We start from the raw sequence: 61,616 nt of genomic DNA on the forward strand, positions 1-61,616 counted from the left end.
AATCTCTGTTGTATTCTCCTTGTTGGTCATCTTGAGTTGGTGGTGCTGCTATCTCATGTTGGCCATCTGACGACGTTAACTGATACTGATTGGCGATATGAGGTGTTTTGGTTGCACGGACATCTTCAACTTCTACTGCGGCTTCATTCTGGACCTCTTGAGAACAAGATGATGTGTTTCTTTTTCTTCTGATCTTAACAATCACATAATCTGAATACAGTTTTTCATCTTTTTCTAATGAATACTCATGCATGATCCAGTTGGCGTTGTTATTCAAATCCTTACTTGCTGACGCTGAAATTCTTTTTCTTGTAGGAGCTTTAGTGCCTTGTAATCCATCATTATCAGGAACGGTGAAAGCGAAGGTCCTGAATTTTCCTTTCAACGATTCTTTTTTGTCTTCGTATTTAGTTTTAGCTGTAACACGTAAACAAAACAGTATTAGAATCTGCGATATAACTAGGGTTTAAACTGCTTGAAACCAAGAAAGAAAAGAGAAACTTCTACTTAAACAAGAAAAATCATGCATGAAGGCAAGAAAGAAAAAGAAACTTAATACTTTACAAGAAATCATGCATGAAAGCTTAATTCTTACCTTGATCAGTTGCTGTCCAAGTTCCGACACCAGCCTTTCTATCAAATCGATTAGAAGTACCGTGTCGCTTCAACTTCGTAAAGAACCATAAAGAATCATCAAAAATCTTTTCAGCATTCACGTATTGCCTATAATTTTGTAAGGCTCTTTCGAAAGTGAGTTCAATGTTGACGTTTTCTCCGTAGAGCTCCTCAGTCTTGTAAATAGGATTCAAATAATCATCCTTCTGATCTTCGATCAATGGTTTCAAATAACATTTAAATATGTCTTCGTTTGATGGGGAAAAAACGAAGCCTGGTAACTGCATCCTTGAATCTTCCATGACTTTGTCTGCGATCTCTCTGTTGCCTGATCACTACGATCTTTCTTTCCAAGAACAAGAAAAGCTTTCTCGCTCTGGCTTAGTCTGTATCTTATTATCACAATCACAATTAATTAATTAGCTCGGAGGTTCTTATATATATATAGACTTAATCACCGACTTAATTAATTAGTTAACCAACTTAATTCCTGAATCCATGAATCTAGCAAAAGTTAAAAATCCCTGAATTCACGGCGTGCAGTCCAAACTCTAAATTACCAAATACGGCTATATTATGGGCGATGGTGACAATTACATTATTTCATTTCTAGTTCTACTGATTATATATAACTATTGTATCTTCTCTTGGAGGTTATCGATAAGGTCGACCAAGAATTGAGGTCTGGGCTCGACCTCGGATTGTAGCAGCAAGATGAGAGCAACGGACGAGCTGGCTGCCATCTCTAGTTAGATCCATCTATATCGATCTGACTGGTAATTAGTAAAAAGACGGCAAACAAGTCATTTTTTGGTTTGTTTGGATTAGTCAATGCGATCAACTTACTATACCTGGTTCAGATGGAAATTAATATCCAGTGAATTTGTGGATACAAAATACGGCACACCAAGTAAGCATGCGAAATAATGATCATGAAGATAGAGCGAAGACAACCGCGTAAAGCTTATCCAGAATGACATATCAAATGACGTCAGCTTAATCACGAATAAAATGTAAAGAGCCGTGCGATAGTAAAGAAGTCGTGCGTTAATGATAAAGTCCACACGACATTGACGCACGTCAGATCCGAAATAAGGGGTTTTATTAGTTGTCCTCCACTATGCAAACTCCTATATAAGGAGCCAAGCGACCTTGTATTGAGAGAGATCTTTTTGAGAGTTTAGACAAGATATTTAGGAGAGAGAAAGATTATTTGGAGAACAAGTTAGGGTTTCCTTATTACTTTGTATCTAATTTGAAGATCTTAATGAATGTTCTTATGATTCTCATGGAGATTACTTAGATTGTTTTATATTTTTTACTAAGGATGTGGTTGTGAGATTTCTCACAACTACATTTTGGCGCTAGAAAACAGCTCGGAATGATATACCTTGTTGGTGAATTTCTTGGGAATCTTAGAGAGTTTTAGAAGTTCAGATCTAATAAATTCAGCCAAAAGTTTCAATCTCAGAAAAGCAATTTATATTGGTATAGTTTTCAGTTCATTGAAGAATACTTTTTCATTTATTGTCAAGAGAAGATTTTATTTTAAGAAGAAAAACAAGAAGAAAGAAAGGTGAAATTGTCATATCCGCACTGGGCGAAAGAAAAAACAACCTTCAGCAAATCCAACGGAAGAACAGATGCAGAAACCAAGCAAGTGTTGAAACACGAGACAAACAAGCGGAAGCAATAAGGATGGTTAGAGCGAAAGAAGGAGGCAGAAATATACAATGTAATTCAATAACTAAAAAGAATATCTCCGATGCAGATTTCCACGCAGGAATAACAGGAAGAATACACAAGCGCGATTATGAAGGAAGGAAGATCATGACGGTGGATAAAATATCTCCCTTAAAGGAATGGAAAAAGAGGAACATAACGTTTGCAGCGGACGAGATCCCGGAAGAAAACTTAAGGCGAATAGATCCCTTGGTGATTACAATAATTGCAGAGCGAAAAGAAAGAAATGAAGGAGAAAAAGAATCAGAAGAGTGGGCGATAGACAGAACCTTGGTAGACACGGGTAGTTCGGTAGATATTTTGTTCTCTCGCGCATTCAAAAGTATGGGATACAAGGACTTGGATATGACGCGTTCTACATACAACATTCATGGTTTTAACAGAACGATAACAAAACCAAAAGGTGAAATAACCATGCGAATACTATTGGGAGAAATAGAAACGCATGTAAAATTGTGCGTGGTCGATGTAGATTCACCATACAACATGCTATTGGGGCGACCATGGGTGCATGCGATAAAAGGTGTAGCATCAACTATCCATCAATGTGTGAGATTCCCAATACCAAGTGGAATAGGAGAAATCAAAGGAGATACAAAGAGTGCGAAAATCTACGGTTAAATAGATGTAAAAAATTATGAAGGACGTGCGAGGAAGCGAAAATATCGGTGGATAAAAGCAAAGGAACTAAGGAAGTAAGAAGAATTAAGAATATACATGATAAGAGCACGAGAAGGAAGAGGAATACCAAGCGAAATTCCAGAAGAAGAGGGCGAACCGACACACAAAATAAAAGAACCAACACCACTAGGAGAACCAAAAGCGAATTTTACCGCAGCAGAGCCGACAAAAAATATAAATATTGGAACAGAGGATGAACCAAAGATATTAAAAATTGGAACAAAGATGGGCAAAGAAGAAAAAGAGCGAACGATCAACATCTTACGCGAATACAAAGACATTTTCGCCTGGAGCATGAAAGAAATGCCAGGAATAGATCCTTCTGTCGCATGCCACAAATTGGATATCAACAAGAACGCACGACCATTCAAGCAAAGGATAAGGAAGATAACAACCATATACCATCCTCAAATAGAAGCAGAGCTACCGAAGATGCTTAAGGCAGGAATAATAAGGCCAGCAAAATACCCATATTGGATAGCAAATATGGTGGTGGTACCAACGAAGAATAATGGAATAAGGATTTGCATCGACTTCAGTGACTTAAACAAGGCATGTCCAAAGGACAACTTTCAATTACCAGACATACCGCAAATGGTTGAAGCAGCATCAGGAAATGATAGGCTCTCACTAATGGACGTATATAAAGGCTACAATCAAATTCCTTTGGCTGAAGAAGACCAAGAACATACTGCTTTTTTCGCGCCCAGAGGATTATATTGTTATACAAAAATGCCTTCCGGTCTGAAAAATGCAGGAGCGACATATCAAATAATGGTAGAAAAATGTTTGCAAAATGGATACATACAACATTGGAGGTCTATGTCGATGATATGTTGGTGAAGAGTAAAAAAGCTGAAGATCATGTCGACAACTTGAGAGAAGTCTTTGAGCAGATGCGGCAATTCAACATCAAGATAAACCCAGAAAAGTGCATTTTCGGAGTTGGGTCAGGAATTTTTTAGGTTATATTGTATCCAAGGAGGGAATAGAAGTCGAACCAGAAAAGGTACAAGCGGTTCGTGACATGCCATCACCCGTGACTGTGAAAGATGTACAAATATTGAATTTACTGTTAGCTTCATTGGGGCGGTTTATTTCGCGTTCATCAGACAAGTGCAAGCACTTCTTCGACATCCTAAAGAAGGGGACCAAGTTCGAATGGACATAAGAATGTGACAAAGCACTGCAAAATATAAAGAACTACCTAATGAATTTATCTATTTTGCAGAAAGCGGAGACAGGAAAATAATTATTAATATATTTGGCATCAACACCGCACGCATTAAGTGCTGTATTGCTACGTCTGGATCAAGGAGTGGAAAAGCCAATATACTACATAAGTAAAACATACAATGCCTCAGAGAAAAATTACTCAAAGATTGAAAATATAATTCTCGCACTGGTCTATGGAACACAGAAACTCCGTATTTATTTTCAAGCCCACAAGATTAAGGTATTGAAAAAAGTACCAATTGAGTCTATAATGAAGAATTCAAAAAGATCAGGAAGAATCGAAAGATTGAATGCACAAGTAGGGCACTGATAGGCCCGGGAAAGCGTATAAAATTGAAGTGAAATGAAAACGCGGGCCTACAGTAATACCGCAAGTGCACGGTCGTCGGTTGTAGCTCGTGCAAGTACGGGTCGATCCACAGAGATCTGGTGTGTTTTGGAAGTGTTTTAGCTAATTGGGTTCCTAGATTTGCTTTGGGCTTAGAAGCCTTTTGGCTTAAATTGGGCTTTAAGTACTAATGGGTTTGATAACAATAAAATGAACTGAGCTTGGGCTCAGTTGGTCTTTGAAGTGCAAATGGGCTTTGGCCTTAAACTTAGGCTTTTGATTAAGCCTGAATTGGATTGGGCCTTAATGAATTTGGGCTTTGGTCTTAAACAACTGGGCTTTGGTTAAGCCCACAGTTGACTGAATTGGGCTTCAGTTTGAGTTGAGCTTTGGGCTTGAGTGCACAGCAATGAACTGAATTGGGCTCAGCTGGCTTTGATCTTTGCTTGGCTGCAGGATCTGTAAGACTGCACAGCAGCTGCACAAGTGAGCAGCAACAGTTTGCAAGGCAGGGGAAGAAGTGGCAGCAGCACAAGTGACAGAGAAGGCAATGCACAGCAGGAGAAAAGCAATGCAGCAGCAACAGGGTTGCAGCAGCAGAGAAGAAGCAACAACAGCAGAGGCAGCAGTGTAGCAGAAACAGACAAGGCAGTGCAAGCAAAAACAACACAGGGCAAAACAAGGAACAAAGCAAATGAAAACTAAACAGTAACAAAAGGGAAGATACAACAGGGCAACAGCAAAAGCAAAGAACAAAACAAGATGAACCAAGGCCTAAGCCAAGGGCAGGGATGATAGTGAAACTGAAATGGAGCAAAACTAAGGCATTCTTGAGATATACTAAAAGAATGGGAAGAGAACTAGCTTGCTATAAGCACTAGTTTCTCCCAATGCACAATCAACACTGCATCCTAAGCATACACAAGGAATGGCAAGAAAATCAGCTTGCTCTGAGCACTGATTTCTTCCATTACACAATCAGCACATTGCTTCTCAGATACCTAGCCTAGCATTCCATCAATTGTGACAGCAAATTTAAACATGACAGTGAATTGATACTAACAGTGAGCAACAACAAACATGAACACAACTAACTGAACTAACAATGAACAACATCTAAACAGGACACATGTTAACAGGAGATGAAAATAAAAACATTAACAGAAACATCACACTAAACAGGAATTAACAGAACATGAACATTAACATAAATAACAGGAGCATTAACAGAGCAGCAAATTGAACTAAAAAGAAACAACATTAACAGAAAAATAGTAATCAAGAACATGAACTGAAATTGAGCTGAAACACATTAAAAAAAACATTAACATTAACAGGACATGAAAGTCCTGGATGCCGGCTAATCCAAGCATGTTTTTTACATCATACCCACACCCATATATATAGTCCACAACACAATTTCCCTAAATACAAAATTAGGGTTCTTCCCCAAAAATCAGTTGAATTAGGTTTACCTAATTTCTGTGAAATTGGTCCTTGAAATCGTCGACCCATGCTTTGTAATTGCTCCTACTCCATTCCCATGCTCTAATTGCAACTCTAGGTTACCTAATTTATCAATTTTTTCACGCCTAGGGTTTCAGGAAGAGAAGCGTGAAAAAATGAGAAAATAGGGAACTAGAGGGCTAGGGGTGAGATGGGTTTTGGTTGTTGGGTGATAGGGTGATGATGGTGGAGGTGTGGTGGTGGCAGTGAGTTGGTGGCAGAGGTGGAGAAGGTGGTGGTGTACGGTGGTTCTCTGCTGTGGAGAAGATGGAGGAGAGGCTCGACTGTGTTTGGGGTAGGGGGCGTGTTTGGTTAGGTGGTAGGGCTCGGGTGCTAGGGTGTGAGGCGAATTCATCTAGTCTTGATGTTCTGTGACTCTGAGCTGCGAGATGCGAAGATGGTAGGTAGATCGGACGGTGATGCGGAGGCAAGCTTGTAGCGACCGCTAGATTATATGATACAACAAAATCAACGATGCCAGATGGAGTTAGGTGTTGAAGTGTTAGGCGGAGATATCAAACTTTGATGCACAGCAATGGATCGACCGTTGGATTCAACTACCATCTAATCTGAAGGCTTGGAATTTCAGCGCTGTGGTGCTCGGCAGAGACTTCAGATTTTGATGCTCTATGAAGGAGCGACCGTCGGATGCTTCTGAGAACTGATCTGATGGCTGAGAACGGAGGCGCTTTTGTGTGTAGAAAATGAGGTTGTGCGCACCATTCTTCGCGGCTTCCTTGCGTAATTTCTCCCGGCTTTTCACTACTTTTCTGCTCTTTTCGCTCCGTGACTCATCTGAACTTTATTTATTACCTAAAAATGCAAAATTAATTAATAAAAATATTTATTCTTGAAAACAATGAAAATACAGAATGTGGGATAAAATGTAGAATTAATGCATAAAAGATGAGTTAAAATGCCAACAAAAAGGGATAAATATATACAATATTTGGCACTCATCAAATACCCCCAAACCTGAATTTTACTTGTCCTCAAGTAAAACAAAACTAAGGAAATCCTAACTATACCACTGTCGCTGGTCTCTCGAATGCATTTAGCGTATGCACTAAGCCTTTTAAACCACTAAGTGTCCCTAGTGGACGAGTTGAAGTCTCGTGAAGGTTTACCAGAGGTGTGCCTACAAAACCTAAGGCAAAATATAAGCTCATATTCCATCAAACGTGACATGTGCAAAACAGTTAAGCTCACAGCAAAATGGAGATGTCAATCTAGCTATCGAAGGCACAATCCTAGCACTGATAACAAATAAAGACATGTGATAAGAGTGTAAAGTGTATCTACACATGTGTAAAGAAAGATCTGAAGTCATGACTACTAATCACCAAGAGATAGTTTCTCAGGCTAAGAACTGAGGTCGAAATCTAGCTAGCTGTCCGGACTTTACGAGAATTGTGAATGAGTTGGAGGTATTTCACAATTACTCGCGTTGTACATCAATGGCATACACCCTCCTTGCTTATTACAAAAAACAACAAAAGATGACAAATTACATGACTCTTATTTACATTGACTACTCTCTTTTATTTTTGGAACAAGAGATGATGGAATTGATAAATACTTGATTTTTTTGTATTTTTCTGATATATATTTTTTTTTTCTCTTTTTTTTTTCTGAATATATACATCGTTTTTTTTTTTTATTTATTTTTTTTTTTTTTTTAGAACAAGGAAACACTTTTGATACATAACAAAAAGAAACAAAAATTACATGACACTTTGCAAGAGGTAGCCCTTTTTGATGCACCCAGTTAAATTCGATGGTTGTCTTTCTTAATGTAACCTCCACCTTCTATCCCAACCAACCAAAGAACAAGCTAGTCAAGTTTCGTTCAGTATTCTAAAGTGATTGGCAATCGTAACTTCCTATCAAACACCTTGAAGATCGAGGCCATACATGTATTGGTAGATCGTGCGCGTGCAAATTTCTTATCACTATGTGAATTGTGCTAGAATCAGGGTGCCTAAATATCTAGACTAAGACTCCTAATAAAAATACATATTTGCACAAGAGTCAACATTTCAAGGTAAATGAGCTCCATTTTTTATGATTTTTTCATTTTTTAATTTTTTTGAATTTTGATTTTTCAATTTTTTTTTGGAATTTTTCAATTTTTTCAAAAAAAGGAGTTCGTTTTCAATTATGGCAAATTATCATGGTATCTACTCTATACCCCCAAACCTAAACTAAACATTGTCCTCAATGTTTCAAAATATGGAAAGAATTAAAATGCAACATATGGAAAGGGACATGCTGAGTAGAGTAAAAGGAGAGAGAATACCCGATTTCGGCGAAAGCAGAATTAAAACTCCGTTATTCAAGGCAAAAAATCCAACATATTTCAGCCGAGATCATATTGGATTAGCAAAATATATACAAAAGGAACAAAAGGGTTTTTTAAGAAATTTTATCTACTGGATTATATACAAAAATTCACCATACACTAACAATCTAAAGAGTTGAGGATCAACCCAAAAGAAAAAGTGTAGAGACATGGAAAGTTTCAAAACACTAAAATTGGACTTAAATGGGAGAAAAATAAAACTTTTTTTTTTTTTTTTTTTTTTAAAAAAGAAAATAAAATTTGGTTTTTGAATGGGAACAAAGGAAATTTTTGTTTTTTTAAAAAAGAAAATAAAATTTGGTTTTTGAATGGGAGCAAGCCCACTGTTTGTCCTCTAATGGAATGGAAGGAAGGCTGCGGCCCATGAAACACTAAGTTTTAATTTTGAAAGTTTAATTTGGCCCAGTTGGTTAAGGCCCGACGTTTGTTTTAAAACTTTGGTTTCGAGGTCTACTCTTGAGTGGAAGCAAGCCCACAATCGGTTACAAGCTGGGTTTAAACCCAGAATACAAAATACAAGTCCAATGGAAGAATTTAAACAAGCCCACACAAAATAAATACAAGCCCACAAATTAAACAACAAGCCCAAAAATAAATTATTACAAACCCAACAGAAAATAAGAGAAGCCCAAAAATTGGCTTTAATATTACATGCCCACAATTAAAAAAATTGGAAGCCCACAGGTTGGGTTCTCTCAATGAATGGGTTTAGGCTTACCTTTGTAGCACAGCCCAGCTGCTCTGATATTGTTGCAAAAACCCAGTTGGGTTTTGGTTCTTTTCCTTGGTGGCGTCCCAGCAGAGGAAAAACAGGTTCAGAACAGCAGGTCCAACAGCAAATGAAGTGAAGCAGATGCAGATGCAAATGCTATGAAATGAAATACAAAATAGCTAAAGAAAAACACAGATAAAACACAACACCAATCCCCGGCAACGGCGCCAAAAATTTGATAGGCCCGGGAAAGCGTATAAAATTGAAGTGAAATGAAAACGCGGGCCTACAGTAATACCGCAAGTGCACGGTCGTCGGTTGTAGCTCGTGCAAGTACGGGTCGATCCACAGAGATCGGGTGTGTTTTGGAAGTGTTTTAGCTAATTGGGTTCCTAGATTTGCTTTGGGCTTAGAAGCCTTTTGGCTTAAATTGGGCTTTAAGTACTAATGGGTTTGATAACAATAAAATGAACTGAGCTTGGGCTCAGTTGGTCTTTGAAGTGCAAATGGGCTTTGGCCTTAAACTTAGGCTTTTGATTAAGCCTGAATTGGATTGGGCCTTAATGAATTTGGGCTTTGGTCTTAAACAACTGGGCTTTGGTTAAGCCCACAGTTGACTGAATTGGGCTTCAGTTTGAGTTGAGCTTTGGGCTTGAGTGCACAGCAATGAACTGAATTGGGCTCAGCTGGCTTTGATCTTTGCTTGGCTGCAGGAACTGTAAGACTGCACAGCAGCTGCACAAGTGAGCAGCAACAGTTTGCAAGGCAGGGGAAGAAGTGGCAGCAGCACAAGTGACAGAGAAGGCAATGCACAGCAGGAGAAAAGCAATGCAGCAGCAACAGGGTTGCAGCAGCAGAGAAGAAGCAACAACAGCAGAGGCAGCAGTGTAGCAGAAACAGACAAGGCAGTGCAAGCAAAAACAACACAGGGCAAAACAAGGAACAAAGCAAATGAAAACTAAACAGTAACAAAAGGGAAGATACAACAGGGCAACAGCAAAAGCAAAGAACAAAACAAGATGAACCAAGGCCTAAGCCAAGGGCAGGGATGATAGTGAAACTGAAATGGAGCAAAACTAAGGCATTCTTGAGATATACTAAAAGAATGGGAAGAGAACTAGCTTGCTATAAGCACTAGTTTCTCCCAATGCACAATCAACACTGCATCCTAAGCATACACAAGGAATGGCAAGAAAATCAGCTTGCTCTGAGCACTGATTTCTTCCATTACACAATCAGCACATTGCTTCTCAGATACCTAGCCTAGCATTCCATCAATTGTGACAGCAAATTTAAACATGACAGTGAATTGATACTAACAGTGAGCAACAACAAACATGAACACAACTAACTGAACTAACAATGAACAACATCTAAACAGGACACATGTTAACAGGAGATGAAAATAAAAACATTAACAGAAACATCACACTAAACAGGAATTAACAGAACATGAACATTAACATAAATAACAGGAGCATTAACAGAGCAGCAAATTGAACTAAAAAGAAACAACATTAACAGAAAAATAGTAATCAAGAACATGAACTGAAATTGAGCTGAAACACATTAAAGAAAACATTAACATTAACAGGACATGAAAGTCCTGGATGCCGGCTAATCCAAGCATGTTTTTTACATCATACCCACACCCATATATATAGTCCACAACACAATTTCCCTAAATACAAAATTAGGGTTCTTCCCCAAAAATCAGTTGAATTAGGTTTACCTAATTTCTGTGAAATTGGTCCTTGAAATCGTCGACCCATGCTTTGTAATTGCTCCTACTCCATTCCCATGCTCTAATTGCAACTCTAGGTTACCTAATTTATCAATTTTTTCACGCCTAGGGTTTCAGGAAGAGAAGCGTGAAAAAATGAGAAAATAGGGAACTAGAGGGCTAGGGGTGAGATGGGTTTTGGTTGTTGGGTGATAGGGTGATGATGGTGGAGGTGTGGTGGTGGCAGTGAGTTGGTGGCAGAGGTGGAGAAGGTGGTGGTGTACGGTGGTTCTCTGCTGTGGAGAAGATGGAGGAGAGGCTCGACTGTGTTTGGGGTAGGGGGCGTGTTTGGTTAGGTGGTAGGGCTCGGGTGCTAGGGTGTGAGGCGAATTCATCGAGTCTTGATGTTCTGTGACTCTGAGCTGCGAGATGCGAAGATGGTAGGTAGATCGGACGGTGATGCGGAGGCAAGCTTGTAGCGACCGCTAGATTATATGATACAACAAAATCAACGATGCCAGATGGAGTTAGGTGTTGTAGTGTTAGGCGGAGATATCAAACTTTGATGCACAGCAATGGATCGACCGTTGGATTCAACTACCATCTAATCTGAAGGCTTGGAATTTCAGCGCTGTGGTGCTCGGCAGAGACTTCAGATTTTGATGCTCTATGAAGGAGCGACCGTCGGATGCTTCTGAGAACTGATCTGATGGCTGAGAACGGAGGCGCTTTTGTGTGTAGAAAATGAGGTTGTGCGCACCATTCTTCGCGGCTTCCTTGCGTAATTTCTCCCGGCTTTTCACTACTTTTCTGCTCTTTTCGCTCCGTGACTCATCCGAACTTTATTTATTACCTAAAAATGCAAAATTAATTAATAAAAATATTTATTCTTGAAAACAATGAAAATACAGAATGTGGGATAAAATGTAGAATTAATGCATAAAAGATGAGTTAAAATGCCAACAAAAAGGGATAAATATATACAATATTTGGCACTCATCAGGCACTTTGAGATCAAATATGAAATATTATCTTCACCAAAATCGCAAGTCATCGCAGATTTCTTTCCAGAATTTCCATTGGAAGAAGATAAACATGTCGAAGAAATGATGGATGTAGATGAAGAACACGGGAATCCTAAATATTTTTTGACAGATCATAATTCAAATAGATGGGAGATACTAATGGATGGATCATCAAATGGAGAAGGCAATGAAATTGGAATAGTTTTTATTTCACCAGCAGGGGCAAGAATGGCTTACTCATTCAGGTTGGAGTTCACGTCCACCAATAACGATACTGAATATGAAGCGGTGGTACACGCGTTACAGTTAGCAATTGAAATGAAGTTAGAAGATGCAAGAATAACTAGTGACTCATAGTTAGTAATCCGCCAGATAGAAGGAACATATAGCACAAATGAGCCATTTTTACAGAAATACAAGAAGCTAGTCACAGAGTTATCAGCACAAATTCTAAAAATAAGTTGGAGGCACATATGCAGGAAAGATAATCGATTTGCGGACGCACTGGCTTTCATTACTTCTATTTTAGTAGATCCAACTGCAAGGTATATAAAGATATAGACGCTCTTTTCTCCTTCAATTAAGAAGGAAGAGGAAGAAGGCGCAGACGTAATGATAGTAGAAAACACAGAAGAAGAGTAAGCGAACAAAGATGCAGATTGGAGAACCCAACTTTATTTATACTTGGAGAATGGAGAAGTCCCAAGAAACAGGTTGGAGGCACACAAGTTAAAGAGTCGAGCGACAAATTACGAACTAAGAGATGGTGTACTATATAAAAAGTCATTCCTTGGACCATCACTTAGATGTTTAACGCGAAAAGAGGGAATGGAAATCCTGAAGGCATTACACTACGGGGGTGCTGGGAACCATAGTGGAGGAAGGTCTTTAGCATATAGAACAAAGATACAAGGTTATTAGTGGCCCTACATGCATGAGGACGCAAAAGAAGTATCAAGGCGGTGCGAAGAATGCCAACTTCACGGAAAAAAGATGCATGCACCTGGAGCGACGTTAAACTCATCAACAAGTGTATGGCCATTTGGAAAATGGGGCTTAGACATTGTAGGTACATTTATACCAGGAACATGGCAAATGAGATACTTAATAGTAGCAACAGATTACTTTACAAAATGGGCAGAAGTGAAAGCGGTGCAGCATACTCGAGACAAAGATGTGTTCACGTTCATATTTGAGAATATCATCTGCAGATTTGGAATCCCTGCGCAATTAGTTTTTGATAGTGGAAAACAATTTTAAGGAGAAAACATAGAAATGATGCTTAATGCATTCAAAATTCAAAGCGGAAAATCCACTCCTTTATATCCACAAAGTAATGGACAGGAAGGGGCAACTAACAAAACAATTGCAGATATACTGAAGAAGAAGTTGGAAGGATACAACAAAGGGTGGTGCGAGAAAGTGCATAATGCAGTATGGGCATACAGAACAACTAGGAGAGAAGCTACATGAATGTCACCTTTCTGCCTGACATATGCGAAAAAACGGGGTTACAATAACCTCACCCAATATTTCGATTAGAAATCTGTATGGACTAACTCTAATATACTTTAAAGAGAATCAACTAGACAGTCAAACTCAATATTAATAAAAAGTATATCAAGGAGTTAATATATATATCTCTCGATTTGATCGTTACTCAAGCAAATGGAAATCTGCGAGTCTTTATCAAATACTAGAGAGATAAACTTGGATGGTACCAAAGCCCAATATCCAAGTGTCAATCAACAACCAAAGGTTGGATATTCTAATTGATTGATCTCAACGCACAACCTATGATATTTCAATTATATAACAAAATATAATGCGGAATAGAAATAACATAGACACCAGAAAATTTTTTAACGAGGAAACCGCAAATGCAGAAAAACCCCGGGACCTAGTCCAGATTGAACACCACACTGTATTAAGCCGCTACAGACACTAGCCTACTACAAAATAACTTCGATCTTGACTGTAGTTGAACCCTAATCAATCTCACACTGATTCAAGGTATAGTTGCGCTCCTTACGTCTCTGATCCCAGCAGGATACTACGCACTTGATTCCCTTAGCTGATCTCACCCACAACTAAGAGTTGCTACGACCCAAAGTCGAAGACTTGATAGACAAATCTGTCTCACCCAGAAAAGTCTATGATAATAGATAAATCCATTTCCCACAGATAAACCTATGAGTTTTTTTCCGTCTTTTGATAAATCAAGGTGAACGTGAACTAATTGATAACCCGGACTTATATTCTCGAAGAACAGCCTAGTATTATCAATCACCTCACAATAATCTAAATCGTATGGTAGCGAAACTAGATATTGTGGAATCACAAACGATGAGACGAAGATGTTTGTGATTTATTTTTATCTTGCCCTATCAGATATATAATCTCAAGTCAATTATTCAGTTGAACTCCTACGATAGAAAATGGCAAGATCAGATCGCTCAACTACAAGAAAGTAGTTTCGTCTGGCTTCACAATCCCAATGAAGTCTTTCAGTCGTTAACCTACAGGGTCTCGAGAAGAAACCTAAGGTTAAAGGAGAATCGACTCTAGCAAAACCAACTAGTATCACACAGGAGGTGTGGGGATTAGTTTTTATAGTTGTTAGATGTCTCCTTTATATAGTTTCCAAATCAGGGTTTGCAATCCAAGTTACCTTGGTAACAAAGCATTCAATATTCACCGTTAGATGAAAAACCTGATTTTTCCAAGCTAATATCTTTCAACCATTAGATCGAAACTTAGCTTGTCACACACAAATGAAATGTATTCATTTAGGTTTCAGTAACCATACTTAAACGTGTACACTTAGTTGGTTCACAAATAGTTAACCAATGGTTAGCCATATGAGCACTTTCATATTAACATTCATCTTTCTCATAACTAGTACAAATGACTCATAAGAACTAGTTCAAGAGTTGTTCAATTGCTTAGGTCTTTATTCATAGACACAATTGAAACAAAATCAGTTTGATTCACTTGAATCAGTTCATGAACAATATAGCCACGATTTTCAAAGACTGCATTCCTTATAATTTATTGTTTTAAGTTCATGAACAACCTATTTGAGAAATAACCAGCTTGGGTACGCGTACGGGTATGCGTACTTTAGTTACCGGATTTGAGTTTGTATTTTCTGTTCGAAAACTTCCGTGGGTACGCGTACGGGTATGCGTACCTATGGTGACTGGTTTACTAGTTTGCAAACTTACAAACTCAGCAGAAATTTTCGGTATGAAAACTTCTGCAGGTGCGTACGGGTACGCATACTCAACCTGTCTCCTTCACCAATACCACATGCACACATATGCACGCACTTGGTTTTCGGAACATGGATTTATACACTAATGTGCGAACACACTATATATGCTTATATCTCAACTCTACATTTAAATCACTGAAACATTCTTCTATAATGTTATAATAATTGTTATTCACGACTATCGTCATCAAAGCTATTTTCAAGATTGAAACGTCTTCATGACTTGCGTCACGGGTAAAGATGAAAATGGTTAAAGCAAAAGCTCACCAACACATATTTCGAGAAAAAGATACGCGAGTAAACTCAGCTCGAAATAGCAAATGTGTATGTATGAAAACTATCATACTTATACGACTTTATCTCAAGAGTAGGAGATAGAATAGACTTTTGAGTGACAGATAAATTCAAGTCTCCACATACCTTTTTGTCGGATGAAGTTCCACTTATTCCTCGAGTAGTTCTTCGTCTTCGTAAGATGATCTCCATGGAGTCTGGAGCTCAACTGCACTTAACTATCCTAGACCGAGACTTAGTCTTAAGTAAACTAGAAATCAATACATATAGTTTTGATCACTAATATTGACAAACATACTTAATATAACAACGCATGCGAGTTCGACCGAGCAGTTCTCTAATAATATGGAGTGGAAGCGGTGTTGCCAACTGAGGTCATCATTCCTACAACTAAGAAAGAAGCATGGGAAAAGAATTTGAGCGCGGACTTAATTTTAACAAAACTTGATGATCTAGAAGAAAGTAGAGAAATTGCTCAACAACATATGGAAAATTACCACAAAAGGATAGCTCGAGAATATAACAAGCGCGTCAAAGAAATGGAATTTCATCCAGGAGAGCTAATGTTGAGAGAAATACCGCCTTATCAGAGAGGAGGAGATGGAAAGCTGGAGAAAAGATGGGATGGACCATACATAATAAAGAGGATAGTGGGGAATGGAGCATACGAGTTGATGGATCCTTAGGGAAGAAATGCGGGTCACAAGCTTGAATATCCGTGGAACATATTATATTTGAAGAAATACTATCCATAAGCCACGCGGTAGTCACCACACGTATGAAGAAGGCAATCCCATGCAACTTAAAATGAAGTATATGCAGATGAAGATGCAAATTTTTCCACAAGGATGTAATATTCAAGCATATGAATAAAAATAAAGACTTTGCTTTTTTATACATAACCCATATCTTAACAAAAAGGCAAAAATAAGACCTTAATAGAAGACAACAGAAGTAAAGACTCCAACTAGGGAGGCTAGGCATCCAATTTTGGCGTGAAACCTAGTTCGCATACATCAAGAGGCAATGATAAGACCTAACGCACGTCGTAATTAGGGAAAACCTGGTTAGCATGACTCGAGGGAAGGTTACACCGACCCTGAAACCTGAGGCATGGAGATTTGGGGTGAAATGAAAGCCCATCCAGGAGAGGCGCCTAAAATCGAAAGATTAAGGTAACAAGGTCTCTCCTAAGGAGTGCAGAAACTCGATCAAGGAGACGGGGTACACGGTTGAGTCAAGAGTGCCTGAGGCGTCTGGATTTCACCTGGACGCTTTTGACAAGTCTTGACTATGATGTACTCGGTCCAAAGAAACCCCACATAGGGTGTGGTCTTGTAACCACAAGCCATATAAGCGGAGGGATAAGAGGCCGCGAAACCAACTGACTGTTGCATCACTGGATGGAAGAGCCCACCCCAACCCAATAGGGGTAAGCTTCCTTGAAGGGGCAGTCAGGGGGAATATAAGGACGACACCCTCCATTAGGGAGCTGAATTGTGTCAAAAGACGCAAATATCATGAGGCTTTTTACTCACGAGGGTATTAAGGCTTATCCTATTTGCGTGTCAATAAAACCTGCAGAGGCAATAATACAAGAAGATGATAAGGCGAGATCAATGGGTCATTGAAAAAGCGGGGGTCTAACAACACCACCAAATATTTCACTTAGCAATCTGTATGGACAAACTCAAATATACTTTTAAGAGAATCAACAAGACTCAATCAATTAAAAGTATATCAACGAATTTATATCTCTCTCTTGATTTGATTTCCTCAAACAGAAACTGCGAGTACTAATCAAATACAAGGAATAACTTGGATGGTACCAAAGACCAATATCCAAGTGTCAATCAATATCAATCAACAACCGTTAGGTCGGATTCTCCAATTGATTGATCTAACGCACAACCTGTATTATTTCAATTATAAAGATAAAACAATATAATGCGGAAATTCAAATAACACAGACACTAGAAATTTTGTTAACGAGGAAACCACAAATGCAGAAAAACCCCGAGACCTAGTCCAGATTGAACACACACTGTATTAAGCCGCTACAGACACTAGCCTACTCTAAGCTAACTTCGGACTGGACTGTAGTTGAACCCCAATCAGTCTCCCACTGATCCAAGGTACAGTTGTACTCCCTACGCCTCTGATCCTAGCAGGATACTGCGCACTTGATTCCCTTAGCTGATCTCACCCACAACTAAGAATTGCTACGACCCAAAATCGCAGGATTTGACAATAAACAAATCTGTCTCACATAGACAAGTCTATCAAAGGATCAATCTGTCTCCCACAGAAAAACCCTAAAGTTTTTTGTTCTGTCTTTTGATAATAATCAAGGTGAACAAAAACCAATTGATAATCCGGTCTTATATTCCCGAAGAACAAACTAGATTAATCAATCACCTCACAACAATCTTAATCGTATGGTAGCGAAACGAGATGTTGTGGAATCACAAACAATAAGACGAAGATGTTTGTGATTACTTTTTATATCTTGCCTATCGGAGATATCAAATCTCAATCCAATCAATTTGATTGTACTCGTACGATAAAATATGCAAGATCAGATCACACAACTACGATAAAAGTAGTATCGGTCTAGCCTCACAATCCCAATGAAGTCTTTAAGTCGTTAACCTGGTTTTAGAAGAAGAAAACCAAAGGTTAAAGGAGAACCGACTCTAGTACGCAAACTAGTATCACACATAAGGTGTGGGGATTAGTTTTGCACAATACTAGATGTCTCCTTTATATAGTCTTTCAAATCAGGGTTTTGCCTTGGTAACAAAGCTATCAATATTCACCGTTAGATGAAAACCTGATTTAGATTCAAGCTAATATTTCTCAGCCGTTAGATCGAAAACTTAGCTTGTTATACACAAAAGAAATGCACTCTTCTAGGTTTGTTAACCGTACCCAAACGTGTACATTGTTGGTTCAACAATAGTTAACCAAAAGGTTATCCATATGAGTATTCCATATCAACCATGTTCTTCTTCACCATAACTAGTTCAAATGACTCAAATAAACTAGTTAGAGAGTTGTTAATTGCAAGGAAATCTTATGTAACTACACAAGACACAATTGAAGCAAAGATGATTTGATTCACTTGAATCGGTTCATGAACTTTTATATCCACGGTTTGCAAACTGCATTCCTTAGTCTTTTTAAAGTTTAAGTTCAGAAATCATCTTCAAATACATAACCTTCTTAAGTTCGCACACTAGGTTCGCGGACTTAAGCAACTGGCAGAGTTTACAAACTCTAGCAGAAAATCTCGGCAAGAGACCTTCCGCCTGTTCACGGACTGGTACTTACGCAACTAGTTTGTCAACTCCAGCACAATTTCTCGGGACGATAATTTCGGCAGTTCGCGGACTGAGTTCGTGGACTTGGAAACAAACCATTCTTCCGGTTTCTCTTGATCAACAAAGTTCGCAAACTTTGCTTCAAGGAATAGGACTTATACATAAATGTGTTTCCACAACAATGCTTATGTCCATCATTGGTTATGTAATCTAAACTCTCATTTCAATCATTTAAACATTCTTAGAGGACGTTATATAGTTGTTACACCATTTCTCGTCAAAGAAATTTTCAAGATGATTGAAACATATCATGACTTTCGTCACTAGGTAAAGATAAACTTGGTCGAAGCGAAAAGCTTACCAACACATATTTCGAGATATAGATAGGCGAGGTATACTCGGCTCGAAATACCAAATGTGTATAATCTAAGTCTATATATATAGCATACGACTTTTTGTCTCAAGAAGTAGGAGATATAGTAGATAGACTTTTGAGTGACAGATAAGTTCAAGTATTCACATACTTTTTTGTCGAGAAGTTCCACCGGTTCCTTGAGTAGTTCTTCTACTTTTATGATGAATCTCCATGAAGTCCTTGAGCTCAACTACACATTCTATCCTAGTCCGAGACTTAGATATAATAGACTAGAAATCATGACTTATAGTTTTGATCACTAACATTGACAAACATGCTTGAAATAGCAACGCATGCGAGTTCGACCGAGCAATGCTCTAACAGTCATTACATGAAAATGTAAGGATTGCCTGCGATTTCGTCGCACAGAAGCAAAAATTATATATTAGGATAAATAAGACCTTTACTTAGGAAGGCCCAATAAGACCTCATGAAAAAAATATAATTCGCACTAACATTGTTTTTGCAGGAGATATTGAAAGGGAAAATACCGCACATACTTACCCGCAGAATGAAAAGTCGAGTCATATTTCTTAGAAGGAAAATAATAAGAGGCAAGTATGGGAATTTAAACAAAAGAGATATTATCTTCCTTTCTAAGAAACGAGTAGCAGAAATAAGAGTGTGCTTCAAAAATACAAGAATGTGCTTCAAAAATACATTTGCAAAGACTCATAAGCAAATACAAAAGATCAAGGAAGGGGAAAAGCTAAGCATCATTAGAAGGTGCATCTTGGATAATCGCAGAAGCTTCAGCGTCAACTTCGCTGCCGAGATTGATATCAGAACTTGGAGCTTTGGAGAGGCCATCACCAGACTCGTCCTTTTCAGGCTGATTTTCTTGAAGGGGAACTTCAGGATCTTCCTCATCATCGTTTACATATTCATAATCACTGTCAGGCCCAGAAAGCTTTTCATCTTCGTTTATATCAAGAGGCTCCACATTTACTAAAAGAAGTGAGTTGTCTAGGAGAATTTTGTTTACAAAAGCTTGAGCCTTAACATGAGATCCACGAGCGACACCTTTCTCAACATTCCTGACACCAACCTCCATGAAGCTCTCAAGATATGAACATATCCTATTCGCTCGGTCTCGAGAAGAGGTAAGTGCAACTGAGAGTTTCGCACGTTCTTTATGGACCTTAGCCAGATCAGACCTCAACTGAGAGACGGTGGATTGGTGCAATTTCTCAGATTCTGCAAAAGAATAAAAAAAAATTATAGCCAGAGCGAAATTTTCGCAGCATCAAGATATAAGTAATCAAAAAAGACAGGTAAATTGAGGCAGTCAGCTCCATGTGACTACCTTCCCTCTGAGAAAGGAGATATTGAGCTAAAGCGAAACCACTATTCTTCATATTCTCTATAGCCTTATCAAAATCATCGCCAACCGAACCCTTAAGATGGGATCGAATCTTCTTTTCATCCAAATAAAGAGAGGCCTTTTCTTTCATAAGGGTATCATGAGACTCTTTTAGCTGCGTGTATTGTTCTCAAAGTTGGTTCATCTTCACAGTCAAATTTATTTTACTCTGAATAATCTTTTCAATTCTGAATGGTTAACTTCCTCGTCGATTCATCATGTTGATTCCTTAATGTGCGAAGAGATTCCTCTTGGTCATCGCAAATCTTTTGGAGAATGAGATATTGACGCGTAAACATCACTTCTTTCTTTAAGAAGAACCGCTTTTCTTTGAACAAACCCTGATTCTCATCTGATAAAGTTTGATGTCTTAAATCAGCACTATACAATAATCCAGATAGATGAGACATTTGAGAACCCAGTAGCTCATTTTGACTAGCTAAGCGAAGATTTTCATTTTTCATATTTTCAATCTGATCAAGCGAGTATGAATGATCATTGTTTAACTGGTCTACTTGACGCTACAATTTCTCATTATCCGAGCGAGCATCTTCAATGGAAAATTGAAAGCTAAATCTCTCCATGACGCGTTTCTGGTTTAAATCTAAAACATATGCATGAAGAAATTTACGACTTGGATACAAAAGCAAATTACTTCTAAATGAGTCATAAGGATGAAGAGATAAGTACCTCTGAGATTTTGATTCTTGTTGCGAAGACTTTCGAATTCAAGAGTAGCAGTCTGGAGTTCCCCATTTATCTTGCTAACTTCCCTTTTTAATGCGACATTCTGATGGGAGAGTTCTAGTATGGTATTACTAGATTCAGAAAATCCTTCGACCAGAACCATGCGACGACGAGATTCCTAAAAGAAAAATGAGATAAGAATAAATATGAAGTAAGGCAGTCCGAATAAGAAAAATATAAGCGAAAGAGTGCCTACCAAGAGATTAAGAGCGATATGAACACTTGGATCAATTTGAGAGAAGATCTCGCTCCTTGCTGGCTTGTTCGGTGGAGAATCACACAAAAGCTTGACCAGAGCATCACAGACATGAAGTTTCAAAGGATCATTAATAGACGAATGAACAACACCGATGATCTCAGACAAAGCTTGAGCAGCAGATTTTACTCCCTCCAAGACCCCCTTGTCAATAGAGATGGATTCCAAAAAATTGATCTTAGAAAAAGAGGGAGCGTATGGAGAAGAGGCGATGTTTTCCACACGTGCGACAATAGTAATATTCTCCACAGATGCGGGGATGTTCGCAAATAAAGGAACGTTTATAAAGGTAGAAACGGTCTGATCCACCATAGGTGCGGTCACAGTCGCAGAAGCGGATATTTCCTTTACCGCATGGTCAATTAGGGCATCATCTTTAGGAGCGAAAATTTCCTTTGGAGAAGTAGAAACATTCAAAGGAGTTGAGGCAATCAAGTCTTGTATGGGAGCGTCAACATTGGCGTGAGGATGAATATCGATCTCCTTTTCTTTACAATCAAAATTGGGAATGACAATACTAGTGTTGAGCTTTGCGAACTTTTTTGATCTTTATTTTTTTCCCACCATCAATCTCACATTCAGAATCCTGCGAAGAACAACGCAAATAAGAAATAGAGGAAACAATATTGTTTTACAAAAAAGACAGTATTTCTTACTCCTTTGTTGTGCGAAGGCTTCCTCTTGAGAGATTCCCTGTCTTTCAAGCTTAAAGAAGTTCTAGGATTAGAAATCGTAATCTTGATGTTACCAGAGGAAGAACTTTTGCTGTAAAATAACCAGTATGGTAATTAGAAGAACAACAATGGAGAAAGGGGAAAACAAAAGAAAAAAAATGGTGATAAGATATACTAACCTGGGGACAGAATCCATAACAACAACAGCAAAATCATAACTAAGACTCCGAGAGGATAAAGAGAATCAAAATTTTGCAGGAGATAAAGAAGATGAGGATCTGCAGAAGATTCACAGAGACAAGCAAGGAAGAAGAAGTAGAAAAAAATATTATCTCTCCTCAACCCAGATAATAAATAGGTGAAAAGATGATCGGTTAAACTCGGACGTACCGGTAAAAGGGGAAGGAAGTCAACACGTGTAGACGGTTAAACTGAAATCACGGAAGCATGTCGGCAGATAAGAATACGAAAAGGTGAACGAGTGCGGCAGAATAAATTAGAATTCCTCATTTCACTCTCTTTATCAAAAGAACGGTATGAGAAGAGGCAAAATGTGGATACAAAATACCGCACACCAAGTAAGCATGCGAAATAATGATCATCAAGACAGAGCGAAGACAACCGCGTAAAGCTTATCCAGAATGACGTATCAGATGACGTCAGCTTAATCACAAATAAAGTATGAAGAGCCGTGTGATAGTAAAGAATTCGTGCGTCAATGATAAAGTCGCGCGACATTGACGCACGTCAGATCCGAAATTAGGGGCTTTATTAGCTGTCCTCCACTATGTAAACTCCTATATAAAGAGCCGAGCGACCTTGTATTGAGAGAGATCTTTTTGAGAGTTTAGACAAGATATTTAGGAGAGAGAAAGATTATTTGGAGAACAAGTTAGGGTTTCCTTATTACTTTGTATCTAATGTGAAGATCTTAATGAATGTTCTTATGATTCTCATGAAGATTACTTAGATTGTTCTGTACTTTTTACTAAGGGTGTGGTTGTGAGATTTCTCACAACTACATTTTGGCGCTAGAAAACAGCTCGGAATGATATACCCTGTTGGTGAATTTCTTGGGAATCTTAAAGAGTTTTAGAAGTTCATATCTAATAAATTCAACCAAAAGTTTCAATCTCAGAAAAGCAATTTTCATTGGTATAGTTTTCAGTTCATTGAAGAATACTTTTTCATTTATTGTCAAGAGAAGATTTTATTTTAAGAAGAAAAACAAGAACAAAGAAAGGTGAAATTGTCATATCCGCACAAATGGGCGAAAGAAAAAACAACCTTCAGCAAATCCAACAGAAGAACAGATGCAGAAACCAAGCAGGTGCTGAAACACGAGACAAGCAAGCGGAAGAAATAAGGATGGTTAGAGCGAAAGAAGAAGGCAGAAATATACAATGTAATTCAATAACTAAAATGAATATCTCCGATGCAGATTTCCACGCAGGAATAACAGGAATAATATACAAGCGTGATTATAAAGGAAGGAAGATCATGAAGGTGGATAAAATATCTCCTTTAAAGGAATAGGAAAAGAGGAAGATAACGTTTGCAGCGGACGAGATCCCGGAAGAAAACTTAAGGCGAATAGATCCCTTGGTGATTACAATAATTGCAGAGCGAAAAAAAGAAATGAAGGAGCGAAAGAATCAGAAGAGTGGGCGATAGACAGAACCTTGGTAGACAAGGGTAGTTCGGTAGATATTTTGTTCTCTCGCGCATTCAAAGGTATGGGATACAAGGACGCGGATATGCCGCGTTCTACATATAGTTATAAGGGGGGCCACCCTTTTTTTGTGGGGGACCATGATGTGATAGAAATGTCTACCATATAGTTATAAGGTGTGTCCTAATGTGTGGAGATGATTAATTTACCCTAATTAAGATTGTAATTAATTTAAACAATTACTTAATCTAATCTAATAACAAAACTAATTAATTAATCCTACCCTGGCCGAATTTGTGAGGGAGTTTTTTTCTCTTTCTCTTTTTCCTTCTAATTAAAATTATAACTAATCAATACAAGAAACCTAATTCTAACAATATGCAGATTCAGAGGTATTTTCCCAAATACCCATTACTTTTAATCATCAAAATTTATTGGAAATGAGAGTTACAGGAGGAAGCTCGATTAAGAGATTTGTAGAAAATTTAAGATTTGCTAACCGAACTTCCTGGAATTAAGAACACCAAGAACAGTTCGGTTAAGGGAGAAAATTTGTTCCTAACCGAACTTATTCTTCATAGGCAAATGTTGAGTTCGGTTTAATCACAATTTTTTTTCTTAATCGAACTCTTCTGACACTGAAAGTTCCGCAATAAAAGTACTAAGCTCGACTAAACCGAACTTTACTATGTATACTCTAACATAAGAGTTTGTCTACCTCTCATTGAAACAAATAGCCGAACTAACAAAAACCTCCATGAAATAGTAGTTCGGCTACCTGCATCTGCTAAAACACTAACTGAACATCACTTCCAGAAAAGTTCTGCTACATGTTTTTCAGATATCGTATCCGAACTCCTTTGACCTATCCGAAATAACTCATTTCCGGATCTTTGTGAATATTGCCGAATACTCTGGATGATGAAGGAGGTTCTAATTTGGAGGAGGAGCTATCATCACTCGAATCAGTCATTTCATATTCACCCATCTCAAAATAAAAAAATATTGGATTCAAAAACCATCTTCTTCTTCTTCAAACTCTCTTAATAATTCTTCTTAATCATTAACTAATCACTAGTTAATTATTAACTAATCACTAATTAATTTAATTTAATCATGACACTAACTAATCATTAATTAACTTAATTAAGAGGGGTAAGTTTGGTATTAATATAAATAATTTGATAAGGGGTGACCCAGGTTTATTTCTCAATAACCACCGAAAATTCAAATAATGGTCCCATGAAAATGGGGCGGTGCCCAAAAACGATTCTAAAAAAAAACTTTTGTGGGATTTTGATGGGGGCTTGAGCCTGGGTAGTGTTTGTTGCTTTTTGTTGGGTAATGCGTTTACATGGTTCTCCCGTCTTGTCATTCTGGGTTATGACCGATATATGATACTGAAAAGACGAGGGTATCCAAATATACCTCAATCTAAAAATTTTCCACCTACAAGTCCTTTTTCCGAAAGTGATTGTCTATGGACAGAGTCGAGACAATACAACTAATCGGTTCACACTTCGTGTGATCGTCTATGGATACGAGATTGAGACAATATGACAACAAGATAACTTGCGTGATTGACTATGGATACAAGATCGAGACTGTAGCGCCCCTAAGCTAGCAGCTGACTAACTAAATAAAGAGACAATCCAACCAATGCCATCACCTCACAACAACACTACTGAGACAATATAACAACGAAGTATGTTTACTTGATAATAGGTTCGGACTTAATCAAACAATAGGATTGCTATCAAGTAAATAGGAATGAATGTTTGTGTATTTTACTTCTAATTATAATAAAAACAATTATAATTGCGGAAATAGAAAAGTAAAAGACACGACAAGATTTTGTTAAAGAGGAAACCGCAAATGCAGAAAAACCCCGGGATCTTGTCCAGAATTGAATACTCTAGGGATTAAGCCTCTATACAAAATCTAAACCAACTTCTTATAGTTGAGACCAAGCAACTAATCCTATAGATTACCTAGTTCCGTCTGGATCCATGCGCCTCCAACTTGTTAATAAGCCATGCACTTGGAACAACTCTTTTGGTTCGTATTCCAAACAGTAAAGGAACAACAAATCTGTTTGGTAACAACTCTTTTCAATCAAGTGACATGAGTTTGACAAGAGGCTCTTCCGTTTATCCCAATAAACTCCTTTGTCAGGTCCTTAGATCTATCTTATCAACAATTACCAAAGTAATTGTTAAGATTTTGCAATCAATACTTTGAATCACAAAGAATTGTATTGATGCCGATCTACTCAACTAATCAATCAAATATATCACAAAGATAAACCGATTATAGTTGGATCCTTTTCCAGCCGAAACAAGTATTGTGCACACCAAAGATTATGAACCCAAATCAGAAATCATCTTTGTCTTTAAAACTTCTTAGATCTTCAATAAACACCTGCACACAATAAACTTGAATCTCTTGTGACCAATTACGCATAGAATGGAGTCTGTTAACAATGGATTATCACAAGACGTCTTTAGATCTACAAACAGTCTAAAGATCCCCGTCGAAACTTCGATTTAGTTTGAGTGAATCTTATATCAGAAGAGAAGATTCTCAAGCATAAACAAACAAGGTGCAATCAAAGTTCAACCACCGTTAGTCAATCAAATCAATCGAAAACTAATAATAAACCGCAATTATCTAGTTTCCCACCAACGGTACTAATAAAGCTTCTCAATCCCAAAGAAGTTTTTAAACTGAGCGGCCGTAAGAGATTTCGCCTAATTAGGTTACTTTCCTCTTCGAATAGGCGGCGCCACCAGTAACAACACAACTAGGTAGTTTTGCTGGCTCTGGAGATTAGTTTGCTCGAAATGCAAACTTTGATATTTATAGACCAAGGAATTTCCAAAACCGAAAATATTCTCAAGATATGCAAAATATTTCCAAATTCGGTTTCCATAATTCCTAGAAATGCTTTGTACAAATATTGATCGAAAATCTCATTAGAAAATCTTCAATTAGTAAATGCTCATTACCAATTTTTATTTTCTAAACATATGCATTTTAATTGCTGGAAATTAAAAGCATATAAAACTAAAAACCTTAATTAAAAGATTCTCAATGTATTTTGATCCGGGATTCTCCTTTAGCTATTAAGGAATATCTTTGAACAATAAAAGATAAGCGTTACTTCACATGTTCAAAGTATGTCGACATCTTTACTTTGTAAGTCCTTTTTCATACTTACAATCTTGGAATCGATTTGCCACACTTCCAAAACGAGTTTAGAATTGGTTCATCTGACTTCCAAGAACTATTTGATTGATTATCCTATCCAATCACCAAACATGGGTTTCACAGTTCTACCAAAATAAGTTTCGGTTCTACCTCCATGTGGGTACTAGAATTAGTCACGCTAGTTACCAAAACTTGGTTGATGATGAGTGCTAAAAAATGCATATTTCTATATATTTTTCTTGGCATTTAACTCATCTTTTGTGCATTAATTCTACATTTTAAGCCATATTCTGTATTTTCTTTGTTTTCAAGAATAAATATTTTTATTAACTAATTTTTGCATTTTTAGGTAATAAATAAAGCTTGGATGAATTACGGAGCAAAAAGAGCAGAAAAGTGGTGGAAGCCAAGATGAATCACACAAGGAAGCCGCGAAGAATGTTGTGCGCAAGACCAGAAGGCTAGAAGTGGGCCTGGAAGGAAGAATTTGTTCTTAAAGAAGAAGTGGGCTCAGAATTGTCTAAGCCCAAACTCTAACCTAAGTCCAAGACCAAGCCCAAAGCCTGCCTAAGCTCGTAGCCGTCAGATTGGATCCACAGATGCATCCTACGGTCGCTTCATCGTCGTGCATCGAAGTCTGAAGCTCCTGTCAAACACTACAGCACCTAACTCCATCTTGAGCCGTCAGTTTCGTTGTACTTCCGCATCCAACGGTCGCTCCTTGCTTACTTCTGTCTCGCCGTTAGATTGATCCATCATCTTCGCATCCAACGTCTCATCCTCGTTGTTCATCAACAATTGCTAAACCCGCTCAACACCCGAGCACCTAACACCTATACCCGTCAGCCAAACAGACCTTACCCAATTTTCCATCGACCACCTTCTTATCCATCTTCTCCCCCATCCATCTGCAACAGATCCACCTACTCCCTGCCACCACCTTCTTCTCCCCTACCAGCCACCACAGCCACCCTACAACCCTAACAACTAAAACCCATCATCACCACTGACCTCCCCTACTAGCTATCAGTCGAGTTCGTCGATTTCACGCCCCTCTTCTCACTGTTGGCGTGTGAAAGTGACGAACTAGGTTGATGGCTATGAAGCTAGAAACGTAGCAGGAGCAGGAGGAAGAGACGATAAAGCATGGGTCGACATCAAAATCGCGAGAACAGTAAGGAATTTTTTTAATTAAAAATTTAGGTTTTCGAATTTTAAGGTTTCACAAAATTAGGGCTTTTTGAAAAGCTATAAAAGGCAAGTTGCAGGGAATGTAAAAGGTGTTCTTGGGCTAGCCAAGTTAACCCCCAATTTGGGTCTGAGTAGGTTTAATTTTAATTTCAGTTTTGAATTTCTATTTCAATTTCATTTACTCTTTCTGTTTACCATGTTTTAGTTCATCACTAGGAAGCAGATGAAGCCTCTATGCCACAGTGAAGTAAATGATTAGTTTTGTTCTTGATGAGCTTGAATTAGAACCATGGAGAATTGATTACTCAGTGATGATAGTAACCTGTGATTGGTGGTGCTGTAAGAAGACCACCAATGCTAGGGGTGAACAGGATTAACTAGGTGAGCAATTTTCTTTAGATATAGGATAGTTAGTCAATTAGTGATCAAGTCCATCTGTGATTGATGGTGCTGTAAGAAGACCATCAATGCTAGGGATGCATTAGTGAACTAGGTGAATAGCTTATCCTAGATGAAAGCCCAGAACACAAGGCAGGCCTGAACCTTCACCTTGTTTACAAAGGCCAAAAGCAAGACTTGCACTGGACATGATATAGCTGAGGATTTAGGTGGATTCAATATCCTAGTTTTCCCCAATTCCCTGTTTAGGTAGATTTTACTTAGAAAACAACAATAGCTCCCTCCAAGTCCATGTGGACAAACCCTTTCTTCCCATCACTAGCCACAACTGACCATGTGCACTTGCAGGTCAATTTGTAGGTTGTTTATAAAACCCACCAGTTGACTAGGTACTAGGATCGGTTCTCACATATATATGGTATCTAACTTGTATTTTTTGCACATGTCCATAGGATCGGTTCCCAATAACTAAAAACGTGTTGCACATGTTCATAGGATCGGTTCCCAATAACTAGAAACTTGTTGCACCTCTTACTAGAATCGGTTCCCCTTTTGTGATCGGTTGCACCTTTTACTAGGATCGTTTCCCCTTTGCCTAGAGTTGGTAATACCAATTAAAACAAATCAATCATACCATCTCAGGTGATTACTGAAGATCGGTTTCACTAATAAAAGTCATACCAATACAAAAGTTAGGCCTTGTGAATAGTTTTACCAAGAACATAAGCAAGTCATGAGCGGTTATACTAAACACACCTATTGGTAAATCAAAAGATATGCAATGAATAACAAATACCAATAAGCCTGGCGATTTTCCTTTCGATTCACAAAACAAGTTTATGAATGTACTTCCTTTAAATGAATGTAAAACTTTGTTACCTAGGATGAAATCTTCACCTCATACCCATACATAATAACAATAGCATTCAAAAAATTATGTCGAAGTCTTATATACGAAGTTCAAAATATAAGCGTTATACTTCGTATTGTATTCCTTAATACTACGTCTAACTAGAGTATAATCATTTATAGCTTCGCAGTTATGTTTTCAATATGCATGACTTGAAAGATACGTTAGGGAATGAAACAATTCAAGTCAAATAGTACTAACCTCAAGTGGAAGGATGATGTCGTCGTTGTAGATTCTTACTTCTTCACAATCTTCAAGTATTCATGTAATACTTGTAATGTCTAATATCCTAATAATTTCAAGCTAACCTATACGAAGTTGACTCTAGTAAATAATCAAGCGACTCTTTAAATGAGTTTTAGTTCACTAAAATATGACAACCAAACTTGACATACCAACTCTTGGTGGGTTCAACCGAGCTATGCTCTAACAATCCCCCCCTTTGTCAATTTTAGTGACAAAACTCTTACATCATATGGATAAAAAAATTACAAGAATTCATTACGCGTACTCTTGATTCCCAAATTCAACAACACAATAACATGTATACATTCAATCCATAAATGCCGTTGTTGACATTATAATAACAAAGCTAATACTCCCCCTAAAGGTAAGATAGGTAGATTTTCAATCCGCACCTCTTTGTTATTCCCTTATCAATATGATGCTACTCCCCCTTAGTATATGCTTTACTCTTTCGTTAGATATAACGTTTAAGCACCAATGTCCTTTCCCTTGGTGATACCAAATCAATATAAATCAATATCAATATCACTTGTTTACTCCATATATTTCTCCCCCTTTTTGTTACAAAATGATAAAGGTACGAGCAAATAAAAGACAAACCGAAAGGATCTTACAAATCTCACAAGACTTGCAACCTATAAAAGTTAAGCACGAGGGTTCCACACACCATTTTTGATAACCAATATCAAAATCGAAACTACAAAGTAATTTTGTTTTGATATGTTACCAAGGAAATAATTTCCCGAAGCAATTTTCCCTAATAGTTTAGCAAACCAAAAATCGACTAAGCACCTTAGTTCCTTTGCTAAACCTATTGCACAAATACAATCGCTTGTTTGATAAGACCAAAATAAAGATCACAATTGACTCTATTTTTCTCATCAGGTTCTAACTATCCATATAACTTAGACCTTTCACTTTTAAACAAGACAAAGTACTAGGTTAGTTAACTAGAATTTCTTGTTAAGGCATCCGATTAGACTTGACTAACTGAAACCTCCACTTTGATAAGTCTAACTAAGATCAAAAGTAACTTAGTTTCTCTTATCCAGAATCAAATTGGATTAAACAATTCATTCCGAAAACATTTTCTTTTGATAAGCCATAAACAATTCATACAAACCAAATAAATCAACTTGCATAATTATTTACCTCAACCGGAAGCAATTGAAACAACATAGACATTAAAGCACCGCAATTGCACCGAAATTTTGTAAGCCTAAACGATTGATACCAAACAATAAAAGCAAGATAACAATAGTTTTTCTTAACCGGAAACAATTGAATCACACACACATCCATACACAAACAATGGAATAGAACATCAATTGTACTGAAATTTTGTTAAGCAAAAGCAATAAATATATGCAATAAAATCAGGCTTTTCTTAAACAGGAAAACGATTAACTAACAATTTCGTTACCTCAAATTTCACATCCTCTTCTCCAATAATGTTTGCATCTTATTTCCAGGGATAATTGATACCAAAATATCGTTATGTTTTCATCCTCTTGCAAGACAAAAGAACAACAACAACCAACCTTTACCAGAGAAAGGTTGAAAACCGGCTTTAACTTATGCAATGCAAAAGTTGAAACCCCGAAACACATATGCTTATATGCTAAACCAAACGATTCAACATATTGTGACTTTTTCACATATTGTTTCAATCAGAACCCCTCATGATCCTTTGATAAAGCCTACCAACATGGGCTAGAACTTAATCCTGCTAAATCAAAAAGTCACCCAAACCATAAGAGTTCTGAAAAGACGAGGGTACCCAAATATACATCAATATAAAAATTTTCCACCTATAATTCCTTTCTCCGAAAGTGATTGTCTATGGACTGAGTCGAGACAATACAACTAAACAGTTCACACTTCGTGTGATCGTCTATGGATACGAGGTCGAGAAAATACAATAACGAAGTATGTTTACTTGATAAGAGGTTCGGACTTAACCAAACACAATAGGATTACTATCAAGTAAATAGGAATTAATGTTTGTGTATTTTACTTCTAATTATAATAAAAACAATTAAAAGACACAACAAGATTTTGTTAACGAGGAAACCGCAAATGTAGAAAGACCCCGGGACCTTGTCCAGAATTCAATACTCTCAGGATTACGCCGCTATACAAAATCAAACCAACTTCGTATAGTTGAGACCAAGCAACTAAACCTATAGTTCACCTAGTTCCGTCTGTATTCCCACGCCTTCAACTTATAAATAATTCATGTACTTGGAACAATTCATTTGGTTCATATTCCAAACAGTAAAGGAAAAACAAATCTGTTTGGTAGAAACTCTTTTCAACCAAGTGATGTGAGTTCGAAAAAAGGCTCTTCCGTTTATCACAATAAAATCCTTTGTCATGTCCTTAGATCTATCTACTAACAATTACCGAAGTAATCTTCTAGATTTTCCTATCAATACCTTGAATCACAAAGAAACGTATTGATGCCGATCTAATCAACTAATCAATCCAATCTACCAAAAGGATGAACTGGTTATAGTTGGATCCTATTTAACCGAAAGTATTGTGCACACCAAAGATTATGAACCCAAATCAGAAATCTTCAAAATCTTCTTTGTCTTCAAATCTTCTTAGATCTTCAATTAACACTTGCACACAATCAACTTGAATCTCTTGTGATCAATCACGCACAGAACGGAGTCTGTTAACAATGGATTATCACAAGACGTCTTTAGATCTACAAACAGTCTAAAGATCCCCGTCGAAACTTCGATTTAGTTTGAGTGAATCTTATATCAGAAGAGAAGATTCTCAAGCATAAACAAACTAGGTGCAATCAAAGTTCAAACACCGTTAGTCAATCAAATCAATCGAAAATTAATAATTAACCGCAATTATCTACTTTCCCACCAACGGTACTAATAAATCTTCTCAATCCCAAAGAAGTCTTTAAACTGAGCGGCCATAAGAGATTTCGCCTAATTAGGTTACTTTAATTCCTCTCCGAATAGGCGGCTCCACCAGTAACAACACAACTAGGTAGTTTTGCTGGCTCTGAGGATTAGTTTGCTAGAAATGCAAACTTTGGTATTTATTGACCAAGGAATTTTGGGCACCAAGGAATTTCCAAAACCGAAAATATTCCAAAGATATGCAACATCCAGATTCGGTTTCCATAATTCCTGGAAATGCTTTGTCCAAACATTGATCGAAAATCTCTTAGAAAATCTCCAATAAAAGAATATCTTTGAACAATAAAAGATAAGCGTTACTGCACATGTTCAAAGTATGTCGACATCTTTACTTTGTAAGTCCTCTTTCATACTTACAATCTTGAAACCGATTTTCCACACTTCCGAACGAGTTTAGAATTGGTTCTTCTGACTTTCAAGAACTATGCGATTGATTAAGAATACGCAATCACAAATCATGGGTTTCACGGTTCTACCAAAACAAGTTTCGGTTCTACCTCCATGTGAGTATTGTGCATAGTCACACTAGCTTTCCAAAAATTCGGTTGACTAGGTACTAGGATCGGTTCCCAACATACTTATGGTAACTACTTGTATTTATTGCATATGTCCATAGGATCGGTTCCCCTTTCACTAAAAACTTGTTGCACATGTTCATAGGATTAGTTCCCCCATCTACTAAAAACGTGTTGCACCTCTTACAAGGATCGATTCCCCTCTTGTGATCGGTTGCACCTCTTCATAGGATCGGTTCCCCTTTGCCTAGAGTTGGTCATACCAATAACGCTAAATCGATCATACCATCTCAGGTGATTACTTAAGATCGGTTTCACTAATAAAAGTCATACCAATACAAAAGTCAGGCCTTGTGAATAGTTTTACCAAGAACATAAACAAGTCATGAGTTATACTATTCACACGTATTGGTAGTTCAAAAGATATGAAATGAATAAGAATACCAATAAGCCTAGCGATTTCCCTTTCGATTCACGAAACAAGTTCATGAATTTACTTCCTTTAAACTAATGTAAAACATTGTTTCCTAGGATGAAATATGCACCTCATACTCATACATAATCACAATAGCATTCAAACTATTATGTCGATGTCTTATATACGAAGTTCAAAAGATAAGCGTTATACTTCGTATTGTATTCCTTAATACTACGTTTAACTAGAGTATAATCGTTCATGCTTCGCAGTTATGTTTTAAATATGCACAACTTGAAAGATACGTTAGGGAATGAAACAGTTCAAGTCAAATATCACTAACCTCAAGTGGAAGGATGATGTTGTCGTTGTAGCTCCTTACTTCTTCACTTCTTCAAGTCTTCGCAATACTTGTAATGTCTCATATCCTAATACTTTCAAGCTAACCTATACGAAGTTGACTCTAGTAAATAAACAAGTGACTCTTTAAATGAGTTTTGGTTCACTAAAATATGACAACCAAACTTGACATACCAACACTTGGTGGGTTCAACCGAGCTATGCTCTAACAATCTCCCTCTTTGTCAATTTTAGTGACAAAACTCTTACATCATACGGATAAAAAAATTACAAGAATTCATTACACATACGCTTGATTCCCAAATTCAACAGCACAATAACATGTATACATTGAATCCATAAATGCCGATGTTGACATTATAATAACAAAGATACTCCCCCTAAAGTTAAGATAGGTAGATTTTATCAATCAGCACGTCTTTGTTATTCCTTTGTAGTCCATATAACTACAAGTATCATGTGATATGCTACTCCCCCTTAGTCTATGCTTTACTCTTTCATTAGATAAACGTTTAAGCACCAATGCCCTTTCCCTTAGTGATATCAATCAATATAAATAAATACCAGTATCACTTGTTTACTCCATATATTTCTCCCCCTTTTTGTCACAAAATGACAAAGGTACGAGCAAATAAAGGACAAACCGAAAGGATCTTACAAATCTCAAAATAGACTTGCAAACCTACAAGACTTAAGAACGAGGTTTCCGTACACCATTTTTGATAACCAATATCGAAACCGAAACTACAAAGTAACTTTTTTTGATATATTACCAAGGGAACAATTGCCTGAAGCAATTTTCCCTAATAGTTTAGAAAACCAAAAATCGACTAAGCACCTTAGTTCCTTTGCTAAACCGATTGTACAACTACAATCGCTTGTTCGATAAGACCAAAATAAAGATAACTCTATTTTTCTCATCAAGTTCTAATTATCCATATAACTTAGACCTTTAACTTTTAAACAAGATAAGTACTAGGTTAGCTAACTAGCATTACTTGTTAAGGCATTCGATTAGACTTGAATAACCGAAACCTCCACTTTGATAAGTCTAACTAAGATCAGGATTTACTTAGTTTCTCTTATCTGGAATCGAATTGGACTAAATAATTTATCTCGTAAACCTTTCCTTTCGTTAAGCCATAAAAAATTCATACAAACCAAATAAATCAACTTGCATAATTACTCACCTCAACCGGAAGCAATTGAAACAACATAGACATTAAAGCACCGCAATTGCACCGAAATTTTGTAAGCCTAAACGATTGACACCAAAAAATAAAGCAAGATAGCAATAGTTTTTCTTAACCGGAACAATTGAATCACACACACATCCATACACAAGTAATGGAATAAAACATCAATTGTGCCGAAATTTTGTTAAACAAAAGCAATAAATATACGCAATGAACTCAGGCTTTTCTTAAACAGGAAAACGATTAACTAACAAAGTCGTTACCTCAAATTTCACATCCTCTTCTCCAATATGTTTGCATCTTCTTCCAGGGAGAATTGATATCGAAATATCATTATGTTGTCATCCTTATGCAAAACAAAAAGAATAATAACAACCAACCTTTACCAGAGAAATGTTAAAAACCGGTTTTAACTATTGCAAGCAAAAGTTGAAACCATGAAACACATATGCTTTTATGCTAAACCAAACGATTCAACATATTGTGACTTTTTCACATATTGTTTCAACCAGAACCCCTCACGATCCTTTGCTAAAGCCTACCAACATGGGCTAGAACTTAGTCCTGCTAAACCAAAAAGTCACCGAAACCATAAGGGTTTCAAAACATATGAGATCGAGTATCAAGGTTAGAAAACCGAAATCAAACATCCCATACACATACATAGCAACAAGATAAAGCATTCAAGCACAGGCTATGTAAATATAAACTATCACAAAAAAATTATAAATCAAATAATTTTATTCATAATAGTTTTATTCATAATAAACCTAATACAATCATTGAAAGAAATCAAAAATTGATTTATATTTTCCTGGATTAAATATTACAGCATATAACTTAATCTCTAGTGGTGCTCTTGTTGTTCATTGAGGTTTCTTCAGTGTTCAAACTTTTGAAGCATGTCTTAAGAGACTTGTCTGCAACCACTTTCTGTTTTTCGAGATCTTTAATTTGAAGCTTCAAATCTCCAAGTTCATCTTTCATCTCCTTTATTTTAACTTTTAGTTCACCCCGATCTTGAACCAAATTAAAGAGATTTTCTACAAGTTCTTCAAAATCATACATATCTTCATGAATACCATCTGTGGGAAACCACCTGGTAAGATCTGAATCATTGAGAGAAAAAAGACATGACTCTTCTTGAGAATGTTCATAGTTAGGATCAGAACCGATTCTTGAGACAATCTTCCTGATCCTTCATTTTGAGACAAAACCTTGACAGTTTCTCACCTTTCGTGATTCCCTTTTGTTACTCCTTGTAATACTGCGAGTTATGGGAGACATACTTTTAAAAAGTATTTACTAAGGGAAGGTAATATACTTGAGAGAAGAATATATGTATATCTAGTTTTTAGAAAAACAGGGTTTCCGAAACTTCACGACATATTTTCGAACTTCTCTTTTTATTGAAAGAAGGATATTCTCTAAATAACTCTTATTACTGAAAATAGAAGCTACCATGAACCTGTGCCCTTGATTTTATGTGTTTTTCCCATCCAATAAATATGAGCACGGAAGAGGATGAAAGCGCACAGTATTTATACAACTAAGTTTTATCGGGGTAAGCTTTTTCTTGCTTACATAGAGCGTCATAAACATAGTTCATGTTTCTCCTTGGGAATTTCTGCCCAAAATATTTTCTCCCAAGATGATGATCTTTTCTAACTCTAGAGATATGATCATGTGGAGAAACTGTACTGATGTGAGAATTCTCAGAGATAGATAAATCTCTCTTAATTCTTTCAATGAGATTTTCATATGATTTTCTCATTCTATGGACTTTCTCATGAACCACATCAGTGTGATTATCTGAAACAATTACCGGAAATTCCTGATTGTTTCTTTTGGTAGAGATTCTCTCTTTCCCTTTCTTCTGGAGTTGTTCTTCACCAAAACAAGAATTGTTTCGATGGGCGAGGAGGAACCTTTTTCCAGAAGCGATTATCAACTCTTTCCTCTGATTCTTTTGAGTTGATCTTATCGGGTAGTAGTATAATTTGTCTTTATACTGAGGAATGGTCTTTCAGTTTTTTAAGACAAAAAACTTCTTTCAATATTTTTACCACCATATGTTGAAGGAGTATAAGTTTCCTGTCAAGTGACTGAAAGTTGTATTCCTTTAAATCACTTACACGGAATCCGTTCAAAGTTTCCTTTGCACAAGATTTCTTTTGATCATCAGTAGATCTAGAAGCTGGTTTATTATCCTCTTCTGACTCGTTGTAGTTAGGCAAACTACCATCATCTTGATCTGTTTTAGACGTGACTAAACCGGTTTTATCACAATCTGTAAAAGTTGGGCAAGGACTTTTAGTTTCCTCATTATCAGAAGAAATCACAACGGCATCATTAGTCAGAGTCATAGGACGTGTCTCTTTATCTAAAGTAAGAGATTTACCAAGAGCTTCTAGTTTGACAATAAGATTCACATTCTCTTTGGCAAGACTATTCAGTTGAATGTTTTTATCTCTGATCTTCTGTTTAATAAGATTTGACTATGTCTTTAATATCATCACTTTAGAAGACATAGATTTTATAGGCTTTAGGAGTTTTATCAACTCTTTATCAGCATCTTTTCTTTCATCAGAGATAGACATAGATGTTTTCGTAACCCCTGGATCATGAGTCAATGAAGTAGTAACATCTTAAACTTTTGAGTATTCATACTCTTGCACAAATTTAACTGAATCAGACATGGATTCAATTTCTTATAGGCTGGATCGCACCAAACATAGATTGTTAGATCTTTTCGTGTGTTGCCTGCTCTGATACCAATTGAAAAGACGAGGGTACCCAAATATAACTCAATCTAAAACATTTCCACCTATAATTCCTTTCTCCGAAAGTGATTGTCTATGAATTGAGTCGAGACAATACAACTAATCGGTTCACACTTCGTGTGATCGTATATGGATACGAGATAGAGACAATACAACAACAAAGTATGTTTACTTGATAAGAGGTTCAGACTTAATCAAACACAATAGGATTACTATCAAGTAAATAGGAATTAACGTTTGTGCATTTTACTTCTAATTATAATAAAAACAATTATAATTGCGGAAATAGAAAAGTAAAGACACAACAAGATTTTGTTAACGAGGAAACCGCAAATGCAGAAAATCCCGGGACCTTGTCCAGAATTGAATACTCTCAGGATTAAGCCGCTATACAAAATCAAACCAACTTCGTATAGTTGAGACCAAGCAACTAAACCTATAGTTCACCTAGTTCCGTCTGTATTCCCGCGCCTCCAACTTATAAATAAGTCACGTACTTGGAACAATTCCTTTGGTTCGTATTCCAAACATTAAAGGAACAACAAATCTGTTTGGTAGCAACTCTTTTCAACCAAGTGATGTGAGTTCGACAAAAGGCTCTTCTGTTTATCCCAATAAACTCCTTTGTCAGGTCCTTAGATCTATCTACTAACAATTACCGAAGTAATCCTCTAGATTTTCCAATCAATACCTTGAATTACAAAGAAACGTGCCGATCTACTCAACTAATCAATCCAATCTACCACAAGGATAAACTGGTTATAGTTGGATCCTCTTTAACCGAAACAAGTATTATGCACACCAAAGATTATGAACCCAAATCAGAAATCTTCAAAGTCTTATTTATCTTCAAATCTTCTTAGATCTTCAATAAACACCTGCACACAATCAACTTGAATCTCTTGTGATCAATCACGCACAGAACGGAGTCTGTTAACAATGGATTATCACAAGACGTCTTTAGATCTACAACCAGTCTAAAGATCCCCGTCGAAACTTTGATTTAGTTTGAGTGAATCTTATATCAGAAGAGAAGATTCTCAAGCATAAACAAACTAGGTGCAATCAAAGTTCAACCACCGTAAGTCAATCAAATCAATCGAAAACTAATAATGAACCGCAATTATCTAGTTTTCCACCAATGGTACTAATAAAGCTTCTCAATCCCAAAGAAGTCTATAAACTGAGCGGCCGTAAAAGACTTCTCTTAATTAGGTTACTTTCCTCTCCGAATAGGCAGCTCCACCAGTAACAACACAACTAGGTAGTTTTGCTGGCTCTGAGGATTAGTTTGCAAGAAATGCAAACTTTGGTATTTACAGACCAAGGAAGTTTGGACACCAAGGAATTTCCAAAACCGAAAATATTCTCAAATATGCAATATATTCCAGATTCGGTTTCCATAATTCCTGGAAATGCTTTGTCCAAACATTGACCGAAAATCTCTTAGAAAATCTCCAATTAGTAAATGCACGTAACCAATTTTCATTTTCCAAAAATAAAATTAAAAACCTTAATTAAAAGATTCTCAACTTATTTTTCGATTCGGGATTTTTTCTTTAGCTATTAAGGAATATCTTTGAACAATAAAAGATAAGCGTTACTACACATGTTCAAAGTATGTCGACATCTTTACTTTGTAAGTCCTCTTTCATACTTACAATCTTATAACCGATTTTCCACACTTCCAAACGAGTTTAGAATTGGTTCATCTGACTTTCAAGAACTATGTGATTGATTAAGGGAACTCAATCACAAATCATGGGTTTCACGGTTCTACCCAAACAAGTTTCTGTACTACCTCCATGTGAGTACTGTGCATAGTCACACTAGCTTTCTAAAAATTCGGTTGACTAGGTACTAGGATAGGTTCCCCACATACTTATGGTAACTACTTGTATTTTCTTCACATGTCTATAGGATCGGTTCCCCTTTCACTAAAAACTTGTTGCACATGTTCATAGGATCGGTTCCCCCATCTACTAAAAATGTGTTGCACCTCTTACAAGGATCGACTCCCCTCTTGTGATCGGTTGCACCTCTTCATAGGATCGGTTCTCCTTTGCCTAGAGTTGGTCATACCAATAACACTAAATCGATCATACCATCTCAGGTGATTACTTAAGATCGATTTCACTAATAAAAGTCATACCAATACAAAAGTCAGGCCTTGTGAATAGTTTTACCAAGAACATAAACAAGTCATGAGTTATACTAATCACACATATTGGTAGTTCAAAAGATATGCAATAAATAACAATACCAAGAAGCCTACCGATTTCCCTTTCGATTCACGAAACAAGTTCATGAATTTACTTCCTTTAAACTAATGTAAAACATTGTTTTCTAGGATGCAATATTCACCTCATACCCATACATAATCACAGTAGCTTTCAAACGATTATGTCGATGTCTTCGTATTGTATTCCTTAATACTACGTCTAACTAGAGTGTGATTATTCATGCTCCGCAGTTATGTTTTTAATATGCACGACTTGAAAGATACGTTAGGGAATGAAACAGTTCAAGTCAAATATCACTAACCTCAAGTGGAAGGATGATGTTATCATTGTAGCTCTTTACTTCTTCACTTCTTAAAGTCTTCGCAATACTTGTAATGTCTCATATCCTAATACTTTCCAGCTAACCTATACGAAGTTGACTCTAGTACATAATCAAGCGACTCTTTAAATGATTTTTGGTTCACTAAAATATGACAACCAAACTTGACTTACCAACGCTTGGTGGGTTCAACCGAGCTATGCTCAAACAGGTTCATATCATATGAGATCGAATATTAAGGTCAGAAAACCGAAATCAAACATCCCATAATCATACATAGCAATAAGGTAAAGTATTCAAGTACATGCTATGTAAACGAAAAACTATCACAAGAAAAATTATAAACCAATAATTTTATTCATAATAAGATAGTTTTATTCATAATAGACTTTGTTGAAATAATCAAAAAACTAATGTCTATTTTTCAACAGATTTTTCAAAGATCATCTTCAATTTTCTCAAATTTTTCAGGATCTTCTTCAACAACATCTCGACTGATATCTCGGATTCTGCACACAGTGCCTTGATTATGTTCACAGACTAAAGCATTAACCTTTCGATTAATATTCCGAGCATACTTCATATTACCGATTCCAAGTTTAATCAGCTTCCTTTGGTTACGGATAATAGTTCTTAGTAATGCTGCCTGTCTATGATGTGTATCAATAGCACTGAGGAGGACTTATCATAGATTGCTAATATCAATCTTAGCATCCAAACTGTTTTGGACAAGGAGATAAGTCACATCTTCCTTTTATCATCAAGATGAATAGTTTCCTTAAAAGTCATTCCACTCAAGGATTTCAGGAGATTTGCTTGAAATCTGGTTTGAGGATACATCATGTTACCATAGGTTCTCAAATAATATGAGTTCATATATTCGACAAACATTTAACACATTCCAAACATAGGAGTCAGCCTTAAATAAATATTTCTGACCAGATTTGAAAAGATTTTCGCATCTAATATGTTAGACAATCACAAAGATTCTTTAGAAAGAAACAACCTTTTAGATCACATATCTAAAACTGCTTTAGATAAGGAAACTTATCATGTTTACACAAGTTGTTTGTAAGACAGCTTTTCTACACAGAAAGACAGATTTAAGGGATAATTGTCCTTTGGTACTCGGGTTATGACCAACACTAGTCTTTGGTCTAACATTTGTCCAACGTTAGGGCTTGGTACCTGGACTGAACGTTGACCAGAGTTGACCATGTTAAGTCATGACGTGTCAAAACTTCCGGTTAATTAATACGTAATTACCAAAAAATGTTTATCTTTCGTAACAATGTCTAACTGTGTCCTCAACCCATCAAACACGTGGACCTCCAGACACCTAAGAGATTTGCGGCTAAGATTTCATCTCTCACACGAACAAAAACCCTATTTGCGTCTCCTTCGTACAGATTTGCGGCTAGAATCTACACACACACAGAAACCACAAATCTCAAAGCCATCTTCATCTCCTTTCTTTCATTAAATCCCATGTCGACACCAAATAAATTTCCCTCTCTCCTTTTCTTTTTTCTCTGTGATTAAAGACTAGAAATTTCAGATTGAATTAATAGTCTACCCTAAAGTTTTCAGATTGAAATTAAGTTTCAGATTAAATTCATCGGTGATTAAATCTCGAATTCATTTTCTTCGATCTGTCTCTCTAAACCCTAAATTGTAACCCTTGAACCCATTAATTGCCTGCCTTAAAGTTTTGATTTCATCTTGATTTTGAGCTCTGATTTTCGGTATTGTGACTCATGAAGTTCTAAAAAGAAGATTCGTAGGTTTGAAGGAATTTTAGGGTTTTCAGTGCATCCAATTTCGGTATAAGAGGTAAATTTTGAGGTTGGGGATGAAACTAGGGTTAACTGGTTAGTTTTAGAAAGTGAAATATTTTGGGTTTTTCTGGATTTGTAATGTGTTTATGATGTCTACATTCTATTTCCTGCAGAACAATCAAAAGATGGGTTGTAATATGAAGATGGTTTTTTTTTGGTTTGTAATTGGGTTGTTGTTCTTCTCTGCAAATTCATGAAGTTCTGTTTATATGGGGTTGCTATTGTTGCAGGCTTTAAGTTGAAATACGAACTTATGATTTATGTATATTTTTGATATCTACAGATGATTTCCCTCTATTTAGATAACTTCTCTATGTGGGCATTTGATTCAACTGAAAGGGAAGGATGTTTAATTTGGGGAAGAACACGAAATCAGTGTTCTTCTTCAATATTGTAACAGTCATGAAACGATGTTAAGTAATTATTTTTATTTTTATTGTTTTGTAATTATGAAACAGAAGTCAAAGATTTCACCGGTCAACTCTGGTCAACGTCCAGTCCAAGTACCAAGCCCTAACGTTGGACAAATGTTAGACCAAAGACTAGTGTTGGTCATAACCCGAGTACCAAAGGCCAATTATCCCCAGATTTAAACATCTTCAGGTAGATTGTGTAAATTCTCTATGTTGAATAAGAGATTGTTGACAGGATACAGATAGCCCAGATATGTGTGCTTCCTTGCATCAGAAGATTGGGCATTGTAGGGATGCACATTCCAATGCAATTAAGCGTTGGAGTGAGGACCTTCCTCACCGAATGCCTTTCGAGGGATTTCTTCCTTCTTACTTTTAGGGACATTATCATGATCCCTTGTGTGGTTTCGAACCCATCCTCTTCATTAGGAATATTGCGAGATGTTATATCCTTGATTACATCTTGTGACCAGGATGGTACGTTCTTTGAACTTGACCCTGTGTGGTCTAGATCTTCCATCCGACAGAGTGTTGATGTCTTGAGTTCAAGACATTCTATATGTCCTCTTAATGTATCCATTCCTTGTTGGAAATATTTTTCTAAACACTTGTATAGATATACTTTTCGACATGTCTCTGTAAGAAGATCTTCAATAAGGATCTTATTCCTTATTTGTGAGTGCTCCAGCGATTGTGTAAGAATTTCACACTCTATAGTTTGTTGATGAACTTCGTTGCATAAAGCCAATTTTTGTTCCAGATAATCTGCCAGATTATTTTAAAGACTGAGTGATTCTCGCTTTCCTTCACAAATTCTTACATTTAATTGAACAACATGTTCTAGGACATCGTCTAGACTGTCAATGGTTTTTACCTTTCGCATAGCTTTCAACATGTTTGAAGAATCTTTCTAACATTTTACGAAAACCAGAACTTGGCAGTCTAGTGAATTTAATCTCTTTTCAGGCGATTTTTCACTAGAGATTGCAGTCGAATCCAAAATATGTTTAAGTTTCGGATTCATTTTTTCCTGATCAGGAACCTGATTCGCAATCAAGTTATTAGTCATAGACTTTTTCTTTGATTTTCGAGAAAACACAGGAGACCAATTTCCATTGACCTTTTCTAAGATATTATTCTCATTATCTTGACATACGTTAACTGAGTTCTTCACAAGTTTAGCTTTGCTTTTCTTATTTTGACTCATATCTTATAGGTTGGATCGCACCAAACACAGATTGTTAGATCTTTTTGTGTTTGCCTGCTCTGATACCAATTGAAAAGACGAGGGTACCCAAATATACCTCAATATAAAACTTTTCCATCTATAAGTTCTTTCTCCGAAAGTGATTGTCTATGGACAGAGTCGAGACAATACAACTAATCGATTCACACTTCGTGTGATTATCTATGGATACGAGATCGAGACAATACGATAACAAGATAACTTGCGTGATTGACTATGGATACAAGATCGAGACAATAAAACAACGAAGTATGTTTACTTGATAATAGGTTCGGACTTAACCAAACACAATAGGATTGCTATCAAGTAAATAGGAATTAACGTTTGTGTATTTTACTTCTAATTATAATAAAAACAATTATAATTGCGGAAATAGAAAAGTAAAAGACACGACAAGATTATGTTAACGAGGAAACCACAAATGCAGAAAAATCCCGGGACCTTGTCCATAATTGAATACTCTCGGGATTAAGCCGCTATAAAAAATCTAAACCAACTTCGTATAGTTGAGACCAAGCAACTAAACCTATAGTTCACCTAGTTCCGTCTGTATCCTTGTGCCTCCAACTTGTTAATAAGGCACGCACTTGGAACAATTCCTTTGGTTCGTATTCCAAACAGTAAAGGAACAACAAATCTGTTTGGTAACAACTCTTTTCAATCAAGTGACATGAGTTTGACAAAAGGCTCTTCCCTTTATCCCAATAAACTCCTTTTTCGGGTCCTTAGATCTATCTTATCAACAATTACCAAAGTAATTGTTAAGATTTTTCAATCAATACTTTGAATCACAAAGAATTGTATTGATGCCGATCTACTCAACTAATCAATCAAATATATCACAAAGATAAACCGATTATAGTTGGATCCTTTTCCAGCCGAAACAAGTATTGTGCACACCAAAGATTATGAACCCAAATCAGAAATCTTCTACGTCTTCAAATTTTCTTAGATCTTCAATAAACACCTGCACACAATCAACTTGAATCTCTTGTGATCAATCATACACAGAATGAAGTCTGTTAACAATGGATTATCACAAGACGTCTTTAGATCTACAAACAGTCTAAAGATCCCCGTCGAAACTTCGATCTAGTTTGAGTGAATCTTATATCAGAAGAGAAGATTCTCAAGCATAAACAAACTAGGTGCAATCAAATTTCAACAACCGTTAGTCAATCAAATCAATCGAAAACTAATAATAAATCGCAATTATCTAGTTTCCCACCAACGGTACTAATAGAGCTTCTCAATCCCAAAGAAGTCTTTAAACTGAGCGACCGTAAGAGATTTCGCCTAATTAGGTTACTTTCCTTTCCGAATAGGCGGCTCCACCAGTAACAACACAACTAGGTAGTTTTGTTGGCTTTGAGGATTAGTTTGCTCGAAATGCAAACTTTGATATTTATAGACCAAGGAAGTTTGGGCACCAAGGAATTTTCAAAACCAAAAATATTCTCAAGATATGCAATATATTTCCATATTCGGTTTCCATAATTTCTAGAAATGCTTTGTCCAAATATTGACTGAAAATCTCATTAGAAAATCTCCACTTAGTAAATGCACATTACCAATTTTTATTTTCTAAAGATATGCATTTTAGTTGTTGGAAATTAAAAGCATATAAAACTAAAAACCTTAATTAAAAGATTCTCAATTTATTTCGATCCGGGGTTCTCCTTTAGCTATTAAGGAATATCTTTGAACAATAAAATATAAGCTTTACTGCACATGTTCAAAGTATATCGACATCTTTACTTTGTAAGTCCTTTTTCATACTTACAATCTTGGAATCGTTTTGCCATTATCCTATTAAATCACCAAACATGGGTTTCACAGTTCTACCAAAACAAGTTTCGGTTCTACCTCGATGTGGGTACTAGAATTAGTCACGCTAGTTACCAAAACTTGGTTGACTAGGTACTAGGATCGGTTCCCACATATATATATATATGGTATCTAACTTGTATTTGTTGCACATGTCCATAGGATCGGTTCCCAATAACTAAAAACATGTTGCACATGTTCATAAGATCGGTTCCCAATAACTAGAAACTTGTTGTACCTCTTACAAAGATCGATTCCCCTTTTGTGATCGGTTGTACCTCTTACTAGGATCGGTTCCCCTTTGCCTAGAGTAGGTCATACCAATTACAACAAATCGATCATACCATCTCAGGTGATTACTTAAGATAGGTTTCACTAATAAAAGTCATACCAATACAAAAGTCAGTCCTTGTGAATAGTTTTACCAAGAACACAAGCAATTCATGAACGGTTATACTAAACACACATAATGGTAATTCAAAATATATGCAATGAATAACAAATACCAATAAGTCTAGTGATTTCCCTTTCGATTCACAAAACAAGTTTATGAATGTACTTCTTTTAAACGAATGTAAAACATTGTTTCCTAGGATGAAATCTTCACCTCATACCCATACATAATCACAATAGCATTCAAACGATTATGTTGATGTCTTATATACAAAGTCCAAAAGATAAGCGTTATACTTCGTATTGTATTCCTTAATACTACGTCTAACTAGAGTATAATCATTCATAGCTTCGCAGTTATGTTTTCAATATGCACGACTTGAAAGATACGTCAGGGAATGAAACAGTTCAAGTCAAATATTACTAACCTCAAGTGAAAGGATGATGTCGTCGTTGTAGCTCCTTACTTCTTCACAATCTTCAAGTATTCACGTAATACTTGTAATGTCTCATGACCTATACGAATTTGACTCTAGTAAATAATCAAGCGACTCTTTAAATGAGTTTTGGTGCACTAAAATATGACAACCAAACTTGACATACCAACGCTTGGTGGGTTCAACCGAGCGATGCTCTAACAGATACGATAAAGATGTAAAATATATTAGAAAAAAGAATATGTAGAACAAAAATAGTAATGTTAACTATGAAATTCTTATACTGATTATATATGGACCCTCAAGCTCGTCAACGCTATTAGACTAGTCAAGACACGCCTTAGCCGATAATCACTCGATTAGTTAATATAAATTTTAATTAATAGAAATTAATCTAACAACGATCTAGATACGAACCAGTATCATTGAATAGATATCGAAAATTTATGCGAAATAGGCTACTCGAACGTGTCATTCGGATACCTGAAGAAGAAGGAATCATCGGAATAGTGAGAAGGGCACAATAGTCTGTTTGCCATTAGACAGTCTGGGACTCCCCTTATCAATTCAATGGGTGTTCCATAAACTTCCTTTGGTCTTATCTAGACCGGATCGAGAAGATTAACTCGTTCTTTTCTTTCTTTCTTCTTATCTTCTTCTTCATTCTTTTTTCTCTTTCTTCTTCTCTTATTTCTTCTTCTTCTTCAGTTCTTTTTCTGGCGATTCTAAAAGATTTGAGGGATGAAATTAATTGATGATATTAGGTTCTGAGATCATAGAGAAGATGTTGGTGATGGTGATGTTATCACTAGTTGATTCAGATTCGAGAGAAGAGGCGAGTTAGAGAAGAAGACTATGGTTTCTGAGTGATGATTTTAGTTGAGGATTTAGGTTATATTGAGGATGAAGCTAAGCAGTTTGTGATGGGTATTATGAGTTGATATCAAGGAAGAAGTTTATCATCTGATTTTTCAGTTCTCGGAGAAGAATTATAAAGTTAGGGTTTTGTAAAAAGTTTAAGGAATAATTAGAAGACGAAATTAATATAAAGTGGATTAAATTAATAATGGGTTTGCTCTTGATTGAAGTATAGTCGGATGAATTGGGGTTAATTGGGGTTAATTGGATGTCTTGGGGTTCTGTTGGAGGTGAATCGAGAATTAGGGTTTGCTGGTGATTTCAGTTACATGAGAAGAGTATATAGAAGTTGTTGATGCTGAATGGATGGAAGCAATAAAGAGTAATTCAAGATTAAAGAAGATTAGTGGCGGTGCTGGAGATGATTGAAGTTGCATGAGACCTGAGGTATAAGTATAGAACCGGTGGTGATGGTAAGGTTTGCTGTGATGATTAGTTGAATTGAGCCAAGGGAAGAAGGGTGGATTCTAATTGCTGAAGCAAGATTAATCAAGGTAATTATTTCCTGTAACAGTTTAGTAGGATTATTCATCTTCTTTGTTAGACTTATGTGATGATTCTTGAAGTTAGAACTTGAAATGAAAAAGGGAATGAGATATGTGGATGTATGAATATGGAGCTTTAGATGAATGTCTAGGATGTTGCCTTAAGAATGGATATGACATGATTGTTGTTTGAATGGATTGGCAGAAGTGATTCGAGTTTGATATTATATGGTTAGGAAGTGTGTGTTGGTGGTTGGTTGGATATATAGCTGAGGTTACCCTGTTTTGCAGAGGAGTTGGTAGATGCTAGAGTTGTTACTGCATAACTAAAATAGAAGTGGTTGTCTATGTAAGTGATTGCAGTTTATTGAGTTATTAAGATTGAATAATTGTTTATGGTTTAAGGGATGATAGTGGCACTGAGTTGTAGTGATGATGTTGTAAGATGTAGGAAGAGTCAGAGTGGTGATGAATTTGTGGAGATAATGTTATATGTCTGAGTTATAGGAATGAAGGCTTGATGAGTGTTTGTGGAGTTGAACCTCTCTTGTAAAAGCTTAGAGCTGCAGTTGCAGGTAAAGCTTGAATTACAGTTGTATTGAAACTATAGAATTGTATAGAATGAAAGTTTGTTTATTGATCAATTGAATAACATCGGGTTATTAGATGACTCAGATTTCTGACTGAGTTGAATCGGTATAGATTCACCGATTTCCCTGTCTTGACCCGACTTGACTCGGTTGACCGATTCCTGTTTGACTCTGACCTTGACTGCTGACCTGACCTTAGACGTTGACTGTTAGAGACTCGTTGACTTTTAGATTGACAGTTAGTGACCGTTTGTTGATCCAACTGGACTGGGCCTTAGCTTAGTGGGCATGTTTAGTGAACTTGGGCTTAAAGCCAGTTTTATTAAGAAACATGTTTTGGACCTTTGTGGTCTGAATTAGCTTTTGCTTCCTTCTACAAATTTGTAGATAGTCATAAGACATATCTAACGGACTATAGAACCAACCCAATTCAATTTGTAAACCTTAGCTATGCTAAAGATAGATAAATAAAAGATGTAGAATCTTAAATGAGCCTTGTGTCTCTTTTTGGCTAGATTCTTAGACTTCTTGTGCGATTAACAATTAGTCTATATTAACAACGATCTATTCAAAGGACGAACCAGTGGATCGTGGATCTCGAGGTAGGCGTGGTTTGTCATCAAAAGAGGTGGAAATACTTTTAACTCTTTTGAAACCATTGTTGTTTCTTTTACAAAATTCTATGTTTAACAAACTCATGCATTGTCAGTGTGCATTTCATGCATTGTTTAGTTTGTATTATTTTTTATTCTGTTGATTTTTTGAATCTTTCCATGAATTGGAAAGGACCTATAATGTTTTGTTGTCAATATGAATTGTTATGGGAAATGAGAATTTCCACGTGTGGTATATAGGATACGCTCCTTCATTTATATCTACATGAATTCAGCTTTTATGCTTATTAGGTGTGGAACAACCCGGCATCAATATAGCTATGTAGGTGCGGAAAAACCCGGCATCACAAATATATATTGTTTGAAGAAGGAGTTTGTCCAGATACATTGTTTGTGCATTTCCAGTGACTTAGTCACTTTGATGTTTGGGAAAACATGAATTGTTTTCCAAATCTTGCTCATGATTTCCTTAAAGTTAAATGTTATTCCTGCTGGGCACCCATTTTAGGGATGTTGTGCTCACCCATTCCCACTTTCAGTTTCAGAGACAGGTCAGAGTTGCGCAGCGAAAGCTTCGGGGAGTTCAGTCTATTTGTTAGATTACTTCTGTTATGTTTATTATGTTGTATATTTTATCTGTAAACCAAATGACTATTGTATATTTATCATTTGAGAGGACTTCTTGTACTCATATGTTTCAGAGCGGGTTAGTTTTGGGTTAAGTTTAGTATCGCATTTCTTAATTGAATGTTTAAATATATGATTTAGATTCTTAATGTCTCTATATTTAATTAATTTCTTGGATTAGTCGGTTCCTAGCTTAGGAGGCGCTACAGATTATTTAAACAAAAAAGTTAAGAATTATTATCTTAGATTCGTTGTAATCTTCAGTTTCAACTTCAATGTCACTAGTGTTATTTTTGTTCTCGGCTACTGACATTGTTGCTGCTCTTGAGCAGTTGAAGAAGGACTTCATTGACATATATTATTGGTAACGCGTACATGAACGGGCTCCGTTTCACGTTCAGACAAGGTATCCTCATCTCTCAAGCTTGTTGATTTCTTCTCAGTAGCAAAGCTACTAGCAGTACCAGTCACATCATCTCATATATCAGTTCGTTCTTCTGGATGGCTCATTTTCTCAAAACTATTGATGGACAAGCGAGGACGGATTCCTTTGTATTTGAATTGGACAAGGCTTCTATTGTACATGAATTAGATCGTGTCATATGTATTTGAATTACCTACTATTACATCCTCTGATGTGCTTGAGTTAGCAAGTGGCTCTTCTTCACTGATCATCTGAATCTCTCTGAAGTACCAGTATTCAAAAACAACGTTCGTTTTTATTAGTTTCCTTTATCTGAAAAACCCTGCTAGAGTCAGTTTTCCATTTAACCACTCTTGTATCTGGATCTTTGAGTATGAACTTAAAGTGGATCGTGTTTTCAATCGACACATCCTATAAAAGAAGATTGAACAATTATTCCAAAATTTGCAATCCAATATCAAACAACATAAAAAGTCTCGTTGCATCCATTCTTACAAGTTCAGCTTTCCAAAGGTGTTCGTGAGACCATTTTAATCGTATTGCATCTGAAGTTGAAGATCCCAAACAAGCACTCCCTAATCAATTGAACTTTCACTTGGACCGTCTTCGATTGAACTGATTATAGAAAAAAAGAAAACCATAAATATTAGAACTGCATGTACAATCAATGTTCATAGCTTGAGTAGTACCAGAACTAGAAGAACATAATAGTTAGTAACTTACGCATTTCTTGAGATTGAATATCATCTTTTCTATCATTACTCTGTAATTTACATAAAGATGAAGGAGATTAAACTATTTGTTCATAACACAAAATTCCCTGAAGGTTTCAGAATGTAATTTGAGAGAAATAAAATGTAATAAACAAATTCTTGGAATGTAATAATCAATCAACGGATGTATAAGTCTAGACTGTAGACAAAAAAAGAAACACAAAATGCAAGAAAATTAACGATGAATCAAAACTTTCTCAGAATGAGAAAAACTTAATGAATACAGATAAAAATGAAAATCGAACAAATTATAAGAGAAAGATCGAAATATTGGTTTATAATAGCACGACTTTCTTGCGAATAATGGCACGGCTTTGATACCTGCGGACATCATGATTTATAATTGGGATAATGATCGTGACACGTGTTTGGATGTTACAAGAGTCTCCCCCTTACCGTGGGTAGGGTTCGTTCTTTTAGTCTAGGCCAAGCCATAAGTGGTGTTGTTGGTCGCAAGCAATCTAAGTATCTTGAAAAGTGCAGTGCTCAAGGTTATAGTTTTGGTACATTGGATTTTACTACCCTCGGTGAATTAGCAACGAGACCATTGAGTTTCTAAAGACGCTGCCTAATTTCATGGCTAGTCATGATGCTAATGTTCGAGTTGGCAATTTTCTTTTCCATAGGATTGGCGTGGTTATTCAAAAAGGGGTTGGATCTCAGCTTGTAGCGAGATTTCCAACCAATTTCTGGGTTCTGATCCTGATAAGTTATAAAAAATAAATAAAACTTTGGGGAAAAAAGAGAATTTCTCGAAATATTTACTGAAAAAATCACAAGGCCTTGAGTCAGTGATACAACCTTTTTTTCTGTTCCCTAAATCATCCTCTGGTACCCAATTTCTAGCAGATAAATGAAAAATGACCAACCAGGATTTTATTCTTTTTATTCTTGTTTTTCAATGGTGTATGTTTTGGGACGTAAAACGATGAGTCGAGATATCATGGGTAGTTTAATATGCAGTTGATGTAATGGATCACGACGAGAACATACATGTTAAGTGACTTGAGTCCTCGCAATTCTCCCATTAAACGGGTCTGACTAAAATGATTTTAAGATGGTGATTTATTTTTTTATCTTAAATTTGGTTGAATTTTCTGAAATTAGATCTTTTAATGGGACAAATTTGGATGGTACGATTTGAAATCTTTGTTTTTCATGGAACAAGATTGATAAAATCTCGAAAGAAATTTTTCTCGATCCCATCAAATAGAAGGGATGGCTCCATCGCTCCCCTTTGTGACCGAAAAAGATAACGCATAATTTAAGATTTTGTCAAAGGGAGAGCAAAAAAAAATCCGAAGAGAACGAAAATCATAATCGATTCACTAACTAAGCCACTTAGCACATCAAAATTTAACTCGATCGAGAATACCCCTCACAGGTTCCCTTCCCATGCTCACACCTCAATCACATTGTTAACCTAACTCTGGGGAAAAAAAAGTATTTTTCTTCGTGATATGATCTTCATTGTACTACTGTGTCGGAACAATTGATTATTCTCAATCCCATAGTCTTATGGAAATCGATCACCATTTCTCGGCGAGATGACATGGGTATGTATATCATAGTCATCCCCATCGATTTAATTGATAACGTAACAACAAATTTCATTAACTGTGTAAATTGAAATAATATTATTTTTTATGCTCATCAATTAGGTATCAAAATCAAAAGAGAAGATAATAGCCTATCTTGATTCATTTATTTTTTATAATATAAAAAAGAATCTAATGTGAGTTGGTATAAATTTGAAGGAGATGGGTCACTGTCAATTATGGAGGGAGTATAAATCATTTTCATGCGGAAGCATGACCTAGGAAGGACTCGAAGGAGGCGGCGGCATGTTGATGGTGTTTACGTAATTTTTTGTTCCATGGGTTGAATGAATAAGACGAAATAGGAAGCTATTGGGTTAGCTAGGGTTGGGTTGAGCATGCGAAAGGAATATGTGTGGGATATTCCCGACCGCGTTAAATTTTGATTTACTAAGAAGGGCAATTCCTATGGTAATGTTCAAATGAATTTTTTTGTTGAGCCAGGTGGATGTCCAAACAGGTTTCTCCACTGTGGGAATAGCACTCCGCGGTTGATCATCAAGCGCCCGTGCTAGGGACAGACGCTGGCGGGTATAGGCTAAACGCGGCGTTGGAAGAAGACACGTTGGCGCTCAAGACAAAAACGTTGCCGTTGGTCATATCAACGCGGGCGTGAGGAACAAAAACGCCAATGATTGATTTTCCAACATCCATATTCTCAAAAGTTTTCAAAACTATAAATTCCTTCAACTGAATTCATTTTCAGTCACACCAATACTATTTTCTTCTTCTAAATCAAATTTTTTTGATACAATATGAGCAACATTTTAAGAAAAGCGGTCAATAGTGTAAAGAAGAGAAGAGATCGAAGAAATGAACCGGAACCGCGGCTTGCCACAGGTGTAGATTTTTCTCAAAATCGGGAAGCAGAGTTTGCTTCGTCAAGTGTCGTTGCTGCTCCATCATTAGTCCAAGGTCATGTGTCGAGGCATCAAGATCGGTCTGAAGGTTATTAAAGAATGAGAGGTATATTTTCAGACTTAAAGGCTGTTTATGAAGTTCTACCCCCTCGAGTCTGAGAAAGGGTTGACAGATATCTCTGGCGTGCGCTTTATAGTGTGAAGCCTAGAAGACACAATAATAGAATTACGATAACAGTGCTAGAAAGGTGGTGGCCGACGACGCACACATTCCATTTTATGTATTTTGAAATTGGTAAGCTTGTTTATAACTTAACTTAAATTATATTTTTTAAATAATTATTAAATAATCAAAAGAATTAATCGTAGTTGATATTATACTTGTAATAGGAATTACGCCCGTTGATTTGTATTTCATTTGTGAGATCCAAAGTGGAGTGGGAGAGCCGACACCATTCAACCAAGACGAATGGATATCACATAGTAAATGAGAGACGCTTTTTCCCTCGTTTATGGAATCCGAAATACGTGAATATTATAAATAATTGAAATGAGGTGGGATTAAATGTTCAGCATTGAAGTCTTTCCTTACCAAAGCAAAAACCCAGAAGATGTAAATGACTATCATGAACCCGAAAGGGTGTTTATGTTATGGGTACTGGGTCAGACATTCTTTTCAAACTCAACTTATGTTGCTCGTGTTGGTTGGCTTCAAGCATTATAAGATCTTGACAAAGCACCAGATTATGACTGGGGATCTGCAATTTAGCAGAATTGTACTGTGGGATGGATCAAGCCTCCATGGGTATGCCTAATTTCACTGGTTTCTGGGACATCATAGAGGTAAATATCAAAATTATTATTTTTAAATTTAAATAATTTTTATGAACAAATGTAGATTAAGTCAAAATACTAAAATTATGGAGTGTGGTATACCTACTTCCGTGTTGGTAAACTAATCCTTAAAGACGGCACCCTTAAATTTCCAATGTTGGACATTGATAGACGTATTTATGTGTCTATTTTCATCTCGATTTTGTATAATGTTAGTACCCATTTTTGTACTTATTATGGTGTTTTATGTATTTGTAGGTATTTTTGGAGAAATAAACATGTGCGGAGAAATTGGCTCAAAAAGCGGTATTTACGCGCGTGGGAGAAAATTACTAAAGGCACCCGGAAGTATCCCGGAAGCGTCCCAGAAGTGTGTCGGAAGTACCCTAGAAATGTCCCGGAGGAACCCCGAAAAAGTGCGGAAAATATCCCAGAAGAATTGCTAAAGGCACCCCTCGGTTGGATAAGGGGACCCCATTGCTATTTACACCCTAAAAATGATGTTTCCACCCAAATTGCTAAGGGGACTTCACTGTTGGATAGGGGGAGGTCACCTTCTTTATTTTCAAAGATGGAAATGGCGGGAAAACTATATTAAGACTGCAAATTTCTCTCAATGGTTTTGGACGTGATTTCCTCTTGAATTTCATCGGACCAAGTTGGGTTGGGCTTGGTCTGATCGTGCAGGAGAAGTTGTGGGCTTGGTTGAGTTAATAAAGAGAGATTTTATCTCAAGTTCACGAAACAGAGACGCAACATGCTCGGAGCTTCGCTGGAAGATTTTCAGGGGATTGACTTGGGCTAGATTGTGGAGATAAAACAGGAAAGAATATACTCTGATTGGATCCGTGACTATCTACGAATAGTTCGGAGCAGTTTTGAACAATACAGATTCGACAGAAAGTCGCGTGAAGAACAGCAGATGAGAAATATTTTCCGAGTCTTTGGAAGAAAGAAAAAGGAGATTCTATCGGGATTTCTTTGAGCTGTGAAATATATAAGAGTTATAGAGAAGTGAGATAAAGGGATTATCAAGAAGTTTGGGGAAGTTTAGAGACCACAGAGACGCAGCAGAGAGGCTGGAAGACGAAGAACAGGAAGCTGAAGGAAAGCTTCCTGCTGCTGCTCGAGGAGGAAGAAGAAGACGAAGAACGGACCCTCCAGGGACGTCGTTCTTCAACAGTGCTAGCAGCAGCAAACTTGCGTCGTTATTCAACAGCAGCAAACCAGCGTCGTTAATCAACAGCAGCGCTAAAGTATCGTTCTTTTATGGACGCTTAAAGAGGGTCGTAGTTTCACTGTATTATATTTTTCACTCTTTTAATCATATTTTGAGCATCAAGTATGTATTTTGAGAACATGATTATTATGAGTAGATAAACCCCAATACTGGGATGATAGAGGAAACCATTCTTTATGCATGAGTAATTTTATTTAATTCTTTTATGACTATTTGCACTATTATGAGTTTGATTTATGATTTTTCTTGATTATTTGTGATTTTATCTGATGATGTATGCTTAGTCCATGAGACTCTTGATGCATCATGCTTATGATTTACATCTAATACTTTACAAAATCTATTTTTCGCAAAGAAAAGAGTCGATATTTGTTATCATTATAAGCTATAATTGTCTAGAAATAATAGTTGATTCGCATGAGTATAAGAATTGGTGGAATCCTGAGTCCTAGTATCTCTTGATCCTGTGACAAATTTTGTATATATTTTTGTTTTAAAAATCTTTTCAAGTCCGAGCAACGAATCCTTATTTACCGCAATCGAAATACTACAACAGACATGTACATCTCGACCAACTTAGCGAAGGACACTGGCAGCGACGTCTCGGGTTCCAGTTTTGTTCAGAGGTTTTATCAGATGATTTGAAGCCACAACAACGTAGTTGTTCACCCTTACATTGATTTTCCTCAGTATGGTGTTAATGATGGACAACGTATTCTTGATTATTCTCTGCGTATAGTTGTTTTTTACACTCCAGAAACATAAAGAGGGGTTTGGTACCTAGGAGAAAGACTACGGTACCAAATACAAGGTATAAATGCAATTGCAATTAACCTCCACAATAGATGCAAACCTATGGATCAGATTTTGATCGGCTGAGAAGAACCAATTGGGAGAGGTATGAACTAAATACAAAGAAGGATATTGGTGAAGCATAGTATGTCAACTGGTACAAGTCTATTGCGAATCCTGTAATTGGGACACACAACATGCACATCTATGGGTTTGATTTCCCAGGTTATCACGCCTTTCCCGTGATGCAAATATCGTTCCTAGCCAGCCACCTCCAAAAGAGCCATGTTGTATGACTTACCCCACCACGGGTGCAAGTTCTTCATCATCTCAAATATGCCCGAAATTCGTTGGGAGATGCCAAGTATTACTTCACAAGGTGATCCAACCACGATCCCTGTTGTTTCTCAAGTTATGGAACATGATTATCCTTACTAGAATGTGACTGCCAGTAACGAAGAGTTGCGGAGCCAACTGAACGATTTGTGTTGGGTGAACCGGAAAATGGAAGCTATACACTTGAATGTGTGTCGGAAATGGCATGAGGATACTGTTAGATAATTGTCGGTGTTTTGGAAGGTTCCGGAAAGTTCTGGAACATACTAGAAATCCTTTGTGTAGAGAAACACAAGGTTTCCTAGTTTAGGTTGATTTCCATATTTGGATAGGTTACCTAAATAACAATAGGTTTCCTAGTTGGGTAGAGTTTCCTTTTCTAAGGAGACTAATACTTGGGAATCAAGTTTGTGACTCCTATATAAGGAGATCTAGGCTATGTGTTTAGACATGGAATTCAATGGTGAGTTAGAGAATACACAATGTAGTTCTCTAAGGTTTCTAGGGATTACATCCCACCTCTTGGGGTGGAATTTTAGTGAAGAGAAGATCGCCTTGTTCGTTGATGGTGGAAGATCATCGTTGGTGTTGGAAGATACATCGTTTAGATGGAGATCATCTCGATTATGTGAGATAAGTATTATCTTGTTTGGTTAGACATTATTCAGCAATATTGGAGCGTTTTGTTCATGAGAATTATTTTAGGGTTTATGATCAACACTATGTTGGATCATAGTTTGTTGATTGACTCGTCAATTGTTAAGTGTAATTCTCTATTTAGTGGCTCCATAATAATGAAGAAGTCGTAACCGTTTTGGTGGATGTAGGCATATTGTCGAACCACGTTAAGTCTTGCGTGCTTTACTTATTGCTTCTAATGTGTATTTGCATCGTATATCTTTCATTCTACGTCGATCCAAAGATATAGTTTCTTGTAGGTTAGTTCTTGTTGGATTTTCCCAACAAGTGGTGAAGTTAGTTTGGCTATCCACCACAACAAGTGGTGCGGTGAGCGTGGAGAGGATCGAAGTTAGACGTCGGATGTTTCGGTTTTCTGCGGATATCCGAATTTTTTGGTTTCAAAGGATTTGATGTTTTCAAGTATTCAAGTACGAAGGATTTGAAGTTGTCAAATATTTGAAGATGCATAGGTTGATGTTATCAAGCATTTGGATTTGAAGGGTTTGATGTTATCAATTTTGTGTATAAAGAAAGTTAGAGTGTTTCGGAAGAATGGGATACTTTGATATTCCACATTCGTTTTTGGTAGTGCTCTACATCGAAGGATTTGACGTTATACTTCTTGAAGCATATAACCCTATGCGTTCCGCATAGCTCCAAGTAAGTATACGTGTAACCGTAATTTGGTTAGTTTATTGTATTTTTTACTTCGTTTCGCATGAGGCTCTTGTGGACTATTTTGGAAGACCAAGTTGTTTTCGTTTGGGTGTATTTGCTTCGCAAATCACCTTTTGAGAAAGCAAGAGCATTTTGGCTGAGATACAAGTTTCGGTTTGTATGTTGATTGAATTAAAGGCAACAATTTTTAGTGTGTCAAATTCTTATCATTATTTCGGTACGGAGGATGCAAGTTTGATATCGGTTGTCATCAGTTTGATCATGTTGCTAATTTTTTGACCTAAGAATTCGAAGGATGTTAAGAGGAAGTTAGACTCGAAGATGTTATGGATTCAATTGCATAAGGCAGTGAAGATTTGGTGAGATATTTTTAAATATTTAGTTTTGGGAATTGTTGACCGTTATCAAGGATCAACATGTTTCAGTTTCGAAGAGTTTAATTTCGTTTGGAGTACTTGTTACATGTTGGTTACAAGTAAGTTGAAGTATGATGATCGTTTAACGAGACGTGGTAGGTTTTGGACTTCGTATACGGGGATTTCAGTTGTGGTGGAGCTATGGTTTCTTATCATTTAATGAGAAACAATTTTGTTAACACAAGTTATGGAATATGCATCTTAGGCATATGATTGAAGAAAGGGTTATTTAGTTGTGTTTTTGTGAACGTTGTAGCTTCGAAGGGCGTGTACCTTTGGAGAGTGACGTGGGTACAGGTTTGGGTATCAATATGTTTCGTATACATGATACATTTAGTGACATCCATTTGGGTGTTTAGGGCATCTTTCTTACTGTTTCTGAGAGAGATGCTAAGTAGATAGTGACCTTTGTTTCGATGATGTTTTGGCAGAAGATTTTGGCAGTGTATCAAGGATCATCGAAGTAGTTTGAAGTGCAAGACCGTTTTGAGAAACAGGTTGGTCATTTAGTGTTGATACGTTCCAATTTGGAGGTGAAGACCGATTTCGGAGAAAAAAGGTATCGTTTGGGCACTTTATAATTTAAGGTACAATTCTACTGTTTGGTGTAGATAGCGATTTTATCGCATACTACTTGGAGAAAGCACAGTGCATGTTATTCAAGTTTCTTGGATAAGTTTGGGCCTGAAGTTTCAGTGTGCTATCTCGTAAACCTTTTATCATCTACTGTTATTTGGCGAAGTACTTCTTGAAAGTGATAAAGTTTTGGTTTCCAAGTTTATTTCTCGCAAGAGGAAATAGTTTTGGTGTTAGTGTTGAGGAAGGTGTTCTTTCTTCGGTATTCTAGAAGTTGTACTTGTAATTCTTAATTAGTTTTTGAACTCTAGGTGGAGAGTGTTAAATTATAGCAGTGATGGTATTTTGAGAGGTTTTGGTTTGGGTGGAGCAGTGTGTTCCTTTGCTCATCTACTACAAATATTGAGATTTCGGTTTCAATAATTACAGAGGCGGTAGAAGATGGGATCAAAGATTTCTTTTGAGAAATCTATTCTGGAACAATTTAGTTTTATCATCCTTTGGTTCTCAGCTTAGCGTGAGAAGTTAGCACTATTTTCTTGGATAGTTACTTAAGCACTTATTACGGTTGCTTAAGAGTAAGAAGACAATGAGTGAGCACAAAAGAATTTTGGATATTTTCTTGGGAGCTGGTAGAGTTGCCTGAGGTTAAGAAGACGGTTGGGTGTGTTTGGGTCTTTACAATTTTTGAAGGATGATTATCAGATCTCGTTTGGAACAGTTACGTACTGGTACATATTTTTGGGGTAAGTTTGACTAAAGGATATGCACAAGACAAAGTATGATTGTTATGAAGTTTTTCCTCCGTGATTAATCACATTTCTATCTGAGTCCTGTTAGTTTTATAGTGTGGCGGTTTGACTTAGTCGACGAAGTCGAAACTGCATTCTTGCCTGAAGATTTGGTGGAGAACATTAATTTGTCACAACCCGTTTGGTTTGAGGTTGCTGGTTTAGTCTGGAAGTTTGGTATGTCAGCTTTTGGAGCCTCTGTTTTGTTTGTTCACTAATGTAGTGATTTTATGAAGCTTGACATATTTGGTAATCTATTGTCTCGTTACTCGTTTCGGGGATATGCTCATGGAAAAGAGCAATTCAGTGTTTGATTGCTTTAATAAGCAATTGAGTTTGGAGTTTCGAGATGAAGGAGTTTTGTTCTGCTAAGAAAATACTTGTGCAGAAGTTTGGACGAGATTTGTTGACTTCGGTCGTTTGGGGGTTGAGTTGATACTTGATCTAGTTTGCTCGTCGTTGATGTGCTGAGGCGATTGTCGTGGTTTGAAGATTGACTCAGATTAGTGAAATCTTTACCAAGGTGGAGATTTGTTGAAACATCGACAAGGTGGAGATTGTTAGATAATTGTCGGTGTTTTGGAAGGTTCCGGAAAGTTCTGGAACATACTATAAATCCTTTGTGTAGAGAAACACAAGGTTTCTTAGTTTAGGTTGATATCCATATTTGGATAGGTTACCTAAATAACAATAGGTTTCCTAGTTGGGTAGAGTTTCCTTTTCCAAGGAGACTAATACTTGGGAATCAAGTTTGTGACTCCTATATAAGGAGGTCTAGGCTATGTGTTTAGACATGGAATTCAATGGTGAGTTAGAGAATACACAATGTAGTTCTCTAAGGTTTCTAGGGATTCCATCCCACCTTTTGGGGTGGAATTTTAGTGAAGAGAAGATCGCCTTGTTCGTTGATGGTGGAAGATCATCGTTGGTGTTGGAAGCTACATCGTTTAGAAAGAGATCATCTCGATTATGTGAGATAAGTATTATCTTGTTTGGTTAGACATTATTCAGCAATATTGGAGCGTTTTGTTCATGAGAATTATTTTAGGGTTTATGATCAACACTATGTTGGATCATAGTTTGTTGATTAATTCGTCAATTGTTAAGTGTAATTCTCTATTTAGTGGCTCCATAATAATGAAGAAGTCGTAATCGTTTTGGTGGATGTAGGCATATTTCCGAACCAAGTTAAGTCTTGCGTGCTTTTCTTATTGCTTCTAATGTGTGTTTGCATCGTATATCTTTCATTTTACGTCGATCCAAAGATCTAGTTTCTTGTGGGTTAGTTCTTGTTGGATTTTTCCAACAAGTTGTGCGGTTAGTTTGGCTATCCACCACAACATATACAATGTTTGGATTGAGTCCAACTGTAAATGATGATGGGCGTTCACCGTCTACCGATTCCACCAGGAGCAATAGATCATTGCACGATAGTGATAATATAGTGGTGGGAGAAACACAAGTATGACAGAGTCATTCACCACATGTACTGCACAATACTTCACCACAAATTGTGCCTGTATCTCAACCTCAAGTATC

At 36.8% G+C, this 61,616-nt stretch overlaps 1 protein-coding gene and 2 long non-coding RNA genes across 3 annotated transcripts in view; 1 reads left to right on the plus strand and 2 right to left on the minus strand.

Annotated features, from left to right (window-relative positions):
- LOC113315929 (NAC domain-containing protein 13-like) overlaps window positions 1-917 on the minus strand; it is a 943-nt gene extending 26 nt beyond the window's left edge. Inside the window, exons 1-2 of the mRNA XM_026564173.1 lie at window positions 596-917; window positions 1-417 (exon numbers count right to left, since the gene is read on the minus strand). The exon at window positions 1-417 is cut by the window's left edge and continues 26 nt beyond it. Of these exons, the coding sequence (XP_026419958.1) occupies window positions 1-417; window positions 596-917 (739 nt within the window). The remainder of the gene's footprint in view (window positions 418-595) is intronic.
- A 41,196-nt stretch (window positions 918-42,113) lies between these two features.
- On the plus strand, window positions 42,114-42,988 carry LOC113318943. The gene is made up of 2 exons (XR_003344967.1): window positions 42,114-42,523; window positions 42,642-42,988. It is a non-coding gene; the product is annotated as an uncharacterized LOC113318943 (long non-coding RNA).
- A 7,426-nt stretch (window positions 42,989-50,414) lies between these two features.
- LOC113319586 lies at window positions 50,415-51,298 on the minus strand. The gene is made up of 3 exons (XR_003345662.1): window positions 51,226-51,298; window positions 50,998-51,117; window positions 50,415-50,913 (listed from the first exon to the last, which is right to left on the minus strand). It is a non-coding gene; the product is annotated as an uncharacterized LOC113319586 (long non-coding RNA).
- Between the last annotated feature and the right edge of the window lie 10,318 nt (window positions 51,299-61,616).

This window comes from Papaver somniferum, chromosome 10 (genome assembly GCF_003573695.1).
Source record: "Papaver somniferum cultivar HN1 chromosome 10, ASM357369v1, whole genome shotgun sequence".
NCBI classification, from domain to species: Eukaryota; Viridiplantae; Streptophyta; class Magnoliopsida; order Ranunculales; family Papaveraceae; genus Papaver; species Papaver somniferum.